Source organism: Oncorhynchus masou, chromosome 18 (genome assembly GCF_036934945.1).
Source record: "Oncorhynchus masou masou isolate Uvic2021 chromosome 18, UVic_Omas_1.1, whole genome shotgun sequence".
NCBI lineage: Eukaryota > Metazoa > Chordata > Actinopteri > Salmoniformes > Salmonidae > Oncorhynchus > Oncorhynchus masou.
Window position 1 is genome coordinate 9,569,333 of NC_088229.1, and position 72,089 is coordinate 9,641,421.

The 72,089-nt window shown below is 42.8% G+C and overlaps 2 protein-coding genes and 1 pseudogene across 2 annotated transcripts; 1 reads left to right on the plus strand and 2 right to left on the minus strand.

The window, feature by feature from the left end:
• Positions 1-27,975: 27,975 nt before the first annotated feature.
• On the plus strand, positions 27,976-34,530 carry LOC135503919 (protein-L-isoaspartate O-methyltransferase domain-containing protein 2-like; annotated as a pseudogene).
• A 42-nt stretch (positions 34,531-34,572) lies between these two features.
• LOC135503918 (kinesin-like protein KIF3B) lies at positions 34,573-43,971 on the minus strand. Its single transcript, XM_064922106.1, has 9 exons — positions 43,865-43,971; positions 40,379-41,900; positions 39,815-39,916; positions 39,549-39,671; positions 39,235-39,353; positions 38,731-38,847; positions 38,401-38,506; positions 37,337-37,545; positions 34,573-37,085 (listed from the first exon to the last, which is right to left on the minus strand). The coding sequence occupies exons 2-9, from the start codon at positions 41,804-41,806 to the stop codon at positions 36,980-36,982; spliced, it is 2,310 nt and encodes a 769-aa protein (XP_064778178.1). The 5' UTR covers positions 41,807-41,900; positions 43,865-43,971; the 3' UTR covers positions 34,573-36,979.
• A 564-nt stretch (positions 43,972-44,535) lies between these two features.
• On the minus strand, positions 44,536-51,452 carry pofut1 (protein O-fucosyltransferase 1). The gene is made up of 7 exons (XM_064922108.1): positions 51,289-51,452; positions 50,960-51,081; positions 50,621-50,803; positions 49,758-49,870; positions 49,331-49,523; positions 48,939-49,181; positions 44,536-47,373 (listed from the first exon to the last, which is right to left on the minus strand). Exons 1-7 carry the CDS (start codon positions 51,425-51,427, stop codon positions 47,179-47,181), a joined length of 1,188 nt encoding a protein of 395 aa, XP_064778180.1. The 5' UTR covers positions 51,428-51,452; the 3' UTR covers positions 44,536-47,178.
• Positions 51,453-72,089: the final 20,637 nt, after the last annotated feature.

A 72,089-nucleotide genomic window follows, 5' to 3' on the forward strand; every position in this document is an offset into this window, starting at 1 on the left:
ATTATGACGATTCAGGTACCAAACTGCATGGACAGTTTCTGTGAAGGAAAAGAATCTAATGAAAATCAACTTTATTATAGACAATGCATTAGTGTGTAGGGCATTATTTTTTAAACAAGTTGAAACCTCTGTATATATTTGTATTAAAGAACAGTGTTATTGTTGTTGTATTAAAGAAAAGTTCAACAAAAAAAAGTACATAGAGTTAGTGACAAAACGCACAGCCAAGGGTTGTCCTGCAAGCCCATTTTTACAGAGAGATTTCTACTGGCCATTTTCTAGGCATTCATATTATTAATATCCTTTTGGAAATTACAAACTTCCAAAATTACAAGCACTTCCACAATGATAGATAGTAAGGATTTGTGTTACTTTTGTAGAGGTGGTTGTTCATTTGCTACCATTTGTTGTTGTAAATCAAGACAACTCTTGGCTATGTGTTCTCTGGGTCCCCTGTTATATTTTGGAAGTTTACTCTGTAGTTGGGCTGAAATTGTGACTCTGTGTTTGTTCCCATGTTCCTGTGTCAATGTCATAAACTAGAGAAGTGAAGTCAGTGATTGTGGGCGTATCAACCATTTTAATGTTATCAATAAAAATAAAATAAAAACATTAATAAAGAATTATAGACAATAGTATCTGTGGCTTTCATTTATTAGTGTGTGTGTGTGTGTGTGTGTGTGTGTGTGTGTGTGTGTGTGTGTGTGTGTGTGTGTGTGTGTGTGTGTGTGTGTGTGTGTGTGTGTGTGTGTGTGTGTGTGTGTGTGTGTGTGTGTTTTCACTATTCTTGTGGGGACCAGAAGTCCGTCTTCACACGAATAGTAAAACAAGAAGAATTCAGACAACTGGGGACATTTCGCAGGTCCCCACAAGGAAAAATACTATATCGTCTTATCTGAATCCAAAACGTGTACGCACAGGAGTGTTTTAGAATATTGAACCGTTGGCTTTCATACTTTTCGAATTCTCAGCGTAGCTCAAGCCTTTTCTCTAACTGTCAACACATTCAAATGAAAAGAGGAAGTTTACGGGATTGTGGGGAACTGCGGGTTTGGGCTGTATGTCCCCTTGGATAATGATCTCAGAACCCTGTAGCTATGTCACAATGGGACTCCGGACTTTTGCGCTCTAGCATCTGTGGACTATGATTTACGCTTAACGGGGCAAGGTTAAGGGTTACAATTAGAGTTAGGGTTAGAATTAGGGTTAGGGAAAATAGGATTTTGAATGGGAATCAATTGATTGGTCCCCACAAGGGTAGTAAAACAAACGTGTGAGTGTCTATGTCTATATGTGTGTAGGTGCAATACACTCTATTCTATGTCTAATTCCATATGTGTGTAGGTGCCATACACTATATTCTATGTCTATATGTGTGTAGGTGCCATACACTGTATTCCATGTCTATATGTGTGTAGGTGCCATACACTGTATTCCATGTCTATATATGTGTGTAGGTGCCATACACTGTATTCTATGTCTATATGTGTGTAGGTGCCATACACTGTATTCTATGTCTGTGTCTATATGTGTGTAGGTGCCATACACTGTATTCTATGTCTAATTCTATATGTGTGTAGGTGCCATACACTGTATTCTATGTCTATATGTGTGTAGGTGCCATACACTGTATTCTATGTCTATATGTGCGTAGGTGCCATACACTGTATTCTATGTCTGTATGTGTGTAGGTGCCATACACTGTATTCTATGTCTATATGTGTGTAGGTGCCATACACTGTATTCTATGTCTATATGTGTGTAGGTGCCATACACTGTATTCTATGTCTATATGTGTGTAGGTGCCATACACTGTATTCTATGTCTGTGTCTATATGTGTGTAGGTGCCATACACGGTATTCTATGTCTATATGTGTGTGTAGGTGCCATACACTGTATTCTATGTCTATATGTGTGTAGGTGCCAAACACTGTATTCTATGTCAAATTCTATATGTGTGTAGGTGCCATACACTGTATTATATGACTGTGTCTATATGTGTGTAGGTGCCATACACTGTATTCTATGTCTATGTCACGAACCGGCTCAAAGCCCGTAACAAAGGGAGACAACGTGGAGATAAGGAGTAACAAAATATATATTTATTAACCAAAGCAACTAAGGAAAATATACAATGGTGTGTGTAATCAGTAATCAGTAGTGTAAGTGAGTGTTTTGCATGCATGAATGTGATAATGCAAGGTGTTGAAAGGTGCCAATGCAAACAAACAAAAGGCCACCAAGAACCACAACACAATCTACAAAGGTGTCTGCATGGAGAGAGTCTCTTCCATGAATGTAGAAGAGGTCTATCTATCCTGGGACACACCTGGCCCAGGTGTTTCCCATGTAGCTGACGACCCTCCCCAACTCCGCCCACCGGCATCCTAATAAGGACACAAGAACAAAGACAATACGGCAGACAGAGTGGGAGGGTCGTCACAGTCTATATGTGTGTAGGTGCCATACACTGTATTCTATGTCTGTGTCTATATGTGTGTAGGTGCCATACACGGTATTCTATGTCTATATGTGTGTAGGTGCCATACACTGTATTCTATGTCTATATGTGTGTCGGTGCCATACACTGTATTCTATGTCTGTGTCTATATGTGTGTAGGTGCCATACACGGTATTCTATGTCTATATGTGTGTAGGTGCCATACACTGTATTCTATGTCTATATGTGTGTAGGTGCCATACACTGTATTCTATGTCTATATGTGTGTAGGTGCCATACACTGTATTCTATGTCTATATGTGTGTAGGTGCCATACACTGTATTCTATGTCTATATGTGTGTAGGTGCCATACACTGTATTCTATGTCTGTGTATATATGTGTGTAGGTGCCATACACTGTATTCTATGTCTATATGTGTGTAGGTGCCATACACTGTATTCTATGGCTATATGTGTGTAGGTGCCATACACTCTATTCTATATCTATATGTGTGTAGGTGCCATACACTGTATTCTATGTCTGTGTCTATATGTGTGTAGGTGCCATACACTGTATTCTATGTCTAATTATATATGTGTGTAGGTGCCATACACTGTATTCTATGTCTGTGTCTATATGCGTGTAGGTGCCATACACGGTATTCTATGTCTATATGTGTGTAGGTGCCATACACTGTATTCTATGTCTATATGTGTGTCGGTGCCATACACTGTATTCTATGTCTGTGTCTATATGTGTGTAGGTGCCATACACGGTATTCTATGTCTATATGTGTGCAGGTGCCATACACGGTATTCTATATCTATATGTGTGTAGGTGCCATACACTGTATTCTATGGCTATGTGTGTGTAGGTGCCATACACTGTATTCTATGTCTATATGTGTGAAGGTGCCATACACTGTATTCTATGTCTATATGTGTGTAGGTGCCATACACTGTATTCTATGTCTGTGTCTATATGTGTGTAGGTGCCATACACTGTATTCTATGTCAAATTCTATATATGTGTAGGTGCCATACACTGTATTCTATGTCTGTATGTGTGTAGGTGCCATACACTGCATTCCATGTCTATGTCTATATATGTGTGTAGGTGCCAAACACTGTATTCCATGTCTGTATCTATATGGTTGTAGGTGCCACACACTGTATTCTATGTCTATATGTGTGTAGGTGCCATACACTGTATTCTATGTCTATATGTGTGTAGGTGCCATACACTGTATTCTATGTCTATGTGTGTGTAGGTGCCATACACTGTATTCTATGTCTATATGTGTGTAGGTGCCATACACTGTATTCTATGTCTATATGTGTGTAGGTGCCATACACTGTATTCTATGTCTGTGTATATATGTGTGTAGGTGCCATACACTGTATTCTATGTCAAATTCTATATATGTGTAGGTGCCATACACTGTATTCTATGTCTATATGTGTGTAGGTGCCATACACTGCATTCCATGTCTATGTCTATATATGTGTGTAGGTGCCAAACACTGTATTCCATGTCTATGTCTATATATGTGTGTAGGTGCCATACACTGTATTCTATTTCTGTATCTATATGGTTGTAGGTGCCACACACTGTATTCTATGTCTATATGTGTGTAGGTGCCATACACTGTATTCTATGTCTATATGTGTGTAGGTGCCATACACTGTATTCTATGTCTATATGTGTGTAGGTGCCATACACTGTATTCTATGTCTATATGTGTGTAGGTGCCATACACTGTATTCTATGTCTGTGTCTATATGTGTGTAGGTGCCATACACTGTATTCTATGTCAAATTCTATATATGTGTAGGTGCCATACACTGTATTCTATGTCTATATGTGTGTAGGTGCCATACACTGCATTCCATGTCTATGTCTATATATGTGTGTAGGTGCCAAACACTGTATTCCATGTCTATGTCTATATATGTGTGTAGGTGCCATACACTGTATTCTATGTCTGTATCTATATGGTTGTAGGTGCCACACACTGTATTCTATGTCTATATGTGTGTAGGTGCCATACACTGTATTCTATGTCTATATGTGTGTAGGTGCCATACACTGTATTCTATGTCTATATGTGTGTAGGTGCCATACACTGTATTCTATGTGAAATTATATATGTGTGTAGGTGCCATACACTGTATTCTATGTCAAATTCTATATGTGTGTAGGTGCCATACACTGTATTCCATGTCTAATTCTATATGTGTGTAGGTGCCATACACTGCATTCCATGTCTATGTCTATATATGTGTGTAGGTGCCATACACTGTATTCTATGTCTGTGTCTATATGTGTGTAGGTGCCATACACTGTATTCTATGTCTGTGTCTATATGTGTGTAGGTGCCATACACTGTATTCTATGTCTATATGTGTGTGTAGGTGTCATACACTGTATATCATGTCTGTGTCTATATGTGTGTAGGTGCCATACACTGTATTCCATGTCTAATTATATATGTGTGTAGGTGCCATACACCTTATTCCATGTCTATGTCTATATATGTGTGTAAGTGCCATACACTGTATTCTATGTCTATATGTGTGTATAGGTGCCATACACTGTATTCCATGTCTATGTCTATATATGTGTGTAAGTGCCATACACTGTCTTCTATGTAGATATGTGTGTAGGTGCCATACACTGTATTCTATGTCTGTGTCTATATGTGTGTAGGTGCCATACACTGTATTCTATGTCTATATGTGTGTGTAGGTGCCATACACTGTATTCCATGTCTATGTCTATATATGTGTGTAGGTGCCATACACTGTATTCTATGTCTATATGTGTGTAGGTGCCATAGACTGTATTCTATGTCTGTATGTGTGTAGGTGCCATACACTGTATTCTATGTCTATATGTGTGTAGGTGCCATACACTGTATTCTATGTCTATATGTGTGTAGGTGCCATACACTGTATTTTATGTCTATATGTGTGTAGGTGCCATACACTGTATTCTATGTCTGTGTCTATATGTGTGTAGGTGCCATACACGTATTCTATGTCTATATGTGTGTGTAGGTGCCATACACTGTATTCTATGTCTATATGTGTGTAGGTGCCATACACTGTATTCTATGTCAAATTCTATATGTGTGTAGGTGCCATACACTGTATTATATGTCTGTGTCTATATGTGTGTAGGTGCCATACACTGTATTCTATGTCTATGTCACGAACTGGCTCAAAGCCCGTAACAAAGGGAGACAACGTGGAGATAAGGAGTAACAAAATATATATTTATTAACCAAAGCAACTAAGGAAAATATACAATGGTGTGTGTAATCAGTAATCAGTAGTGTAATTGAGTGTTTTGCATGCATGAATGTGATAATGCAAGGTGTTGAAAGGTGCCAATGCAAACAAACAAAAGGCCACCAAGAACCACAACACAATCTACAAAGGTGTCTGCATGGAGAGAGTCTCTTCCATGAATGTAGAAGAGGTCTATCTATCCTGGGACACACCTGGCCCAGGTGTTTCCCATGTAGCTGACGACCCTCCCCAACTCCGCCCACCGGCATCCTAATAAGGACACAAGAACAAAGACAATACGGCAGACAGAGTGGGAGGGTCGTCACAGTCTATATGTGTGTAGGTGCCATACACTGTATTCTATGTCTGTGTCTATATGTGTGTAGGTGCCATACACGGTATTCTATGTCTATATGTGTGTAGGTGCCATACACTGTATTCTATGTCTATATGTGTGTCGGTGCCATACACTGTATTCTATGTCTGTGTCTATATGTGTGTAGGTGCCATACACGGTATTCTATGTCTATATGTGTGTAGGTGCCATACACTGTATTCTATGTCTATATGTGTGTAGGTGCCATACACTGTATTCTATGTCTATATGTGTGTAGGTGCCATACACTGTATTCTATGTCTATATGTGTGTAGGTGCCATACACTGTATTCTATGTCTGTGTATATATGTGTGTAGGTGCCATACACTGTATTCTATGTCTATATGTGTGTAGGTGCCATACACTGTATTCTATGGCTATATGTGTGTAGGTGCCATACACTCTATTCTATATCTATATGTGTGTAGGTGCCATACACTGTATTCTATGTCTGTGTCTATATGTGTGTAGGTGCCATACACTGTATTCTATGTCTAATTATATATGTGTGTAGGTGCCATACACTGTATTCTATGTCTGTGTCTATATGCGTGTAGGTGCCATACACGGTATTCTATGTCTATATGTGTGTAGGTGCCATACACTGTATTCTATGTCTATATGTGTGTCGGTGCCATACACTGTATTCTATGTCTGTGTCTATATGTGTGTAGGTGCCATACACGGTATTCTATGTCTATATGTGTGCAGGTGCCATACACGGTATTCTATGTCTATATGTGTGTAGGTGCCATACACTGTATTCTATGTCTATGTGTGTGTAGGTGCCATACACTGTATTCTATGTCTATATGTGTGTAGGTGCCATACACTGTATTCTATGTCTATATGTGTGTAGGTGCCATACACTGTATTCTATGTCTGTGTCTATATGTGTGTAGGTGCCATACACTGTATTCTATGTCAAATTCTATATATGTGTAGGTGCCATACACTGTATTCTATGTCTGTATGTGTGTAGGTGCCATACACTGCATTCCATGTCTATGTCTATATATGTGTGTAGGTGCCAAACACTGTATTCCATGTCTGTATCTATATGGTTGTAGGTGCCACACACTGTATTCTATGTCTATATGTGTGTAGGTGCCATACACTGTATTCTATGTCTATATGTGTGTAGGTGCCATACACTGTATTCTATGTCTATGTGTGTGTAGGTGCCATACACTGTATTCTATGTCTATATGTGTGTAGGTGCCATACACTGTATTCTATGTCTATATGTGTGTAGGTGCCATACACTGTATTCTATGTCTGTGTACATATGTGTGTAGGTGCCATACACTGTATTCTATGTCAAATTCTATATATGTGTAGGTGCCATACACTGTATTCTATGTCTATATGTGTGTAGGTGCCATACACTGCATTCCATGTCTATGTCTATATATGTGTGTAGGTGCCAAACACTGTATTCCATGTCTATGTCTATATATGTGTGTAGGTGCCACACACTATATTCTATTTCTGTATCTATATGGTTGTAGGTGCCACACACTGTATTCTATGTCTATATGTGTGTAGGTGCCATACACTGTATTCTATGTCTATATGTGTGTAGGTGCCATACACTGTATTCTATGTCTATATGTGTGTAGGTGCCATACACTGTATTCTATGTCTATATGTGTGTAGGTGCCATACACTGTATTCTATGTCTGTGTCTATATGTGTGTAGGTGCCATACACTGTATTCTATGTCAAATTCTATATATGTGTAGGTGCCATACACTGTATTCTATGTCTATATGTGTGTAGGTGCCATACACTGCATTCCATGTCTATGTCTATATATGTGTGTAGGTGCCAAACACTGTATTCCATGTCTATGTCTATATATGTGTGTAGGTGCCATACACTGTATTCTATGTCTGTATCTATATGGTTGTAGGTGCCACACACTGTATTCTATGTCTATATGTGTGTAGGTGCCATACACTGTATTCTATGTCTATATGTGTGTAGGTGCCATACACTGTATTCTATGTCTATATGTGTGTAGGTGCCATACACTGTATTCTATGTGAAATTATATATGTGTGTAGGTGCCATACACTGTATTCTATGTCAAATTCTATATGTGTGTAGGTGCCATACACTGTATTCCATGTCTAATTCTATATGTGTGTAGGTGCCATACACTGCATTCCATGTCTATGTCTATATATGTGTGTAGGTGCCATACACTGTATTCTATGTCTGTGTCTATATGTGTGTAGGTGCCATACACTGTATTCTATGTCTGTGTCTATATGTGTGTAGGTGCCATACACTGTATTCTATGTCTATATGTGTGTGTAGGTGTCATACACTGTATATCATGTCTGTGTCTATATGTGTGTAGGTGCCATACACTGTATTCCATGTCTAATTATATATGTGTGTAGGTGCCATACACCTTATTCCATGTCTATGTCTATATATGTGTGTAAGTGCCATACACTGTATTCTATGTCTATATGTGTGTGTAGGTGCCATACACTGTATTCCATGTCTATGTCTATATATGTGTGTAGGTGCCATACACTGTATTCTATGTCTATATGTGTGTAGGTGCCATAGACTGTATTCTATGTCTGTATGTGTGTAGGTGCCATACACTGTATTCTATGTCTATATGTGTGTAGGTGCCATACACTGTATTCTATGTCTATATGTGTGTAGGTGCCATACACTGTATTTTATGTCTATATGTGTGTAGGTGCCATACACTGTATTCTATGTCTGTGTCTATATGTGTGTAGGTGCCATACACGGTATTCTATGTCTATATGTGTGTGTAGGTGCCATACACTGTATTCTATGTCTATATGTGTGTAGGTGCCAAACACTGTATTCTATGTCAAATTCTATATGTGTGTAGGTGCCATACACTGTATTATATGTCTGTGTCTATATGTGTGTAGGTGCCATACACTGTATTCTATGTCTATGTCACGAACCGGCTCAAAGCCCGTAACAAAGGGAGACAACGTGGAGATAAGGAGTAACAAAATATATATTTATTAACCAAAGCAACTAAGGAAAATATACAATGGTGTGTGTAATCAGTAATCAGTAGTGTAAGTGAGTGTTTTGTGCATGAATGTGATAATGCAAGGTGTTGAAAGGTGCCAATGCAAACAAACAAAAGGCCACCAAGAACCACAACACAATCTACAAAGGTGTCTGCATGGAGAGAGTCTCTTCCATGAATGTAGAAGAGGTCTATCTATCCTGGGACACACCTGGCCCAGGTGTTTCCCATGTAGCTGACGACCCTCCCCAACTCCGCCCACCGGCATCCTAATAAGGACACAAGAACAAAGACAATACGGCAGACAGAGTGGGAGGGTCGTCACAGTCTATATGTGTGTAGGTGCCATACACTGTATTATATGTCTGTGTCTATATGTGTGTAGGTGCCATACACGGTATTCTATGTCTATATGTGTGTAGGTGCCATACACTGTATTCTATGTCTATATGTGTGTAGGTGCCATACACTGTATTCTATGTCTATATGTGTGTAGGTGCCATACACTGTATTCTATGTCTATATGTGTGTAGGTGCCATACACTGTATTCTATGTCTATATGTGTGTAGGTGCCATACACTGTATTCTATGTCTGTGTATATATGTGTGTAGGTGCCATACACTGTATTCTATGTCTATATGTGTGTAGGTGCCATACACTGTATTCTATGGCTATATGTGTGTAGGTGCCATACACTCTATTCTATATCTATATGTGTGTAGGTGCCATACACTGTATTCTATGTCTGTGTCTATATGTGTGTAGGTGCCATACACTGTATTCTATGTCTAATTATATATGTGTGTAGGTGCCATACACTGTATTCTATGTCTGTGTCTATATGCGTGTAGGTGCCATACACGGTATTCTATGTCTATATGTGTGTAGGTGCCATACACTGTATTCTATGTCTATATGTGTGTCGGTGCCATACACTGTATTCTATGTCTGTGTCTATATGTGTGTAGGTGCCATACACGGTATTCTATGTCTATATGTGTGCAGGTGCCATACACGGTATTCTATGTCTATATGTGTGTAGGTGCCATACACTGTATTCTATGTCTATGTGTGTGTAGGTGCCATACACTGTATTCTATGTCTATATGTGTGTAGGTGCCATACACTGTATTCCATGTCTATATGTGTGTAGGTGCCATACACTGTATTCTATGTCTGTGTCTATATGTGTGTAGGTGCCATACACTGTATTCTATGTCAAATTCTATATATGTGTAGGTGCCATACACTGTATTCTATGTCTGTATGTGTGTAGGTGCCATACACTGCATTCCATGTCTATGTCTATATATGTGTGTAGGTGCCAAACACTGTATTCCATGTCTGTATCTATATGGTTGTAGGTGCCACACACTGTATTCTATGTCTATATGTGTGTAGGTGCCATACACTGTATTCTATGTCTATATGTGTGTAGGTGCCATACACTGTATTCTATGTCTATGTGTGTGTAGGTGCCATACACTGTATTCTATGTCTATATGTGTGTAGGTGCCATACACTGTATTCTATGTCTATATGTGTGTAGGTGCCATACACTGTATTCTATGTCTGTGTATATATGTGTGTAGGTGCCATACACTGTATTCTATGTCAAATTCTATATATGTGTAGGTGCCATACACTGTATTCTATGTCTATATGTGTGTAGGTGCCATACACTGCATTCCATGTCTATGTCTATATATGTGTGTAGGTGCCAAACACTGTATTCCATGTCTATGTCTATATATGTGTGTAGGTGCCACACACTATATTCTATTTCTGTATCTATATGGTTGTAGGTGCCACACACTGTATTCTATGTCTATATGTGTGTAGGTGCCATACACTGTATTCTATGTCTATATGTGTGTAGGTGCCATACACTGTATTCTATGTCTATATGTGTGTAGGTGCCATACACTGTATTCTATGTCTATATGTGTGTAGGTGCCATACACTGTATTCTATGTCTGTGTCTATATGTGTGTAGGTGCCATACACTGTATTCTATGTCAAATTCTATATATGTGTAGGTGCCATACACTGTATTCTATGTCTATATGTGTGTAGGTGCCATACACTGCATTCCATGTCTATGTCTATATATGTGTGTAGGTGCCAAACACTGTATTCCATGTCTATGTCTATATATGTGTGTAGGTGCCATACACTGTATTCTATGTCTGTATCTATATGGTTGTAGGTGTCACACACTGTATTCTATGTCTATATGTGTGTAGGTGCCATACACTGTATTCTATGTCTATATGTGTGTAGGTGCCATACACTGTATTCTATGTCTATATGTGTGTAGGTGCCATACACTGTATTCTATGTGAAATTATATATGTGTGTAGGTGCCATACACTGTATTCTATGTCAAATTCTATATGTGTGTAGGTGCCATACACTGTATTCCATGTCTAATTCTATATGTGTGTAGGTGCCATACACTGCATTCCATGTCTATGTCTATATATGTGTGTAGGTGCCATACACTGTATTCTATGTCTGTGTCTATATGTGTGTAGGTGCCATACACTGTATTCTATGTCTGTGTCTATATGTGTGTAGGTGCCATACACTGTATTCTATGTCTATATGTGTGTGTAGGTGTCATACACTGTATATCATGTCTGTGTCTATATGTGTGTAGGTGCCATACACTGTATTCCATGTCTAATTATATATGTGTGTAGGTGCCATACACCTTATTCCATGTCTATGTCTATATATGTGTGTAAGTGCCATACACTGTATTCTATGTCTATATGTGTGTGTAGGTGCCATACACTGTATTCCATGTCTATGTCTATATATGTGTGTAGGTGCCATACACTGTATTCTATGTCTATATGTGTGTAGGTGCCATAGACTGTATTCTATGTCTGTATGTGTGTAGGTGCCATACACTGTATTCTATGTCTATATGTGTGTAGGTGCCATACACTGTATTCTATGTCTATATGTGTGTAGGTGCCATACACTGTATTTTATGTCTATATGTGTGTAGGTGCCATACACTGTATTCTATGTCTGTGTCTATATGTGTGTAGGTGCCATACACGGTATTCTATGTCTATATGTGTGTGTAGGTGCCATACACTGTATTCTATGTCTATATGTGTGTAGGTGCCATACACTGTATTCTATGTCAAATTCTATATGTGTGTAGGTGCCATACACTGTATTATATGTCTGTGTCTATATGTGTGTAGGTGCCATACACTGTATTCTATGTCTATGTCACGAACCGGCTCAAAGCCCGTAACAAAGGGAGACAACGTGGAGATAAGGAGTAACAAAATATATATTTATTAACCAAAGCAACTAAGGAAAATATACAATGGTGTGTGTAATCAGTAATCAGTAGTGTAAGTGAGTGTTTTGCATGCATGAATGTGATAATGCAAGGTGTTGAAAGGTGCCAATGCAAACAAACAAAAGGCCACCAAGAACCACAACACAATCTACAAAGGTGTCTGCATGGAGAGAGTCTCTTCCATGAATGTAGAAGAGGTCTATCTATCCTGGGACACACCTGGCCCAGGTGTTTCCCATGTAGCTGACGACCCTCCCCAACTCCGCCCACCGGCATCCTAATAAGGACACAAGAACAAAGACAATACGGCAGACAGAGTGGGAGGGTCGTCACAGTCTATATGTGTGTAGGTGCCATACACTGTATTATATGTCTGTGTCTATATGTGTGTAGGTGCCATACACGGTATTCTATGTCTATATGTGTGTAGGTGCCATACACTGTATTCTATGTCTATATGTGTGTCGGTGCCATACACTGTATTCTATGTCTGTGTCTATATGTGTGTAGGTGCCATACACGGTATTCTATGTCTATATGTGTGTAGGTGCCATACACTGTATTCTATGTCTATATGTGTGTAGGTGCCATACACTGTATTCTATGTCTATATGTGTGTAGGTGCCATACACTGTATTCTATGTCTATATGTGTGTAGGTGCCATACACTGTATTCTATGTCTATATGTGTGTAGGTGCCATACACTGTATTCTATGTCTGTGTATATATGTGTGTAGGTGCCATACACTGTATTCTATGTCTATATGTGTGTAGGTGCCATACACTGTATTCTATGGCTATATGTGTGTAGGTGCCATACACTCTATTCTATATCTATATGTGTGTAGGTGCCATACACTGTATTCTATGTCTGTGTCTATATGTGTGTAGGTGCCATACACTGTATTCTATGTCTAATTATATATGTGTGTAGGTGCCATACACTGTATTCTATGTCTGTGTCTATATGCGTGTAGGTGCCATACACGGTATTCTATGTCTATATGTGTGTAGGTGCCATACACTGTATTCTATGTCTATATGTGTGTCGGTGCCATACACTGTATTCTATGTCTGTGTCTATATGTGTGTAGGTGCCATACACGGTATTCTATGTCTATATGTGTGCAGGTGCCATACACGGTATTCTATGTCTATATGTGTGTAGGTGCCATACACTGTATTCTATGTCTATATGTGTGTAGGTGCCATACACTGTATTCTATGTCTGTGTCTATATGTGTGTAGGTGCCATACACTGTATTCTATGTCAAATTCTATATATGTGTAGGTGCCATACACTGTATTCTATGTCTGTATGTGTGTAGGTGCCATACACTGCATTCCATGTCTATGTCTATATATGTGTGTAGGTGCCAAACACTGTATTCCATGTCTGTATCTATATGGTTGTAGGTGCCACACACTGTATTCTATGTCTATATGTGTGTAGGTGCCATACACTGTATTCTATGTCTATATGTGTGTAGGTGCCATACACTGTATTCTATGTCAAATTCTATATATGTGTAGGTGCCATACACTGTATTCTATGTCTGTATGTGTGTAGGTGCCATACACTGCATTCCATGTCTATGTCTATATATGTGTGTAGGTGCCAAACACTGTATTCCATGTCTGTATCTATATGGTTGTAGGTGCCACACACTGTATTCTATGTCTATATGTGTGTAGGTGCCATACACTGTATTCTATGTCTATATGTGTGTAGGTGCCATACACTGTATTCTATGTCTATGTGTGTGTAGGTGCCATACACTGTATTCTATGTCTATATGTGTGTAGGTGCCATACACTGTATTCTATGTCTATATGTGTGTAGGTGCCATACACTGTATTCTATGTCTGTGTATATATGTGTGTAGGTGCCATACACTGTATTCTATGTCAAATTCTATATATGTGTAGGTGCCATACACTGTATTCTATGTCTATATGTGTGTAGGTGCCATACACTGCATTCCATGTCTATGTCTATATATGTGTGTAGGTGCCAAACACTGTATTCCATGTCTATGTCTATATATGTGTGTAGGTGCCATACACTGTATTCTATTTCTGTATCTATATGGTTGTAGGTGCCACACACTGTATTCTATGTCTATATGTGTGTAGGTGCCATACACTGTATTCTATGTCTATATGTGTGTAGGTGCCATACACTGTATTCTATGTCTATATGTGTGTAGGTGCCATACACTGTATTATATGTCTATATGTGTGTAGGTGCCATACACTGTATTCTATGTCTGTGTCTATATGTGTGTAGGTGCCATACACTGTATTCTATGTCAAATTCTATATATGTGTAGGTGCCATACACTGTATTCTATGTCTATATGTGTGTAGGTGCCATACACTGCATTCCATGTCTATGTCTATATATGTGTGTAGGTGCCAAACACTGTATTCCATGTCTATGTCTATATATGTGTGTAGGTGCCATACACTGTATTCTATGTCTGTATCTATATGGTTGTAGGTGCCACACACTGTATTCTATGTCTATATGTGTGTAGGTGCCATACACTGTATTCTATGTCTATATGTGTGTAGGTGCCATACACTGTATTCTATGTCTATATGTGTGTAGGTGCCATACACTGTATTCTATGTGAAATTATATATGTGTGTAGGTGCCATACACTGTATTCTATGTCAAATTCTATATGTGTGTAGGTGCCATACACTGTATTCCATGTCTAATTCTATATGTGTGTAGGTGCCATACACTGCATTCCATGTCTATGTCTATATATGTGTGTAGGTGCCATACACTGTATTCTATGTCTGTGTCTATATGTGTGTAGGTGCCATACACTGTATTCTATGTCTGTGTCTATATGTGTGTAGGTGCCATACACTGTATTCTATGTCTATATGTGTGTGTAGGTGTCATACACTGTATATCATGTCTGTGTCTATATGTGTGTAGGTGCCATACACTGTATTCCATGTCTAATTATATATGTGTGTAGGTGCCATACACCTTATTCCATGTCTATGTCTATATATGTGTGTAAGTGCCATACACTGTATTCTATGTCTATATGTGTGTGTAGGTGCCATACACTGTATTCCATGTCTATGTCTATATATGTGTGTAAGTGCCATACACTGTCTTCTATGTAGATATGTGTGTAGGTGCCATACACTGTATTCTATGTCTGTGTCTATATGTGTGTAGGTGCCATACACTGTATTCTATGTCTATATGTGTGTGTAGGTGCCATACACTGTATTCCATGTCTATGTCTATATATGTGTGTAGGTGCCATACACTGTATTCTATGTCTATATGTGTGTAGGTGCCATAGACTGTATTCTGTGTCTATATGTGTGTAGGTGCCATAGACTGTATTCTGTGTCTATATGTGTGTAGGTGCCATATACTCATTGCCGATTTTAGCATGTAAATCTTGGTGGAGCAAACCCAAAAAAGAGATAATGTTTTAGATGCATTCCAGCAAAGCCACTACACAACAACATTAAACAATACATGAATTGCACTATAACGGTGACAAGCAGTTATCACAAACTGGGCCTACCTAAATCTGTCCCAACAGCAGAGCTTTATTTTTCAGCACCATGGAGTGAATCCTTACCACCTCTACACCTGGCTATAAGCGGAGCCTTGTCTGGCAGCGAAACAGTTCATTCTGCCTCATTTACTGCCTTTTTAAAAACGTAGCTGATATGGCCGACCATTTCTCCCTGGAATATTACATCAGTTACGCAGCAGCATATAAGACCTTTTTGGACTCACCTTGTTGTGCGCCGCGGTCCTTCGTCTGCAAATTTTGTCATCAAAGAAAAATAATTTACAATTCCGAGTTGGATGACTGTCACCGATTCCGTCCAAACCACTCAATGTTGAATTTGCGATTTCCAATTTGTTGTGTAATGTTTATGTCTAATGGCCGATGAGCACTGATGCGTTTTGTCTGTAATTTATCTTCATTATTTATCTTCATATGACAAGGATTAAAAAGATTTGCCAGTAGATTGTCAACTTGATTCATGATGATGACTGCTAGCTAAGATTTAGAAAGTATGATGTTGACATGATCAGTCCAATCAAAGCTACTGTACATATAACGTGATTTGATGTCATTTTATCTGTGGCCAATGACCGTGAGCCTTCTTGGAAGGGCACTTCTAATGTACAGTGCCTTGCGAAAGTATTCGGCCCCCTTGATCTTTGCGACCTTTTGCCACATTTCAGGCTTCAAACATAAAGATATAAAACTGTATTTTTTTTGTGAAGAATCAACAACAAGTGGGACACAATCATGAAGTGGAACGACATTTATTGGATATTTCAAACTTTAACAAATCAAAAACTGAAAAAATGGGCGTGCAAAATTATTCAGCCTCCTTAAGTTAATACTTTGTAGCGCCACCTTATGCTGCGATTACAGCTGTAAGTCGCTTGGGGTATGTCTATCAGTTTTGCACATCGAGAGACTGAAATTTTTTCCCATTCCTCCTTGCAAAACAGCTCGAACTCAGTGAGGTTGGATGGAGAGCATTTGTGAACAGCAGTTTTCAGTTCTTTCCACAGATTCTCGATTGGATTCAGGTCTGGACTTTGACTTGGCCATTCTAACACCTGGATATGTTTATTTTTGAACCATTCCATTGTAGATTTTGCTTTATGTTTTGGATCATTGTCTTGTTGGAAGACAAATCTCCGTCCCAGTCTCAGGTCTTTTGCAGATTCCATCAGGTTTTCTTCCAGAATGGTCCTGTATTTGGCTCCATCCATCTTCCCATCAATTTTAACCATCTTCCCTGTCCCTGCTGAAGAAAAGCAGGCCCAAACCATGATGCTGCCACCCCCATGTTTGACAGTGGGGATGGTGTGTTCAGGGTGATGAGCTGTGTTGCTTTTACGCCAAACATAACGTTTTGCATTGTTGCCAAAAAGTTCAATTTTGGTTTCATCTGACCAGAGCACCTTCTTCCACATGTTTGGTGTGTCTCCCAGGTGGCTTGTGGCAAACTTTAAATGACACTTTTTATGGATATCTTTAAGAAATGGCTTTCTTCTTGCCACTCTTCCATAAAGGCCAGATTTGTGCAATATACGACTGATTGTTGTCCTATGGACAGAGTCTCCCACCTCAGCTGTAGATCTCTGCAGTTCATCCAGAGTGATCATGGGCCTCTTGGCTGCATCTCTGATCAGTCTTCTCCTTGTATGAGCTGAAAGTTTAGAGGGACGGCCAGGTCTTGGTAGATTTGCAGTGGTCTGATACTCCTTCCATTTCAATATTATCGCTTGCACAGTGCTCCTTGGGATCTTTAAAGCTTGGGAAATCTTTTTGTATCCAAATCCGGCTTTAAACTTCTTCACAACAGTATCTCGGACCTGCCTGGTGTGTTCCTTGTTCTTCATGATGCTCTCTGCGCTTTTAACGGACCTCTGAGACTATCACAGTGCAGGTGCATTTATAGGGAGACTTGATTACACACAGGTGGATTGTATTTATCATCATTAGTCATTTAGGTCAACATTGGATCATTCAGAGATCCTCACTGAACTTCTGGAGAGAGTTTGCTGCACTGAAAGTAAAGGGGCTGAATAATTTTGCACGCCCATTTTTTCAGTTTTTGATTTGTTAAAAAAGTTTGAAATATCCAATAAATGTCATTCCACTTCATGATTGTGTCCCACAGTTTTATATCTTTATGTTTGAAGCCTGAAATGTGGCAAAAGGTCGCAAAGTTCAAGGGGGCCGAATACTTTCGCAAGGCACTGTAACTCTATGGCAGCACCCAAAGGGCTCACATTCTTGATGTCTACCCTTACTAAAGGCAGGTGACAGTGTCCCCATGAGTGACAGAACACTGAGCCAATCACGGTGCAATGCTGAGCCATTCACGGTGCAATGCTGAGCCAATCACAGTGCAATGCTCCTATTTTCTGCTGGCCTGCCCCATTACCACAGAAAGCACTGAGCTAAGCTGAAACACCTGCATTTTGGAGCTGCCTGTTTGTATGCGGCTATATTAACTCAATGATATATCATTGTTTTACATTGTTTACAAACTGATATGTGACACGTATTAAAGCCAAAATAACATGCAAAACAGGCAAGCCCCCCCCGCAAAAGCCCCCCCCCAAAAAAAAAAATATAATGTGGGGCTCAAAACAGGTGGGGTTCTGCCCTGAATGACAGGTCACCACTGCACACACTGTAGGCTGCCTGTGTCTATATGTGTGTAGATGCCATACACTGTAGGCTGCCTGTGTCTATATGTGTGAAGATGCCATACACTGTAGGCTGCCTGTGTCTATATGTGTGTCGATGCCATACACTGTAGGCTGCCTGTGTCTATATGTGTGTAGATGCCATACACTGTAGGCTGCCTGTGTCTATATGTGTGTAGATGCCATACATTGTAGGCTGCCTGTGTCTATATGTGTATAGATGCCATACACTGTAGGCTGCCTGTGTCTATATGTGTGTCGATGCCATACACTGTAGGCTGCCTGTGTCTATATGTGTGTAGATGCCATACACTGTAGGCTGCCTGTGTCTATATGTGTGTAGATGCCATACACTGTAGGCTGCCTGTGTCTATATGTGTGTAGATGCCATACACTGTAGGCTGCCTGTGTCTATATGTGTGTAGATGCCATACACTGTAGGCTGCCTGTGTCTATATGTGTGTAGATGCCATACACTGTAGGCTGCCTGTGTCTATATGTGTGTAGATGCCATACACTGTAGGCTGCCTGTGTCTATATGTGTGTAGATGCCATACACTGTAGGCTGCCTGTGTCTATATGTGTGTAGATGCCATACACTGTAGGCTGCCTGTGTCTAAATGTGTGTAGATGCCATACACTGTAGGCTGCCTGTGTCTATATGTGTGTAGATGCCATACACTGTAGGCTGCCTGTGTCTATATGTGTGTAGATGCCATACACTGTAGGCTGCCTGTGTCTATATGTGTGTAGATGCCATACACTGTAGGCTGCCTGTGTCTAAATGTGTGTAGATGCCATACACTGTAGGCTGCCTGTGTCTATATGTGTGTAGATGCCATACACTGTAGGCTGCCTGTGTCTATGTGTGTGTAGATGCCATACACTGTAGGCTGCCTGTGTCTATATGTGTGTAGATGCCATACACTGTAGGCTGCCTGTGTCTAAATGTGTGTAGATGCCATACACTGTAGGCTGCCTGTGTCTATATGTGTGTAGATGCCATACACTGTAGGCTGCCTGTGTCTATATGTGTGTAGATGCCATACACTGTAGGCTGCCTGTGTCTATATGTGTGTAGATGCCATACACTGTAGGCTGCCTGTGTCTAAATGTGTGTAGATGCCATACACTGTAGGCTGCCTGTGTCTATATGTGTGTAGATGCCATACACTGTAGGCTGCCTGTGTCTATATGTGTGTAGATGCCATACACTGTAGGCTGCCTGTGTCTATATGTGTGTAGATGCCATACACTGTAGGCTGCCTGTGTCTATATGTGTGTAGATGCCATACACTGTAGGCTGCCTGTGTCTATATGTGTGTAGATGCCATACACTGTAGACTGCCTGTGTCTATATGTGTGTAGATGCCATACACTGTAGGCTGCCTGTGTCTATATGTGTGTAGATGCCATACACTGTAGGCTGCCTGTGTCTATATGTGTGTAGATGCCATACACTGTAGGCTGCCTGTGTCTATATGTGTGTAGATGCCATACACTGTAGGCTGCCTGTGTCTATATGTGTGTCGATGCCATACACTGTAGGCTATGGGTTGCCAGAAATAAAACCATTTTTAAAAAAACTCTCTTTTTTTGTTGATTGCCAAAATGGAGGACCGTTTTTGATGTCATGTTGCGCACTGACCTGAATGAGCACTGAAGTGAATGAGCACTGAAGTGGATGAGTACTGACATCTGCTGGGCTACATGGAATCTACAAGTTGTAGAATCTCAAATGTTGTGTTTACTGGGATATTTGAATCAGATATTTGAGTCAGCGGTAGAAATCATATAGGATCTATAAAAATAGAAATGACCATAGGCAATTTTTCTTAGACTGCTATACATATAACAGGACATCATACATACTGTAATCTTGGGGTAGAGGTAGCCTACGACATCATTCAGCTCTTATATGATGTCCTAACTCACAACCCTAACCCTCTATGTCAAGCTGGTTTAGGAAGATTGAGGTGAAGCCACGCCCACACGTCTGGAACATCTGTAACCAGCCCAGGTGACAGGTGACAGACCCAGGCCGATAGTAGTCAAGTAACTAAGATTCAAGAACAAGATGGCTGTTCTGGAGAGAGCCAAGAACTCCGATATGACAATCTCGTTGTCCATCTTCCCTTCCAAAAGTCTGGGAGGAGTGAGAGAGCCAAACTTCAGGTTCAGTAGCTTCAGCCAAACATCACATGAACGCACGCACTCACACATACATAAACTGACACTCACAAGTACCTGACTGACTGACTGGATTAGCTAAAATTGGGCCTAAATTCATTTAAAATGTCTTCTCAGAACACTTGTTGAAGACGTAAAGAAATGCATGTTGGTCTGATGTGAATGAGGAAGTCAATCCGGATGTGAATGAGGAAGTCAATCCGGATGTGAATGAGGAAGTCAATCCGGATGTGAATGAGGAAGTTAATCCAGATGTGAATGAGGAAGTCAATCCAGATGTGAATGAGGAAGTCAATCCGGATGTGAATGAGGAAGTCAATCCAGATGTGTATGAGGAAGTCAATCCGGATGTGAATGAGGAAGTCAATCCAGATGTGCATGAGGAAGTCAATCCGGATGTGAATGAGGAAGTCAATCCAGATGTGCATGAGGAAGTCAATCCAGATGTGAATGAGGAAGTCAATCCAGATGTGAATGAGGAAGTCAATCCGGATGTGAATGAGGAAGTCAATCCAGATGTGAATGAGGAAGTCAATCCAGATGTGAATGAGGAAGTCAATCCGGATGTGAATGAGGAAGTCAATCCAGATGTGCATGAGGAAGTCAATCCAGATGTGAATGAGGAAGTCAATCCAGATGTGAATGAGGAAGTCAATCCAGATGTGCATGAGGAAGTCAATCCAGATGCAGCACTGGACGGATTTGTAAAATGATTCATGCCACTTGTTGACAAGCAAGCAGCTGTTAAGAAATGAGCTGTGAAAACTGTGAGAGCCCTCTGGATTGATGATTAATAAAAAAATTAAAAAAGAGATGGTTCAAAGAAATTATGCAAAAGAGATGGCAAACAAGTCAGGCTGCTCAGCTGATTGGTTGACATACTATAAAGTGAGAAACGGTGTGACTAAACCTAACAAAAAAGAATAATAAATTATATTCCCAAACCAAGATAATTGACATAAAACACAATGGAAAAATACTTTGGAGTACCTTAACTGATTTCATGGGCAGAAAACCCAATTCAGCTCCATCGTTCGTTGAAGTTAATGTTTCGTTTATAACAAGACCTTTAAATATTGGCAATAATTTCAACGACTATTTCGCTAGTTAAGTGGACAAATGCAGAAGTGAAATGACCCATATTATTTTGTATGAAAGATCTAACAATGAAAGGGAATGATTTCTGTTTTGAATTTGTTCAAATTAATGTGGGAGAGGTGCTAAACTATTGTTATCCATCAATAATGATAAGCCATCAGGTATAGACAACCTAGATAGAAACTATTGAGAATGGTCCCAGGCTGTATTGCCACCCCTATTTGCTATGTCTTTAACCAAAGACTAAAGGAGAGGCGTGGAAGGAAGCTGAAGTAATTCCACTGCTTAAAATAGTAAAGCACCCTTTGCTGGCTCCAACAGCCACCCAATCAGTTTGAGTATTTTATTTGTATTTTATTTAACGAGGCAAGCCTACCCCGGGCCAAACCCGGACGACACTGGGTCAATTGTGCGCCCACCCTATGTGACTCTCAATCACAGCCTGATGTGATGCAGCCTGGATTTGAACCAGGGACTGCAACGACACCTCTTGCACTGAGATGCAGTGCTATAGACCGCTACACCACTCAGGGGCCCAAGTTTATTTATTCTTGCTCACAGATGAAACTGAAGGAATGCATAATTTACATGACTAATAATTGCAAAACACTCATTTAAAATACATAACACACAATACGTGACATAAATAGAATATTGAACAATTGTAAACATTACAGGACATTTTTCAGGATGGAAATTTAAATATTAAAATGTGATTTAAAAAAATAGAATTAACTGTTGAAGTTGAGACTGGTGTTTTGTGGGTAATGTTTTAATGAAGCTGCCAGTTTGTGCGGCTTCTGAGGTATCTGTTCCTCAAACTAGACACACTAATGTACTTGTCCTCTTGCTCAGTTGTGCACCGGGGCCTCCCACTGCTCTTTCTATTCTGGTTAGAGCCAGTATGCGCTGTTCTGTGAAGGGAATAGTATACAGCGTTGTACGAGATCTTCAGTTTCTTGGCAATTTCTCTCATGGAATGGCCTTCATTTCTCAGAAAAAGAATAGACTGACGAGTTTCAGTAGAAAGTGCTTTGTTTCTAGCCATTTTGAGCCTGTAAACAAACCCACAAATGCTGATGCTCCAGATACTCAACTAGTCTAAAGGCCAGTTTTATTGCTTCTTTAATCAGAACAACAGTTTTCAGCTGTGCTAACATAATTGCAAAAGGGTTTTCTAATGATCAGTTAGATTAGCTAACACAACGTGCCATTGGAACACAGGAGTGATGGTTGCTGATAATGGGCCTCTGTACAATATGTAGATATTCAATTTTAAAAAATCTGCTGTTTCGAGCTACAATAGTAATTTACAACATTAACAATGTCTACACTGTATTTCTGATCAAGTTGATGTTATTTTAATGGACAGAAAATGTGCTTTTCTTTCAAAAACTTTTCTAAGTGACCCCAAACTTCTGAACGGTAGTGTATGTATGCAGAGGATTCCACACTGTACATGTCAGCACCCAAAGCCAGTGAGCTCGTTGAAATTCTAAATAAGTATTTACAGTCAGTGTCAGAATGGGTGATTCATAATAAACTGGTCTTAAATACATCTAAAAGCACCGTATTTGGTTCAAAAACATTCGAAGACCTCCGTTTTTTTTAATTTTTTATATTTGGACAATTAATATGCTGACACGTTTTTCATCTACATAATATTTCACCACTGAGTTTCCATCAAATCATTGTTTATTTGTAACGTGTGCTTCGACATACAACAGGTGTAGACCTTACAGTGAAATGCTTACTTACAGGCTCTAACCAACAGTGCAAAACGGTATTAGGCAAACAATGATTAAGAAAAAAATTGTAAAAAGACAGTGAAAAACAGTAGCGAGGCTATATACAGTAGCGAGGCTATATACAGTAGCGAGGCTATATACAGTAACTCACAGGCTATATACAGTAGCCGTGGCTACATACAGACACCCTTAGTCGGGCTGATTGAGGTAGTATGTACATGTAGATATGGTCAAAGTGACTATGCATATATGATGAACAGAGAGTAGCAGTAGCGTAAAGAGGGGTTGGCGGGTGGTGGGTGGCAGGACACAATGCAGATAGCCCTGTTAGCCAATGTGAGGGAGCACTGGTTGGTCGGGCCAATTGAGGTAGTATGTACATGAATGTATAGTTAAAGTATAGTTAAAGTGACTGTGCATATATGACTGTGATGAAGATTCCACATTGTCTGCATAATCAAATAACATTCAGCTCAGACACCCGTACATACCCCCCACAAGACATGCCACCAGGGGTCTCTTCAGACACCCGTACATACCCCCCACAATACATGCCACCAGGGGTCTCTTCAGACACCCGTACATACCCCCCACAATACATGCCACCAGGGGTCTCTTCAGACACCCATACGTACCCCCCACAAGACATGCCACCAGGGATCTTCAGACACCCATACATACCCCCCACAAGACATGCCACCAGGGGTCCTTCAGACACCCGTACATACCCCCCACAATACATGCCACCAGGGGTCTCTTCAGACACCCATACGTACCCCCCACAAGACATGCCACCAGGGGTCTCTTCAGACACCCATACATACCCCCCACAAGACATGCCACCAGGGGTCTCTTCAGACACCCATACATACCCCCCACAAGACATGCCACCAGGGGTCTCTTCAGACACCCATACGTACCCCCCACAAGACATGCCACCAGGGGTCTCTTCAGACACCCATACGTACCCCCCACAAGACATGCCACCAGGGGTCTCTTCACAGACCCCAAGTCTAAAACGAATTCACAGCAACTCACAGTTTTATACAGAGCCGTGGTCCCATGGATCTCCCTTCCATTTCCCGTTACTCAGCAAACAGAAGAATTACCTTTAAAAACAGATTAAACTCCACATTGATCTGGTACTCCCTGTATATAGCTCCACATTGATCTGGTACTCCCTGTATATAGCTCCACATTGATCTGGTACTCCCTGTATATAGCACCACATTGATCTGGTACTCCCTGTATATAGCTCCACATTGATCTGGTACTCCCTGTATATAGCTCCACATTGATCTGGTACTCCCTGTATATAGTTCTGATTTACTATTTGTATTTATATTTTAATTGTTTAACTATGCATCATTGGGAAGGCTTGTAAGAAAGCGTTTCACAGTTTAGACTACACCCGTTGTATTCAGGTTGATAAACCTAACCCTAGTTTAATGTCAACATCCCAGCTCAACCCTAACCCTAGTTTAATGTCAACATCCCAGCTCAACCCTAACCCTAGTTTAATGTCAACATCCCAGCTCAACCCTAACCCTAGTTTAATGTCAACATCCCAGCTCAACCCTAAACCTAGTTTAATGTCCACATCCCAGCACAACCCTAATCCTAAACCTAATTTAATGTCCACATCCCAGCTCAACCCTAACCCTAGTTTAATGTTGTGGCGAAATCTGCTTGGAGCCTTCACCGTGCACTGCCACTTTAAGAGCGCATGAGCACTAAGGAAGGAGGAGATAAAGAGAGCTCATTCAGCTCTTTGGGGAGGGGCTCTTGGCTGGCGGGACAGTTTGATTGTGTGTGCTGTGCTGCAGAAGTTTTGTTTGTTTTTCAGCGTTTGTAGTTTATAAAGTATTTAACTCTAGTGGATGAGTGCAGAGGGTATGAAGTTACTGTTTAATTGCTCTGCCATTATTAGTATTAGTATTATTGTATGAGGTATTCTTGTTGGGGTTACCCCTGTGCTGTGATGTGGGTTTTATATGGTGTGTATTCTCTTTTCTCTCCACTGGCTATCTTGTAAACAGGCTACACTCTAGGCAGTCTCTTCTGCTGATGTGTGTGGGTCTGGTAGTGGTACTCTCTCTATTCTACTCTTTTCCTTTCGGCATGGTTAATACCTGCCTGGCGCCCGAACAAAATCTTTCTTTACCCCTCTCTAATAAATACAATGTCAACATCCCAGCTCAACCCTAACCCTAGTTTAATGTCAACATCCCAGCTCAACCCTAACCCTAGTTTAATGTCAACATCCCAGCTCAACTCTAAACCTAGTTTAATGTCAACATCCCAGCTCAACCCTAAACCTAGTTTAATGTCCACATCCCAACTCAACCCTAATCCTAAACCTAATTTAATGTCCAAATCCCAGCTCACCCCTAACCCTAGTTTAATGTCAACATCCCAGCTCAACCCTAAACCTAGTTTAATGTCAACATCCCAGCTCAACCCACCAGTGCTAAGCTTACGCTTCATCGCTTCTCTGGCCTGTGTCTGGCCACAATACTTCATCCACATCACAAGATTAGTTTTCTTTTGCCAAACATTGAGGGAAGTATCTCCTAGCATGGCGTATCCAACCTCTATGTCCCCACATGTCCTCCATTGCCTGGAGAAGCGGCATGCGGGCATAGGGTTGGCGATCATACACTTTCCAGCGCCAGGCTGAGAAGAATTCCTCTATGGGATTTAGAAAAGGTGAATATGGGGGTAGGTACAAAACTACAAATTGTGGATGGGTGGCAAACCAGTTTTGGACCAGAACAGCCCGGTGAAAACTAACATTGTCCCATAAAACCACAAATCTAGCAGGCTTCTGATCTGGATCAGGGACATTGTTGTTGTCTGTAGCTTGTGAGGTGTGTAAACACTTTGTTGCATTTATGAATTTTGTCTTGCTGCTTTTTGTTCTATGTTGCTCTGTCTGTATGCTACGTCTTGCTTGTTCTATGTTGCTATTGTTTATATTGTAATTGTTTTTAATAACCTGCCCAGGGACTGCGGTGGAAAATTAGCCGGCTGGCTAAAACCGGCACTTTTACTGAAACGTTGATTAATGTGCACTGTCCCTGTAAAAATAAAAATAAACTAAACTAAACAAGCATTGTGTAAATTGCATCCAGAAAAGTGAGCATATGGCCGGTGTTGTACGGACCCAGTGTGGCGTTGTGATGGAGGACCCCGTTTTGAGTGATGGCAGCACACATAGTTATATTACCCCCACGCTGTCCATGGACATTGGTAATTGCCCTCTGTCCTATTACATTTCTTCCGCGGCGCCTGGTTTTGGTGAGGTTGAAGCCAACCTCATCCACATAAATAAATTCATGGCGAATTACATGGGCATCCAGTTCCAATACTCTCTGTAACAGACAAAAGGATATACAGATGAGTAAATATGGTATGTCTGAAGTACTGGAAGTAGTGTTGCATACATACCTCTACAAAGTCATTTCGCATATTCTTGACTCTGTCAGAGTTTCTCTCAAATGGCACCTTGTAAAGTTGTTTCATCGTCACTCGGTGCCGTTGGAGGATGTGTTGTGTGGTCGACAGGCTTACAGCATTGATGTTGTTAAATATGGTGTCATTATTCAAGATATGCTCTCTTATCTCTCGAATCCTAATTGCATTGTTGGCCAAAACCATATTTATAATTGCAGTCTCTTGTACATCTGTAAACAAGCGTCCTCATCACCCATGATGTCTTTGCCTTTCCACTCTGTACAGAATTCAAACACAGTATGTGTTCAGCATAGGAGCTGTAAACAATGTACAAAATGTAGTACAGCATGATAACCAACCTCATTCATTCAATGCGGTGCAGTAAATGGATGGCTTAGAGTCACAAATGTTTATGCAATACTATACAGTCATATGTATTTTACAGTACATTACTGTAATGCTAAAATAGTCATTATATAGTTGCATACCTGGTCTTATTATCTTTAGTTTCTGAAATATTGATAGCCCTACAATATACTGAAGTTCCTTCTGGAAAAAGAAAGTTATTCTCTATCACATTCACTTTAGCATTGTGCTTGTTTAATTACTATTTTATGTTTAGGCCAATTATTTTCAGAAATGGTATTAATCAATAACCAATTAGAACGTTTATTCGATTGCAAAAATAAAAAATTTTAAGTAAAAATGTGTCGGATTTACATAAAGTACGTGTGACGTAAGTACGTCGGCTGGTTGAACGTTTACGTGTAGCTAGCGGTGCACACTGTGTGAGCGGTTCCGAACAAAAGCCTGGAGACGAACAAATCAATAGCAGCAATTGGCATTTTAAAACGTAACAATTGATTATCAAATAGTAGGTAATTATATACTACAGTTATTTTGGTGCCTGTATGTGTATTGTCTGTCGTCCTTGCCTTGTACCGAATCTTTGTTTTGCTGTCTGCGTGCGTGGAAGACTCAGATTACGATTGTTGTTGCCTGTTTGTCTTTTTTCAGATTTCCAATGTGACAACCATTTTTTTTTAAACTATGTAGATGGTAACTAAGCCATTTAAATGACATGGGTTCGCGCATATGTTATTGATATATTCTGGTCAGAGTCGGATTGGGTAGGACTTTTCTCTTAACCCAAGGTACAGGTCCGTCAGGTTCTACAGCGCCATCCTATGGTCGTGTTTTTTTTTTTTTCATATCTGAAAAATTCGTACCTAACGTTATTCTGAAATAGTTATTACCATCGAGGAAAATGTTCTCCTACATTTCACACTTTATTTATTGTGCTTGCATGAGTCATTTGGCAATCAAACACAATGTCTCTTGGGCATTAAACCAGGCATCATCAAGCTCCTTTCTTCTCTATTGCTTTATGACACGGCAGGCCCAGTAAACATTTGGCTGGTAAGTCCTATCATCTCCCCATTGGCGTCGTTCACAGGGGCAAGCCACAGGTACAGCGATCACACCTAATGTGTTGAGGAAGACTTTTTAGGTAGCTCTTTCAGTATTGGTCATTCAAATGCAAAAAGGTATGGCTGGTTTAATCTGAAATGTACAAGATATGACATGGAGGTGGTTTTGTTGAAGTTTTTATTTAGTTAGTGGTCGCAATGCAAGAGACACTTTTGAATTAAATTGCAGATAACTTAAACATTTCTCTTCTTCAGATAAAGGCCCAGAAGTTACCCTTCTCTCCAGCTAAGATGGGAGGAGCTGTGAGCGCTGGGGAGGATAATGACGAGTTGATTGACAACCTGAAGGAGGCACACTACATCCGTTCGGACCTGGTGGAGCGGGCCTTCAGGGCCATCGACCGGGCCGACTACTACCTGGAGGAGTACCGTGACAGCGCCTACAAGGACCTGGCCTGGAGGCACGGCAACATCCACCTATCAGCCCCCTGTATCTACTCTGAGGTGATGGAGGCCCTGGACCTGCACCCCTGGCCTGTCCTTCCACTCATACCTGGGCAGTGGGGCCTCATACTGGGTGAGTTACTGGGGGTACCCACTCAGCATACTGGGTGAGTTACTGTAGCAGATGGTTACTGGGATGGTACTGGGCCTCATACTGGGTGACTGTAGCAGATGGTACAACCACTCTGGGCCTCATACTGGGTGAGAACCACTCTGGGCCTCATACTGGGTGAGTTACTGTAGCAGATTACTGGGTGAGTTACAGATGGTACAACCACTCTGGGCCTCATACTGGGTGAGTTACTGTAGCAGATGGTACAACCACTCTAGGCCTCATACTGGGTGAGTTACTGTAGCAGATGGGCCTACAACCAGATGGTCTGGGCCTCATACTGGGTGAGTTACTGTAGCAGATGGTACAGTTACCACTCTGGGCCTCATACTGGGTGAGTTACTGTAGCAGATGGTACAACCACTCTGGGCCTCATACTGGGTGAGTTACTGTAGCAGATGGTACAACCACTCTGGGCCTCATACTGGGTGAGTTACTGTAGCAGATGGTACAACCACTCTGGGCCTCATACTGGGTGAGTTACTGTAGCAGATGGTACAACCACTCTGGGCCTCATACTGGGTGAGTTACTGTAGCAGATGGTACAACCACTCTGGGCCTCATACTGGGTGAGTTACTGTAGCAGACGGTACAACCACTCTGGGCCTCATACTGGGTGAGTTACTGTAGCAGATGGTACAACCACTCTGGGCCTTATTGGGACTGGAAATGGGGAAATCAGCAGGACAGCTGATTGGAAAAGTGTATTTTCTTTATTAAAATTCATTGTGGATTTTACAAAGCTCACATAGTTGTTCTGTTGTTATCCTGGTTCCAGGTCCATTTGGTGTGAACCATGGGGTGGAGTTATATGCTGATGTGATTGAGTATGCCTACCAGAAGCTAGACTACTTCATCAAAACCAGCGAAAGCTTTGACAAGTAAGACACTTTACCTCTGATTTCCTTCCCCATCCAGAGCAGTCTTGTCTGTCTGTCGACATCGGTGACTTCATGTGTAGCCTGCATATGCATTTTCTGTCTCTTTGTTTATGCTGTATTTGTGTGTTTTTTAGGTTTGAGTTCTGCGAGCCTTCCTTTGTGGCGGGGAACTGCCTGGAGATCCCCTCTGAGTGCAGGCAGTATGACAGGGTGTATTGTGGGGCGGGGGTGCAGAGAGACCATGAAGAATACATGATGAACCTGCTGAAGGTGGGGGGTATTCTGGTACTGCCCCTAGAGGAGAAGGTGTGTATAAACACGAACACACACTGAAATGCATACATGTTAAATGAGTACTATTATCTGACCCTTACACAACAAGGATGTACTCTAATCTAGCCCCCCCCCCACACACACACACACATTTAATTCTACAGGCACAAGCACTGTTCATGACACAAACTGTTCACACCCCTCTTGTTGGTAGAGAGAAGTTTCAGGTTTAAATCCCATTGTCTTCCAATTCTATACATTTGACCATGTCTAATGTGTATTCATGTGGTGATATCCAAGTGACTCAAACATTACAACAACATTTAAGGGCTAAAAAATGAAACGGCTGACATGGGCTCGTTGATCTGGACATTTCTCTAATGGTCTGTAATGACTGACATGACAAGAGGAACTGATGATGTAATACCCAACTACAAAATGTCACCTTGTGCATTCTACTATTACAACTTTCAACGGTAAATTGAAAGCCGGGCTGAGTTCCTTTAAAAAAACAAACATGTTTTTATTATTTTTTGAAACAATTTGTGAAGGGGCACAGTTTGAGAACCACTGCTCTAATGTACCCTCTTGTTTTGCCCTTATAACCTCTTGTTGTGCAGTTATAACCTCTTGTTGTGCACTCATAACCTCTTGTTTTCCCCTTTCTAGCTAACCAAGATCACGCGTACAGGCCAGAGCAGCTGGGAGACCAAAAAGATCATTGCTGTGTCCTTCGCTCCCCTGGTGCTCCCCAAAGATTACACCAGTAACATCAAAACATCAAAGACCGCGCCACTACGTGAGTGCCTCATCAGTTTGTTGACAGCCGTCATGTCGCCCATTTCTGCATGTAGAATGGATATGCACATTTCTACCGGCACTGTTTAGAGGTGCTAAGTACTCTCGGCTGGCAGACACTCGGCCATTCTAGTGGTCTTTTCGTACCTTTTTTTAAGAGTTGAGTGAGGATAGAAAACTCCCAAAATAACTTTTTGTCACCATGGAAACAATACTCACGTTAACCGTTTTCTAACTTTCCCATTATTCTCTGTGTCCTTTCCTTTCGATCATCTCTCTGGTGACCCACGGAGCAGCCATGTTTGAGGTGCGGACGCTGCAAGAGCTGGCTCGTATAGCCATCCGCCACACCCTGAGAGTGACCACGGACAACGGGGGGGGTCAGCCACGGGGCCGGGGCTCTTTTGGAGGAGGCAGGGGCCTGGGGGTCAGTGGGCTCCACAAGTACGGCCCGCGCTTTAAACGCCGGCGCATTCATCGGCGCCACTGCAACTCTGTGTTACTGAGCAGTGCCCTCCCTACCTCCAACCCCCTGGACAACAACAATAACCGCGGGGGCCAGAAGGAAGAGGAGCAGGGAAGGGCAACCCGGGGAGCGGGAGAGGAGGCTGCGGAGGAGGAGGAAGAAGAGGAGGAAGCAGAGAGGGAGACAGGGGAGCTACTCCGGGCAGAGCCACCTATAAACATCTTGAGAGAGAGGATTCTCTGTCTGCCCCTCCCGGAGCCTCTGAAGATGTACCTGCTGTACTACCGGGAGAAATGATTTCTCCACAGATAGAACTAACAGCAGAAAACAACCAAGCAACCAGCCTTGGGCATCTACAACCCCTGACCCCTACCATTCTTCTAGGCAGGGCAACAGGCCCCCTGTTACTGACTCACTGACTGGGTCTGTATCCCTCTTGTCCTCTACATCATCCTCTCTCTCTCGCTCTGTTTTTCTTACTCAATGCCTTTTCTGTATGTGTAAGAAGCATACATACTTGACCAGTGTAATGGTAAGAGTTTCACCTCTGTGATAGAAAGGCTCCCTGGGAATCTGTAGCTTAGCGTTCTCAATGGCACAGATAGCTTTCTCTGACAGCCAAACAGATCCATTTGAACTCAGAGAGTTGGGTGGGTGTGAGTTTGTGATCTATCATTCTGTGCTGTGATTGAGCCCTGGACATATGGTGGTGTCTTATCTTGTTGGAAGACTTCTCATTGGACGTTACATGCAGCCACAGGTTCCAGCATGTTGGTTCAGGTCTTAAACAAAGGTAAACCACTGGATATTGCTTTAGAGCCTTGTGCTTCATAAATGGCATAGCGTCCGAGCCGGAGGAGAAATAGTTTGTCATTTCAGTCGTGTCCAGAAGCCAGAGAGACTTTGTTTGGCATAGTGGACAGGGATTTGAGACCACACAGCTGGGATTTTCCCTATTAGACCCCCCCCCCAAATCCCCATAACATCCTAGATCTGTTCAGGGGAGCTGTTTGTGTGGAGTTGGAACTCTGTAAATCAACAGAGCTTCTTGCACAATGAGTATCAGGTAGGATTCCACAGTGAGGCCATTTTGTTTTTGATATTGCACATCCTAACATTGGTCTGATCTGGTGTGGCTGAGTGGAGCTGGTAGAGGTGCCTGTTGAAGACGTGTGGTGTGGAGCTGGTAGAGGTGCCTGTTGAAGACGTGTGGCGTGGAGCTGGTAGAGGTGCCTGTTGAAGACGTGTGGCTGAGTGGAGCTGGTAGAGGTGCCTGTTGAACACGTGTGGGTGTGGAGCTGGTAGAGGTGCCTGTTGAAGACGTGTGGCTGAGTGGAGCTGGTAGAGGTGCCTGTTGAAGACGTGTGGCTGAGTGGAGCTGGTAGAGGTGCCTGTTGAAGACGTGTGGCTGAGTAGAGGTGCCTGTTGAACACGTGTGGGTGTGGAGCTGGTAGAGGTGCCTGTTGAACACGTGTGGGTGTGGAGCTGGTAGAGGTGCCTGTTGAACACGTGGTATGTCTGCAACTGTTGACCTACATTATGATGAGTGTGGTTTAGAGACATATAACTAAAGTGATGCTATTGGTTGACTCTATTCTGTTAGCAGGTTGACCTTGGTAGACTGGCAGTGAAGACTAGGTGTGTTTTTGAGTCAGCATTCCAGAGAATAACTGTCGTCGACACTATGATATGATTTAGTCCAGAAGATATTTCAGATTCAACATGATCATGAGACTAAGGTTGGCAATGCTTCAATTGTTATGACTGATTCTGCTCATTTCCAGATTCAAAAGCTCAAATTATCTTTTTATGTTTAGTAGATTTATTTTCCAAGAGGTCCTATGAATATTTTCGAGCTCGTCCGTGTTGGGACATTTTTAATTGTCAATTCGGGGGAGAAATGTCATCTTAAATTTGATTCATAGGTGGATTTAAATTTAGTTGAATTGCATTAGCTTCTGAATTTATTGGATAAAGGTGAAATTGACTCTATTCCTGGCATGTACGTTTATCTAAATATGTTCATTTGGTTTACTTCATAATCAATAGTGAAAGGATCATGTTTATTCCCCTACATACTAGTTGTTTTCCTATTGGTCGAAAACAGCATGAATTTTTTTTATTTTTTACTGGTTGATGCCAATTAATTTTGTTGATGTGAGAAGGATTGCTTATCTCTTCTCCTGTCATTCAAAACTATTTGTTTTGTTAATATACATTTGAAGTGGAGTTTTGTGGTGTTCATCGACACATGGGACATTGTTTTGTGTGTAGTATTTGGTTTGTAATGCAACAGGAAAATTAAAAACGGACTAAAATATAATTTTTTTTTAGATCTTAATCGCTACAGATATTCCTTAAGTTAGACTGGGTGTTTTACCCTTTTTCGTCTCGACTCCAAAACTTTCACCCTTCAGTGCCAAACCTACAGTATGTCGCATGAAACTTCCATTCTAGTTAAAAACTATTCTGATTTGTCCTTTTTTAATAGAACATTTGGAAAGATAATGCTTTCTCATTGATCAAATTATCGATAAATCTTTATAGTGACTTGGCCAGGCAGATCGCTTTGGTTGTCCGACTGTGTAACAGTACAACGTCTTGAGTTTTATAATGTTCATTTTCAATATTGTGGTAGATGAAAGGCTTTAAATCTTTCCCAATCTGCCTTTTATTCTGTGCTGTGGAACCATTCCTTTGGTTTCTTTGAATGTTGCTTTTTTTTTTGTTCTGTCAAAGGTTATCATTTTGTGAATGTATGTGTTGTACTTCAGCAGTTTTGTAAGGATGTTTTGGAATTTGAGCTGTACTATTGAATGCTGTTAATAAAATCCTTTATGCAAAGTTGAGAATGTATATAGCACTTTAGTGATTTAAACACCAGATTCACATGGAACAATTTGTAATTAAGTCTTTAATAAAAGAAATGTACAAGGAAAAAGAGGACTTCTGCCTTCCCAGTCAGCACCAGATTGTAGTGCACCAGCACACTCTAACTTGGCTAAAACAATATCGGAGATTCATCTCGGTCAAACGTCTTCTACACAGATACATGGAGTCTGGGTGTGGTGCGGTAAAATTTAGGGATTATCAAGCAAATTGAACATTCACATTTACCAAATTCTATGGCTTGGTGACAATTGGTAAGAATTTTCTAAAATCATGCAATATGTAGTGTAATTGTTAGCTTTCATAAGATCAGAGAAGTAATTTATATCAGGGGCTAACCATTGTATAAAGACTCATGGCAAATGTACACAGTGTACAAAACCATTAGGAACACCTGCTCTTTCGATGAGACTGACCAGCTGAACGCTGTTAAATCCATTTCACTCAGTGTAGATGAAGGGGAGGAGACAGGTTAAAAGGATTTTTAAACCTTGAAACATGGATGGATGGTCAAGACAATAGCCTTTGACCTGGGTGTTGTAGTAGGTGGCAGGCACACCGCTTTGTATCAAGAACTGCAACGCTGCTGGGTTTCACAACAGTTTCCCGTGTGTATCAAGAACTGCAACGCTGCTGGGTTTCACAACAGTTTCCCGTGTGTATCAAGAACTGCAACGCTGCTGGGTTTCACACAAGTTTGTGTGTATCAAGAATGGTCCACCACCCAAAGGACATCCAGCCAACTTTGACACAACTGTTGGAAGCATCCCTGCGGAACGCTTTCAACACCTCGTAGAGTTCATGTCCCGACGAATTGAGGCTGTTCTGAGGGCAAAGGGGAGAGATGTCTGCAACCCAATAAGTGTTCCTAATGTTTGCTATACTCTGTGTACACATGTCCCAACATATGCTTTCACACACACAATCTGAGTGAACATCACATTAAGAGAACGCATATAAAACATTGCAGTTGAGCCAACCTTAAATTTATATTTTAAAGTTAACCTAAAGATTGGAACTAAAGCCATTTATTTATTAAATGTGTCAGACTAAAACAAAAAGTATAAACCAATGAAACAAAATGGTGTACATAAAGTTGAAATTATACAAATCCAAAAATAAAACTTCAATCTACACTTGTCTATAAAAAAATGAAACGTGGTAATAAGTTAACTTCTTCAAATATTGAGACCCATTTACTTTGTATCATTTCTACAACTGAAAAGGTGCCGCAGGATAATCTATGGACATGTTGCTGTCTATATATATTTGTATATACTATGTCACAGGGTAGTAGAACCCAGTAGTAGCAGCAGCAGCAAGCGGCAGCACAGCCCTCACAGTGACAGGAGGTGGGGACAGTAGTCACACCGTGCAGGTTTCAACCGTGTGAAATAAGACTGCATATTATTGCAAAACATACACGGAAAGCTACCTTCATTTTCCACACCAAGTCGATTTCATTTTGATGGAGACCTCTGATACAGTAGGTAGAAGAGCTGCTTTTTTTTTTTTGTTGTTGTACAGTATTTCAGCCTGCTCTTGTTAACTGATAAAATGTCTTACGGACAAGTATGTTTTACATTAGTTATTAGCCCCAACCTTCAACTCCATTCAACCCCTCCAATCTCTCTCAAGTACAAGAAATCGGTTGATTCCAAGGAACACAGCCAGACAGGAGGTTGATAACGATGAGGCTGGGCAAACGATACAACCCCTCCATCCTCTCCTTTAGCCTGTCCCTGTAGGAGAATATAAAGGCACCTTGGAACCCTGATAGATTTGGTTTGTGTTGACCTCTAGTTCCCCACTATCCTCCCCCTGTCGTCGCCTCATCCTCCATGTGTGCCAGAAAGAACAGCATCTAGTGATTCCAGCAGCAACCGGTCCCCACCGCGCGACAGAAACGTGTTGTAGTGTGCTTCACCCTCCGGCCTGTACACTTCTCCATGCAGTACAGACAGTACAGACACTTAACTAGGGCAACAGACGAAGCTCAGACAGACCTCCTGGATAACAGCATTCCATTGTAAACCTAAAGTAGGAAGCACAACCACTTCTGAACAGACATGCAGCACAGAAACACACAGCATGTCAATGACATGTAACAGCTGTCATGTGCCCCATCAGCTGTCAGCCCCCCATGTCCCATCATACTGCAGACCTGGGAGGGGCCCAGGAGGAAACGTACAGCTCAGAAAAGTATTGGTCCAGAAACCATTTGGGATGGTAAGATTGTAACAAATCTCTTTAAAAAAAAACGCAAACATAAACAGCTACGTTCTCAGGTAAAATAAAATGAGCTTGAATCTGAGTGTCCTTTACTTTCTCTGCAAATCAGTCTGCAAGACTCAGCAGAAAAACAAAACAAAAAGCAGTCTTTGGGTCCCAAAACAGAAAGGTGTGGGATGATCACTTGGGCACCAGCCCACGGGATTGTGGGTATAAAGGATGTCCTGGGCTGGAGGGGCTGTATGGAGAGGTGGGGGTGACAGTCTTCTTACCCGTTTTAGGTCGGCTGGAGGAGATAGGAAGATCAATATTTTTTTTGGGGGGAGGGGGAGAAGGTTGATGTGGAAACAGTTTTTAAATCATGATTATTGCTTTACAATCCTGTGGTATTGAGTGTAGCATTTTGCTACAGGCTTTAACATCTGCTAACCATGTGCATGTGACTAATACAATTTGATCTGTGACACAAAACAGGCAGAAACACTCCCTACTGAAAAAACCCAGTGCTGATTTGTACAGAACGGGACAGACCCTTACCCAGATTTTGGTTTCCTTCCGGCCCCAGTGCTGGTGGTCTGGGTGGGTCCGAGGCTGCTGTGGAACCCGGAGGCGTCCACCTGAATCTCATCCTCTTCCCGCAGAGCATCCTCCAACGCCGCTGCTACCATGGGCGCTATGACCGGCCCCTCGTACTCCTTAGTGGTCCGAGCGGGAAGGTCCATCTCCAGCATCAGGAGATTCTCAGCCTAGGGAAGAGGAAGAGTCCAGGTCCATCTCCAGCATCAGGAGATTCTCAGCCTGGGGGAGAGAGAGAGGAAGGAGAGGTCAGGCAGGTCCATCTCCAGCATCAGGAGATTCTCAGCCTGGGGAAGAGAGAGAGAAGGAGGATCTCCAGCATCAGGTCAGGCAGGTCCATCTCCAGCATCAGGAGATTCTCAGCCTGGGGAAGAGAGAGAGAAGGAGAGGTCAGGCAGGTCCATCTCCAGCATCAGGAGATTCTCAGCCTGGGGAAGAGAGAGAGGAAGGAGAGGTCAGGCAGGTCCATCTCCAGCATCAGGAGATTCTCAGCCTGGGGGAGAGACAGAGAGGAAGGAGAGGTCAGGCAGGTCCATCTCCAGCATCAGGAGATTCTCAGCCTGGGGGAGAGACAGAGAGGAAGGAGAGGTCAGGCAGGTCCATCTCCAGCATCAGGAGATTCTCAGCCTGGGGGAGAGACAGAAGAGGGTCAAGGAGAGGTTCTCAGCCTGGGGAGGTCCATCTCCAGCATCAGGAGATTCTCAGCCTGGGGGAAGAGAGAGAGGAGAGGGCAGGTCCATCTCCAGCATCAGGAGATTCTCAGCCTGGGGGAGAGACAGGTCCATCTCCAGCATCAGGAGATTCTCAGCCTGGGGAGAGAGGAGGAAGGAGAGGTCAGGCAGGTCCATCTCCAGCATCAGGAGATTCTCAGCCTGGGGAAGAGAGTCAGGCAGGTCCATCTCCAGCATCAGGAGATTCTCAGCCTGGGGAAGAGACAGAGAGGAAGGAGAGGTCAGGAGACTGTTACTGCCCAGAGGACAAGGACTAAGTCACCTTCACCGAGGAGAGAGGACAGAACATCATACCTTGTATCTGACGTCAGCCTTCATCACCATGGAGGTACGGGCGTGCTGACTCAGGGGTCTTCTGTAGCCCACCGCTGACACTGGCCTGGTCATCATCCGCTGGTCACTGTGTGAGACAGACAGACACAGAGAGTTATTAAGAAGACAATCTGTGTGTGTACCTACACACACACACACACACACACACACACACACACACACACACACACACACACACACACACACACACACACACACACGAGGGATTTACCAACCACTTCTTCCAAACCCTGTGTTTGTATTCAGGATGGTTTTCAGCATGTTTGTATGTCTAAATAAATGTGAATATACTCCTCTATGCGGGTGATGGGACGCATCTTCCAGTGGTCGTCCTCCTCGTCGAAGAACGCCCTGTTCACAATCTTATTCTTCTCCTCCATGGGGATGAAGTTCTCAATGATGAGATGCCTGGCAGACAGAACAACAAGGTCAGTTCTGCAGTGCAGCTTGAAGGGGGACCTCTAACAGCTTGAGGGTACTATCATTGATAAGAGGTCGTCTAGGCAGTCATGGGGGATGAGGGAACTACAGCAGTCTCCTAATCTGGACCAATCAATAACTAGCTCTGATAGCTACGTTAGAGGAACAATGCACTTAGTATGACTGATGTGTGGGTGTCTCACCGAGCGAACTAAGTCTCTCTGGATAAGATCGTCTGCTAAATGACTCAGAAGTAAAAACAGGGCACATGCACTCCTCGTCAGAGCGGGGCAACAACCAAAATACACTATATTGATTTTTGTTTTCTTTTTCCTGCGTGTGAGAAATGTGAGGTGCGGCCGAGCGGCTCCATACTTGAGTTTGAGCTCCCTGGTCAACTCGTTCTGGGTCTGCTCCAGCTCCTGTCTCTCCTTACTGTGCAGCTCCTGGACCTCATGGATTTCACTTTTCACTGCCTGCAGCTTCGCAAACAGCTGAGGAGAGAAAAACAGGGTCGTGAGGCAAAGAGAAGAGACAAAAACACCTCGATTCAGTGCAGCAAACACATTTACAAGGAAAAAGTTATGCACAATTTCCTTTGAACTTTTTGTAAGCTAAACTGACACCGTAAAGGACAGCTTTCTAAGGAATCATATACAGTCGTTTGTTATGGTTTTCTAATGTCCTACCTTTTTCAGCTTCTTGGTCTTGATGTCTACTTCCTGTTGTAGAGAGCTGTATGTCTCCTTCAACTCCAGGGTCTCCTCGTCACGATTCTCCACCTGCTGTTTCATCTCCCTCTCTCTGCGTTTCTGCACACAAACACACAGAGCGTCACGGTAACAAGGGCAGGGCTGTGTAAATCACACAAATTAGTCAAATGTTTGTGTCGGCAAATCAATACTATTAGATAGAGAAATAAACACTCAATAGAATGTCTAAACATAAACATTACCTGCTCAGCGATTTCCTGTCTCTTCTGTTCCAGGATCCTTTGTTGCTCATTGGTGTGGTCCACTATGTTCTTCCCTCCCATCAGAAGCTTACTCTCCATCGCCTGGGAGAAGACACAATCATGAGGCGTGAGGGGGAAACAATCATGAGGCGTGAGGGGAAACACAATCATGAGGCGTGAGGGGGAAACAATGATGAGGGGGAAACACAATCATGAGGGGGAAACACAATGAGGCGTGAGGGGGAAACAATCATGAGGGGGAAACACAATGAGGCGTGAGGGGGAAACAATCATGAGGGGGAAACACAATGAGGCGTGAGGGGGAAACACAATCATGAGGGGGAAACACAATGAGGCGTGAGGGGGAAACAATCATGAGGGGGAAACACAATGAGGCGTGAGGGGGAAACAATCATGAGGGGGAAACACGAGGCGTGAGGGGAAACACAATCATGAGGGGGAAACACAATCATGAGATGTGAGGGGGAAACAGGTAGAATGAAACAACAAAAAAATGGTTTGGGTAAAAGACCATGAAAAAGGACGACAACGTAGTCTCCTCACCTTGACTTTGGCAGTCAGCATCTCGCCTGCCTCCTGCTCCTTCTTGAGGGCGTCCATCTTCCTCTCCTTCTCCTTTAGCAGCCTCTGTTTCTCCTCCGCCACCAGGCTGTGATCCTCCATGATGGCCTTCCTCTCCCTCTCCAACTTCTCCTGCTGTACACGCCAATAATCTGCACCCACTTTATCAGCTGGTTCTACACCATCAACCTCCTCCTCCTCCTCCTCCGTCGTCTCTCCATCCTCAGTGTCCTCTTCGAGTTCATCCCCAGCTTCTCCAACCCCCTTCCTCCTCCTCTTCTTCTTCTTCTTCCCCGAGCGTTTCTCTAACTGTTCTTTGAGTCGAGCAATCTCTTCCTGGAACTCCCTGAGCAGAGCATCTTTAGGGTCCTCGTTGACGCGGGGCTTGTTCTTGATGTTCTTGGCTCGGTTTGAGTAGCGTAACGTGGTCAGTGTCTCCTCCACGTTGTAAGATGCTGGTCCGATGTTAGCCACCATGACTGTGCGGGCATTGCCCCCCAGGGAGTCCTGTAGCAGGCGGGTGAGCTTGGAGTCGCGGTAGGGGATGTGGGTGCTCCTGCCATCCACCAGGGCAGAGATGACATTCCCCAAGGCTGACAGCGATAGGTTGATCTTGGTGGCTTCCTTCAGACGCTCTCCTTGGGCTCCTGTCTTGGTCTGCCTCTCACTGCCAGCCAGGTCCACCAGGTTCAGTTTGCCCACTCGAATGTGGTTCTCTCCGTCGACGCCCAGCTCGCTGCACTCAACGGTAATAAGAAAAATGGCATGTGAACGGGAACTGTGCTCGTTCATATTGGTGGAGCCCACCGAGCGGTTCTGGTTCCCCACGTTCATCACGTGCTCTATTTCTCGTACACTCTTAGTGACGAAGGAGGACAGGTCCTTGACGTATACACCGGTGTCTGGCCTCTCTTTCAGCTCCAGCCGACGGGACTGGTCCTTGGACAGCAGGTCCCTGATCTCCTCTTGGTAGATCTCCAGGTACGAGGCCCTCACCAGGTACTGCTGGTTCTGGGAGCGGGAGATGTGTGTGAAGACGTGCTCAAAGGAATTGGGGATTACACCCCTTCTCTCTGGGTCATTGCGCACCCCCTCCATAGTGTAGGTCTTTCCTGTACCCGTCTGGCCGTATGCAAATATGGTCCCATTGAAACCAAGCAAAACGGAGTCTACCAGGGGCCTGAAGGTTTCATCATAGAGATCCACCTGTTTGGAGTTCCAGTCGTACACTGAGTCAAATGTAAAGACCTTGGGGTGTTCGTGGGCTGCAGCCCCCCGGGGGTTTCGCACGGCCACCTGGCCCAGCTTCACATCCACCTGCACCACCCTCTCAAAGTTGGCTGCACGCTCCTTCTCATTCATGGGTCGACAGCGAACCACCACCTTGACCGACTCTCTGGTCTTAGACATCGTGAGGATTCTCAGACAAACTGGCCTTGTGTCTATGTCCTTCAAGTACTGTACAAGTCTGAGTTCACAATGTCAGACCCGCCAGCATCAGAACCTGTAAAAAGAGAAAGAAATGATCATATGCTGATGTTCAAATAGCTATTCCCAACACGTTTAGTTACTGTTAATGTTTTCTTTTGTGGTTATAAAGACCTTAGTTTGTGCACTGTGCCTCAAACTAGCTTACTGGCTACAGTGGTGTTAGATACTGTAGCAGCTAGCTAGCAAGCTAACATTAACAAGACTAGCTACCTAGGTTAACGACAGAGCACAAGATCAAAGATACTGCTGGTAAACTAGCTGAGCCGTCATCTGAGACATAGAATTAAAGTTACCTAGCTGCATGACCAAAAGTGTGTGGACACCTCATCAAACATCTCCTTCCAAAATCATGGGCATAAATATGGAGTTGGTCCCCCCTTTGCTGCTATAATAGCCTCCACTCTTCTGGGAAGGCTTTCCAATAGATGTTGGTATATTGCTGCGGGGACTTGCTTCCATTCAGCCACAAGAGCATTAGTGAGGTCGGGCACTGACGTTGGGCGATTAGGCCTGGTTTGCAGTTGGCGTTCCAATTCATCCCAAATGTGTTCGATGGGGTTGAGGTCAAGGCTCTGTGTAGGCCAGTCAAGTTCTTCCACACCGATCTCAACAAACCATTTTCTGTATGGACCTTGCTTTGTGCAGGGGGGCATTATCATGCTGAAACAGGAAAGGGCCTTCGCCAAACTGTTGCTACAAAGTTGGAAGCACAGAATCATCTAGAATGTCATTGTATGCTGTAAAGTTAAGATATCCCTTCACTGGAACTAAGGGGACTGAACCATGAAAAACAGCCCCAGACCATTATTCCTCCTCCACCAAACTTTACAGTTGGCACTATGCATTTGGGCAGGTAGCATTCTTCTGGCATTCGCCAGACACCCAGATTTATCCGTCGGAATGCCAGATGGTGAAGCGTCATTCAACTTTACACCACTCCAGCCGACACTTGGCATCGCATATGGTGATCTTGGGCTTGTGTATGGCTGCTCAGCCACGGAAACCCATTTCATGAAACTCCCGACGAACAGTTATTGCGCCGACATTGCTTCCAGAGGTCGTTTGGAACTCGGTAGTGAGTGTTGCTATGCTCTCAGTACTCCCGTTCTGTGAGCTTGTGTGGCCTACCACTTAGCGGCTGAGGCGTTGTCTCTCCTAGACGTTTACAGCTCACAATAACAGCACTTACAGTTGACCAGGGCAGCTCTTGCAGACCAATCATTGATTTACTGACTTGTTGGAAAGGTGGCATCCTATAACAGTGCAACGTTGAATGTCACTGAGCTCTTCAGTATGGCCATTCTACTGCCAATGTTTGTCTATGGAAATTGCATGGCTGTGTGCTCTATTTGAACACACATGTCAGCGACGGGTGTGGCTGAAATAGACGAATACAGTCATTTGAAGGGGTGTCCACATACTTTCGTATATATAGCGAGGCTAGGCCATTTCGGCAGCAAAACGTTGTAAATGTATGGGCTACTAACTTAACTAAAAATGTCACGTTCTTTGGCCAGCTAGCTATTTATCAGTCAGTACGGTCTAGCGATAGCGACGAAACAGACCTGATGCTATTTCCAGTGTTACTCTAGCGAGTTAGCTAACGTTAGTTGATTGATGCAAATTAAAAATCAATGGTTACAGGTTTTCGGTTTGCTAATTGTGACAATTAGCAATATTGACGAGAACACAGCAAGCAAACTGGATAAATATGTTCACGTCACTCAACACGATGTTAGATTTAGTTACCCGGCTGGTTTACAAAGACCCGGGACAGCAACCCATCAGACGGCCTAGCAACCGCAAAAAAAACACAGCCATCCTCAGAGGACAAGTTCGGTGTATTTTGGATGATGGAGGCGTCTCCTTATTCAGTTTACAAGAACAAGCACACAATTCTGGTGAAACTCATTTTTTTCCCGGATATTATTAAAACGGCAACATCCGTGACAAAAGTAAACGTTCTCAGCTAGTTACCATTTAATCCAGTACTTCCATCCAGTCAGCCATTACCGCAGCCGTCAACCGCATCCCAGAAAACTATCCCGGATGGAATGGAAAGATGCGTTCAACGTCACAGCCAATCTTCTTCTTCTTAGGTATAATGGCATTCACAACAATTATACGTGCATTCTGCCACCTACTGTGCGGGTGGATAATGAAGATCCCCAAAATGAAATAATGCGGTGTAAATAAGAAATATATACAGTACCAGTCAAAAGTTTGGACACACCGACTCATTCAATTTTTTTTTTTTTTTTGTAAAACAATTTTCTACATTGTAGAATAATAGTAAAGGCATAAAAACTGTGAAATAACACATATGGAATCATGTAGTAACCAAAAAAAGTGTTATACAAATCAAAATATATTTTATATTTGAGATTCCTCAAAGTAGCCACCCTTTGCCTTGATGTCAGCTTTGCACACTCTTGGCATTCTCTCAACCAGCTTTGCCTGGAATGCTTTTCCAACAGTCTTGAAGAAGTTCCCACATATGTTGAACACTTGCAAGTTGCTTTTCCTTCACTCTGCGGCCCAACACATCTCAACTGGGTTGAGGTTGAGTGATTGTGGAGGCCAGGTCATCTGGTGCAGAACTCCATCACTCTCCTTCTTGGTCAAAAAGCCCTTACACAGCCTGGAGGTGTGTCAAATCAGATCAAATTTTATTGGTCACATACAAATGGTTAACAGATGTTAATGTGAGTGTAGCGAAATGCTTGTGCTTATAGTTCCGACAGTGTAATACATTTAAAAAAAATACTGCATAGTTTCCTAAGGACTCAAAGTGAGGCAACCATCTCTGTCAGCGCCATCTTGCTGGGTCATTGACCTGTTGAAAAACAAATGATAGTCCCACTAAGCGCAAACCAGATGGGATGGCATATCGCTACAGAATGCTGTGGTAGCCATGCTGGTTAAGTGTGCCTTGAATTCTAAATAAATCAGTGTCACCATCACACCTCCTCCTCCATGCTTCACATCCGTTCACCTACTCTGCGTCTCACAAAGATACGGCGATTGGAACCAAAGATCTCAAATTTGGACTCATCAGACTAAAGGACAGATTTCCACCAGTCTAATGTCCATTGCTCGTGTTTCTTCGCCCAAGTAAGTCTATTCTTATTTGTGTCCTTTAGTAGTGGTTTCTTTACAGCAATTCAATAATTAAGGCCTGATTCACGCAGTCTCTTGTGAACAGTTGATGTTGAGATGTGTCTGTTACTTAAACTCTGTAAAGCATTTATTTGGGCTGTAATTTCAGAGGCTGGTAACTCTAATGAACTTATCCTCTTCAGCAGAGGTAACGCTGGGTCTTCCTTTCCCGTGGCAGTCCTCATGAGAGCCAGTTTCATTACAGCGCTTGATGGTTTTTGCGACTGTACTTGAAGAAACTTTAAAAGTTCTTGATATTTTATGGATTGACTGACCATGTCTTAAAGTAATGATGGACTGTCATTTCTCTTTGCTTATTTGAGCTGTTTTTGCCACAATATGGACTTGGTATTTTACCAAATATGGCTATATTCTGTATACTACCCCTACCTTGTTACAACACAACTGATTGTCTCAAAAGCATGAAGAACAAAATAAACTCCACAAATTAACTTTTAACAAGGCACACCTGTTCATTGAAACACATTCCAGACGACTACCTTATGAAGCTGGATGAGAGAATGTCAAGAGTGTGCAAAGCTGTCATCAAGGCAAAGGGTGGCTACTTCAAAGAATATGAAATAAAATCTATTCGATTTGTATAAACACTTTTTTGGTTACTACATGATTCCATATGTGTTATTTCATAGTTTTGATGTCTTCACTATTATTCTACAATGTAGAAAATGGTAAAAATATGGAAAAACCCTTGAATGAGTAGGTGAGTCCAAACCTTTGACTGGTGCTGTAAGTATTTAGACCCTTTACTCAGTACTTTGTTGAAGCACCTTTGACAGTGATTACAGCCTTGAGTCTTCTTGGGTATGACGCAACTACTCCTGGAATGTTCACCCTAAGATATTGACATCACAGCCAATCAGTGTCTTTGTCCTGCTACTGTATGGAGTAGCCTAGCAACATGTTCCTAGGTAACAGCTGAAGACCAATCATAATAAATAGGGAGCAAATGTCTCTTACAAAATTGGGTCAATATAACTTTGGAAAATGTTATTCAAAGAAATGCATTGAAAATTGAACATGTCAAAAGCGAGAATGTGCATTAACTGGTTTCATTCAAGGCTACAGACATGTATTCACCAGTGAAGCATGAATCTTCTCCATTTATCTAACAGAGGAAGCTCAGTCATCACATTTTAGGGTTAATTTGCATAAATGTCATGTTCCCAGTCATTTTTCATCACAGAGCAATAACACAACTAGCTAGCAGGTACAACTCTTCAAAAATATCAGAAACCGATTACAAAAGCTGATACAGTAATCATTTACATACGTAAATTAGAAAAATGTAGGAGGACTGTCAACCTCCCATTTATAATTAGTATCTGCAGGATCAGTTACTGCACTCCTGAGGGTTATTTCCCACCCTCATCCACCAGGTCGCCTTTACATCGTATTAAAGAAGGATAGGAGGGAGGGAGAGCAACACGTAAGAGCTGGAGCACATGATCAGACAGGGACATGACACCGGAAGTCTTACCCACCCAGGGTTCAACAGGATGATCTGAGCTTCTGCTAACTTGGCTGCTATGCAAATTGAGACATATGTAGCTGTGGCTATAGAAAGTATTGTGGAAATTGAACGCCCTCTTGATGTTCTGAAGAGTTATGTAATAGTGTAACTGATTGTTTAATAGCAGTGGTTGTACTATTTTTATTTTACCTTTATTTTACTAGGCAAATCAGTTAAGAACAAATTCTTATTTTCAATGACGGCCTAGGAACAGTGGGTTAACTGCCTGTTCAGGGGCAGAACGACAGATTTTGTACCTTGTCAGCTCGGGGATTTGAACTTGCAACCTTTCGGTTACTAGTCCAACGCTCTAACCACTAGGCTACACTGCCGCTAGAGGCTAAACCCAAGTAAACACAGCTTACACAACTTTGTTATTTTTTTACCTACCTTTTGCAGGAAACATACATTGAAAGCGTTACTTTATTCACAGCGAACGGCGATCTGAGTCCCCCCCCCTAAAAAAGTATTACTACACCACTGTGTAATATGAGGATGGAGTAGATCACATTCCCACAATGCACTGTCCAAGTCCTCACCCAAGATTGAAAAGCCATTTGTCATCTTTCTTCAGAATGGACTACCCAGAAACGGAAAATCTTCACAGCTCTTGTTTCTTGTACATTTTTCCAGCGTGGTCCATTCCGAAGAAAGACGACGGACGGGAATGGACATCTCGGTCTCGTTTGACAAAAGCAGAGAACGAGGACACACAATTCCCAACGAAGTGGTCAGCTTGGCTTAGGATGTACAGGTCCAACTGGGCAGAGTCCGGCTTGAGGCTCACCACCTTCACCTGGGCATGGAGAGACAAACAGATGATACACTGAACATGCAGTATAAAAACAGACGACACACTGAACATGCAGTAGACAAACAGACGACACACTGAACATGCAGTATACAAACAGAAGATACACTGAACATGCAGTATACAAACAGACGATACACTGAACATGCAGTAGACAAACAGACGATACACTGAACATGCAGTAGACAAACAGACGACACACTGAACATGCAGTAGACAAACAAAGCATGTTTACCAACAGTGTAACACCAGATGTACTGAGTGCATTTGGAAAGTACTCAGACGCCTTGACTTTTTCCAGTTACGTTACAGCCTTATTCTAAAATTGATTACATAGTTTATCTACACACAATAACCCATATTGACAAAGCAAAAACTGTTGGGTTTTTTTGCACATAAAAAAATTAAAAAAATACTGAAATATTACATTTACATACATGTTAATTGAAATGCATTCCAGGTGACTACCTCATGAAGTTAGTTGAGAGAATGCCAAGAGTGTGCAAAGCTGTCATCAAGGCAAAGGGTGCCTACTTTGAAAAACCTCAAATATATTTTGATTTGTATAACACTTTTGGTTACATGATTCCATGTGTTATTTCATTTACATTTACATTTACATTTAAGTCATTTAGCAGACGCTCTTATCCAGAGCGACTTACAAATTGGATAGTTTAGATGTCTTGACTAATAGTCTACAATGTAGAAAATGGTAAAAATAAAGAAAAACCCTTGAATGAGGAGGTGAGTCCAAACCTTTGACTGGTGCTGTAAATATTTAGACCCTTTACTCAGTACTTTGTTGAAGCACCTTTGGCAGTGATTACAGCCTCGAGTCTTCTTGGGTATGATGCTACAAGCTTGGCACACCATTCTGTATTGGCACACCATTCTGTATTGGCACACCATTCTGTATTGGCACACCATTCTGTATTGGCACACCGAACATATTTTATTTAATCCATTTTAGAATAAGGCTGTAACATAACAAAATGTGGAAAAGTCTAGCAGTCTGAATACTTTCCGAATGTATGTATGTATGTATGTATGTATGTATGTATGTATGTATGTATGTACGTATGCATGTATTATGCATGTATTAGGCATGCATGTATAAAATCATGTATGTATGCATGTCTGTATGCAAGCATGTATGTATGCAAGCATGTATGTATATATATATATATGCATGTATGTATATATGTATGCATGTATGTATATATGTATGCATGCATGCAAGCATGTATGTATGCAAGCATGTATGTATGCATGTATGTATGCATGTATGTATATATATATGCATGTATGTGTGCAAGTATGCATGCATGTGTGTATGCATGATGCATGTGTGTATGCATGCATGTGTGTATGCATGCATGTGTGTATGCATGCGTGTATGCATGCATGTGTGTATGCATGTGTGTATGCATGCACGTGTGTATGCATGTATGTGTGTATGCATGTATGTGTGTATGCATGTATGTGCGCACGCACGCATATATATATATATAAAACTGACAAATAAAATCAATAAATCAAACAAAGCTCACCTTATCCTTGAAGAGTTTTTGGATCTCAGCGAGGTGGGACTCTGAGTCTGTGGCGATGTAAACAGAACGGGCAGAGGTTTTCTTGACCCAGAGCTTGAGGGCCCGGCGGATCTCAGCCAGGTCAGGGAGGCACATGGTCATGGTGAGGGGCAGAGCGGTGTGACGGTTATAACCCACACACTGAGGAGAGGCCATGAAGTGAGGCCCAGTATCCCCACTCTGGAGCAGCTTACAGGCATTAACCTACAAGGACAATTAAATCAGGGAATACAACAGGGAAACAGAATGGGTCTGGGCAGCCAAAAAAAGTATTGAAAATGTTATTTTATTCTGTCGACTATGTGTGTGTGTGTGTCTCTATCCATGTGTGTATGTGTGTGTTCCCAGCTCACCCAATCAGAGCCGATCCTCAGATGTATGGCCACGAATGGCCTGGGCAGCAGAGCAGCAATGTGTTCCTGTCCCTCCTGCACCATCCTCTCCGTCCAAACGACATACCGCTGTAGACCCACATATTCCTCTATGACAGGGAACTGGGCCGGGGCACCAGGCAGGGCCAGGACAGGGTGCTCTGACGGAGGGAACCTGCACAGGGAACAACCACAGAGGCAAGGAATTTGGGACTGCAGATGAAAATTAGGTGGCTGGCTAAAACTTGCACTTCTACAGTGATGTTCATTAATGGGCACCGTCCCTGTAAAACTACTTAATGTAAAAGATTGGTTATGGTAATACGAGGTGTAATTATTCTGTTATATCACCAGTAAGTTGAGCAACAAAAAAAACATGCTTATGTTTCACTCACAGTAAAACACTTACTTGTTGAGCCAATGAGGTTGGTGGTAGGAACTGAAGGACAAGCCGTCAAACAGGACAGACCTGTCAAACTCCACTCCTACGTGGTCCCAAAACGGACCAAAAGGATTCCCGTCCTGATAATGACAGCATGTAATGGTTCACAAATCCCCATGAGCAAGGCTTGACATAACATTTATACTAGATCTTATGATTTTTCACCACTAAGGTGGTAAACATGAGAAATAGATGATATGGAAGAGATTTTAATGTAAAATACAGTTATAGTAACATTCCAGCAGGGGGCAGTGTCCTGCTCTGCCATGGCATTCTTTTCATTAACATTAACAACACAAAAATAAATTAAATTCTTATAAGTCATTTAACTATATAAAAAGACAATAGAGCCAAAGCTATGGCCTCTCTTCCAGGACAATAGAGCCAAAGCTATGGCCTCTCTTCCAGAACAATAGAGCCAAAGCTATGGCCTCTCTTCCAGGACAATAGAGCCAAAGCTATGGCCTCTCTTCCAGAACAATAGAGCCAAAGCTATGGCCTCTCTTCCAGGACAATAGAGCCAAAGCTATGGCCTCTCTTCCAGGACAATAGAGCCAAAGCTATGGCCTCTCTTCCAGGACAATAGAGCCAAAGCAAGGACAATAGAGCCAAAGCTATGGCCTCTCTTCCAGGACAATAGAGCCAAAGCTATGGCCTCTCTTCCAGGACAATAGAGCCAAAGCTATGGCCTCTCTTCCAGGACCTGGCTTTTATATAATCTTTCCTGACCAGTTTCAACGTTTTTTTTTCTTCTTTCACTAACCAGGCTCAATATCTGAGCAACTGGCTCAGTTATCTCCGACTCTCTGAACCTCAATCACAACACTCACCTTCATGGGGCAGGACTTCTTGTCCACACTCCTCTGGGCAGCTGACTCAAAGCAGTAGGCTGCCCTCTGTCCCTTAGGCCAGTGTGTTGGGGCAAGCTGCTCCATGAAATCCTCCAGGCTTACCACACGGTGGTAGTGGGTCAGGGCTTCCAGCTGGAAGAACTCACTGTAGGGGACATGTACCTGTTGAAAGGGAGACACAGCTGTGAGTGTGAGATGTGATCATCGCTGCATCACAATTCTCTGTCCTTTCTCCCAAAGTGTGCTCTTGTTCACTTCGTGGATTTAAAAAAAGGGACTGGTGAGATCAACACCAGGAAACATGATTCATACACTTACATTTGAGTATGGTGGCGCGTGGTGCCGGTACACTATGAAGGGGGGAACTGCCAGTGTGCGATTCAGGATTTTTGCGAATGCCAAAGAACCCAGAAAGTGGTCGGCTTGGTTTCCAAATCGACCTGAGTAACGAAATTGGTCCCATTAGCAACGAACTTTAAACACTACATTTATATTTGGAAAATACAAATATAGATAGATAAATACATAACACCTGCGTTAATAAATTAACTGTAAGGAAAACAAAGCCGGGCTGGTTACACATCAGACATCAAGGGCACCAGAGTATCTAACGTTACAATGCTTCCGATTAAAGTTGATCAAATTACCCATGCAAGGACAATATAAAATGTAGCCATTGTCGTCCCACGTTAACTCTGTAGCACACGTTAGACTAATTTGTAGCAATATTGCTGTAAGCGAATAATAAACCACAAAAAGTTGCAAATGATTGAGTTTCGCCGCCATTGTGTTTCATGCTACATCCCAGAATGCATTGGATGTTGAAAAACGTTTAACCCCCGAGGTGCTGCTTCCGCTTGTATACGCGGGTCTGCTACATCACTCTGAAACCTCCAATGAATTTGGAATTGGAACTTCATATGATCTTGGAAAATGGATGGTATTTAGACATAAATCTATTTCATTGAATTTTTAGACATGTGTTTGAGAAAAGTGAAGGGGTTGGGAGAGAGAGAGAGCGAGGGAGAGAGAGAGAGAGAAAATAATATATTATCTGTTCTTTTAATTTCAGATTCATATGTGTGGCAATCAGTCTTCATGAAATGTGAATTTATTAGCCAAAGAAATGTGTGGTTCTCTATTTTTAGTAGTCACAGAATTGACTATACAAAAACTTTTTGTGGAACAGACAATATCACAAAACTGCGATGTGTAAACGACATACAGAAGCTGATGACAGAAGTATTGTACTTTTTTATTTTTAAATCAGAGTATTCTGATGAAAAGTTAAATGAAAGAGTGTGAACAGATTCAAATAGTCATCCAATAGGCCTATACAAATCCCACAAATCAAATCCCACAAAACCCACGCATATTGCTCACACACGTCTTGTAGTTTAGTTTGGGGGGAAAAAAACAACAACATCATGCTTCTAAACCAAACCGCAAGTGAGTTCATCATCATAGATGTACTAGAATTTGATTGTGTTTCTTCATTAATTAACAACAGGGTCCTCGTGAAATCTTCAGCCGTGACAGAGAGGACCATGGGTAACTGGCTTCCTGACCATAGTGCCTTGAACTGGAATGGAGTCAATCAAAATGGAGTCAATGTTATTTTCACTGATAAAGACCCAGAAGAAACAAGTACTAAGATTGAACCCAGAGTTCTGTGATTAAACTCTTCAATAAAAGAAAAATCTGTGTGCAACATGCCTCAACCCATAAAACACTTTGTTTGGCCTCAACCCATACAAACACTTGGTTTGGGTGTGGCCTCAACCTATATAAACACTTGGTTCAAGTGTGGCCTCAACCCATATAGGTGTGGCCTCAACCCATATAAACACTTGGTTTGGGTGTGGCCTCAACCCATATAAACACTTGATTTGGGTGTGGCCTCAACCCATATAAACACTTGCTTTGGGTGTGGCTTGAACCCATATAGGTGTGGCCTCAACCCATATAAACAGTTGGTTTGGGTGTGGCCTCAGCCCATATAAACAGTTGGTTTGGGTGTGGCCTCAGCCCATATAAACACTTGGTTTGGGTGTGGCCTCAACCCATATAAACACTTGGTTTGGGTGTGGCCTCAACCCATATAAACAGTTGGTTTGGGTGTGGCCTCAACCATATAAACACTTTGTTTGCCCTCAACCCATATAAACACTTGGTTTGGTCTCAACCCATATAAACACTTGGTTTGGCCTCAACCCATACAAACACTTGGTTTGGGTGTGGCCTCAACCCATATAAACACTTGGTTTTGGGTGTGGCCTCAACCCATATAAACACTTGTTTTGGGTGTGGCCTCAACCCATATAAACACTTGTTTTGGGTGTGGCCTCAACCCATATAAACACTTGTTTTGGGTGTGGCCTCAACCCATATAGGTGTGGCCTCAACCCATATAAACACTTGGTTTGGGTGTGGCCTCAACCCATATAAACACTTGGTTTGGGTGTGGCTTGAACCCATATAGGTGTGGCCTCAACCCATATAAACACTTGCTTTGGGTGTGGCTTGAACCCATATAGGTGTGGCCTCAACCCATATAAACAGTTGGTTTGGGTGTGGCCTCAGCCCATATAAACACTGTGTTTGCGTGTGGCCTCAACCCATATTAACACTTGCTTTGGGTGTGGCCTCTAACCATATAAACACTTGGTTTGGGTGTGGCCTCAACCCATATAAACACTTGCTTTGGGTGTGGCTTGAACCCATATAGGTGTGGCCTCAACCCATATAAACAGTTGGTTTGGGTTTGGCCTCAGCCCATATAAACACTGTGTTTGTTTGGCCTATAAACACTTGCTTTGGGTGTGGCCTCTAACCATATAAACACTTGGGTTTGGCCTCAACCCATATAAACACTTGCTTTGGGTTTGGTGTGGCCTCAACCCATATAAACACTTGGTTTGGTGTGGCCTCAGCCCATATAAACAGTTGGTTTGGTCCTCAGCCCATATAAACACTGGGTTTGGCCTCAACCCCTCATATAAACACTGGGTTTGGCCTCAGCCCATATAAACACTGGGTTTGGTCTCAGCCCATATAAACACTGGGTTTGGCCTCAGCCCATATAAACACTGGGTTTGGCCTCAGCCCATATAAACACTGGGTTTGGTCTCAGCCCATATAAACACTGGGTTTGGCCTCAACCCATATAAACACTGGGTTTGGCCTCAACCCATATAAACACTGGGTTTGGTCTCAGCCCATATAAACACTGGGTTTGGCCTCAGCCCATATAAACACTGGGTTTGGCCTCAGCCCATATAAACACTGGGTTTGGCCTCAACCCATATACACACTGGGTTTGGCCTCAGCCCATATAAACACTGGGTTTGGCCTCAACCCATATAAACACTGGGTTTGGTCTCAGCCCACATTATAGTGCTGTGTGTACACACGTGTGTACAAATGCCAGAGAGAAAGGGTCTGTATGAATGTTTGTAAATTGTATGGGGCATAAAAAATAAAAGAAAACATCACCACTACTGTCAATGAAGCCAATTTGACTTAATTAATTGAAAGAACATTTTATCATGACTTATAACAATTTTAATTTAGGCAAGTTCCTGAGGTGGCTTGAACTTTAGGATGTTAACTGTAGGTTGACAGACTCACCATGAGCAGGTGATATCTTCATAGGGTAACTCTCCCATCCCCCTCCTCCCACAACCACGTAAGTACTCATGCACACACACACACACACAAACACACACACACACACGAGGCATCATATAACTCAAATAAATAATTGTTCCCTTCTCAGTTGACGCACACACACACACACACACGCACACACACACACACACACACACACACACACACACACACACACACACACACACACACACACACACACACACACACACACATGCAGGTACAGACGTTCCTCAAAATACTACCCCTGTTCTATGTGTGTGTGAACCTTTCTTACTCTGAATGTAGTTCATTCATAGAGGTCCATGACATGCATGTAACTGTGCAGAATACCTCATGAAGTATGTGCTGTAATGAGCTCTGGTCAGTTACTAGCAGTTATGGAACTTGATGGACTGGCTGTTCCTCCCATTGCTTGAGAGGAAAACCCCACCGCGAGCTCACAGGCTCAAATTCAGTCAATGTAATTGAAGGTGTTTTCTCAGTCTTTATTTCATGTGTTTTCTTCTGTCTGCTGCTCAGGCCTCTCTTTCCCTCTTTTCCTGTCTGGCTCTGCTCCGCCCCCATTCACTGTTTTTCATTGTCAGAGATGACAGTGATGATAACGAAGCAGAGAGCCACAGCTCACCACCCTGAGACTTCCTCCAGGTGGATAACTGAAATAGATTAACAAACGGCGGGTGGAAACAAAAACTAACTGTGCAATATAGTAGGTGAACTTAAAGAAAAAAGGTGCTTTCTAGAACCTAAAAGGGTTATTTATCGGTCCTCATATGAGAACCCTTGGAAAACCTAGTTTTGGTTCCAAAGTAGAACCCTTTACCCTTCCATGTAGAACTTTTCTGAGTTACGTTTAGAACACTTTCCACAGTGGGTTCTACATGGAACCAATAAGGGTTCTACCTGGAACCAATAAGGGTTCTACCTGGAACCAAGAAGGGTTCTACCTGGAACCAAGAATGGTTATTCTATGGGGACAGCCAAAGAAGCCTTTTGGAACCCTTTTTTCTGAGTGTGTATGAGTGTTCCACAGATGAATGTTTTTATAGTTATCTCTATTTCCCTGTCTTTTCTCTCCTTCAGCCTCACTGTTTCTCTCCTTCAGCCTCACTGTTTCTCTCCTTCAGCCTCACTGTTTCTCTCCTTCAGACTCACCGTTTCTCTCTTTCAGCCTCACTGTTTCTCTCCTTCAGCCTCACATGTTTCTCTCCTTCAGCCTCACTGTTTCTCTCCTTCAGCCTCACTGTTTCTCTCCTTCAGCCTCACTGTTTCTCTCCTTCAGACTCACTGTTTCTCTCCTTCAGCCTCACTGTTTCTCTCCTTCAGACTCACCGTTTCTCTCCTTCAGCCTCACTGTTTCTCTCCTTCAGCCTCAATGTTTCTCTCCTTCAGCCTCACTGTTTCTCTCCTTCAGCCTCACTGTTTCTCTCCTTCAGCCTCACTGTTTCTCTCCTTCAGCCTCACTGTTTCTCTCCTTCAGCCTCAATGTTTCTCCCATTCAGCCTTCAGCCTCACTGTTTCTCTCCTTCAGCCTCACTGTTTCTCTCCTTCAGACTCACCGTTTCTCTCTTTCAGCCTCACTGTTTCTCTCCTTCAGCCTCACTGTTTCTCTCCTTCAGCCTCACTGTTTCTCTCCTTCAGCCTCACCGTTTCTCTCCTTCAGCCTCACTGTTTCTCTCCTTCAGCCTCACTGTTTCTCTCCTTCAGCCTCATTGTATTGCTCTTTCAGCCTCACTTTTTCTCTCTTTTAGCTTCATCAAAAGAGTTTCACAAATGTTAGGTGCAGGAACTACATTTTTGAGGCATAGGAGAGATTGCAGGGCACCAATAAGGCAAAAACAATTCCATGAACTGCAAACCTCTATGTATCTATTTACATAAAAACTACACTATTTATGAGCTCTGTGCATGTTTTGATGTCTTGTCTTCCCATCCCTTTCTATGCTCACAATCGTCTGCCCCCCCTCTACTTTCTCTTAATGAAACCCCCTTCTCTCTACCTTCTCTTAATGAAACCCAATCTCTCTCTTCACCTTCAGCTTAATGAAACCCCTTCTCCTCACTTTTCTCTTAATGAAACCCCCTGTCTCTACCTTCTCTTAATGAAACCCCCTTCTCTACCTTTCTCTTAATGAAACCCCCTCTTTCTCTTCTACCTTTTCTCTTTCAGCCTCAATGAAACCCCCTTCTCTGTTTCTCTCCTTCTCTTTTCTCTAATGAAACCCCCTCTCTCTCTCTCTTCTCTCAATGAAACCCCCTCTCTCTCTCTACCTTCTCTTAATGAAACCCCCTCTCTCTCTACCTTCTCTTAATGAAACCCCCTCTCTCTCTACCTTCTCTTAATGAAACCCCCTCTCTCTCTACCTTCTCTTAATGAAACCCCCTCTCTCTCTACCTTCTCTTAATGAAACCCCCTCTCTCTACCTTCTCTTAATGAAACCCCCTCTCTCTCTACCTTCTCTTATTAAACCCCCCCTCTCTCGATCTTCTCTTAAACCTCTCTCTACATTCTCTTAATGAACCCCCTCTCTCTCTACCTACTCTTAATGAAACCCCCTCTCTCTACCTTCTCTTAATGAAACCTCTCCCTCTCCTTTGGCTGAGACAAGAACAGCTCAAGGACTGAACTGCCTACATTTAAAACAAGAACAGCACTACCTACTGTCACAGCTGACTGAAGGACTGGACAAAGGTGCAGCATGGTAAGCGTACATTTGATTTTTTTAATAAAAATGACACACACAAACGCCTTGGGCTATATGCCCTGAACAAAGTCAAAGTTAACTTCCCACAAAACAGGTAGGGGAAAAAGGCTCCCTAAGTATGGTTCTCAATCAGAGACAACGATAGACAGCTGCCTCTGATTGAGAACCACTCCCGGCCAAACACATAGAAATAGAAAATCATAGAACATAGAACATAGACTGCCCAACCAAATCACACCCTGACCAAACCAAAATAGAGACATAAAAAGTGCTCTACGGTCAGGGTGTGACACCTACATTTAAAACAAGAACAGTTCAAGGACAGAACCACCTACATTTAAAACAAGAACACATACCTATGAGTTATTTAGGTCAGATAGGGGAGAGGGGTTGTGTTGTGAGGGGTTGTGTTGTGATGGGTTGTGAGGGGTTGTGTTGTGATGGGTTGTGTTGTGAGGGGTTGTGTTGTGAGGGGTTGTGTTGTGATGGGTTGTGTTGTGATGGGTTGTGTTGTGAGGGGTTGTGTTGTGAGGGGTTGTGTTGTGAGGGGTTGTGTTGTGATGGGTTGTGTTGTGAGGGGTTGTGTTGTGAGGGGTTGTGTTGTGAGGGGTTGTGTTGTGATGGGTTGTGTTGTGATGGGTTGTGTTGTGAGGGGTTGTGTTGTGAGGGGTTGTGTTGTGATGGGTTGTGTTGTGATGGGTTGTGTTGTGAGGGGTTGTGTTGTGAGGGGTTGTGTTGTGAGGGGTTGTGTTGTGATGGGTTGTGTTGTGATGGGTTGTGTTGTGAGGGGTTGTGTTGTGAGGGATTGTGTTGTGAGGGGTTGTGTTGTGAGGGGTTGTGTTGTGAGGGGTTGTGTTGTGAGGGATTGTGTTGTGAGGGGTTGTGTTGTGAGGGGTTGTGTTGTGAGGGGTTGTGTTGTGAGGGGTTGTGTTGTGATGGGTTGTGTTGTGAGGGGTTGTGTTGTGAGGGGTTGTGTTGTGATGGGTTGTGTTGTGAGGGTTGTGTTGTGTTGTGTTGTGAGGGGTTGTGTTGTGATGGGTTGTGTTGTGAGGGGTTGTGTTGTGAGGGGTTGTGTTGTGAGGGGTTGTGTTGTGAGGGGTTGTGTTGTCAGGGGTTGTGTTGTGAGGGGTTGTGTTGTGATGGGTTGTGTTGTGATGGGTTGTGTTGTGAGGGATTGTGTTGTGATGGGTTGTGAGGTGTTGTGTTGTGAGGGGTTGTGTTGTGATGGGTTGTGTTGTGAGGGGTTGTGTTGTGAGGGGTTGTGTTGTGAGGGGTTGTGTTGTGAGGGGTTGTGTTGTGAGGGGTTGTGTTGTGAGGGGTTGTGTTGTGAGGGGTTGTGTTGTGAGGGGTTGTGTTGTGAGGGTTGTGTTGTGATGGGTTGTGTTGTCAGGGGTTGTGTTGTGAGGGGTTGTGTTGTGTGATGGGTTGTGTTGTGAGGGGTTGTGTTGTGAGGGGTTGTGTTGTGAGGGGTTGTGTTGTGAGGGGTTGTGTTGTGAGGGGTTGTGATGGGTTGTGTTGTCAGGGGTTGTGTTGTGAGGGGTTGTGTTGTGATGGGTTGTGTTGTGAGGGGTTGTGTTGTGAGGGGTTGTGTTGTGAGGGGTTGTGTTGTCAGGGATTGTGTTGTGAGGGGTTGTGTTGTGAGGGGTTGTGTTGTGAGGGGTTGTGTTGTGAGGGGTTGTGTTGTGATGGGTTGTGTTGTGAGGGGTTGTGTTGTGAGGGGTTGTGTTGTGAGGGGTTGTGTTGTGATGGGTTGTGAGGGGTTGTGTTGTGAGGGGTTGTGTTGTGAGGGGTTGTGTTGTGAGGGGTTGTGTTGTGATGGGTTGTGTTGTGATGGGTTGTGTTATTTTTATCTTTTTAAAATTATTATATTTTTTTTTAAATTCGACTGCTTACATTGTTTGAGATGGAAGGGAGAGCCGTGGGATCATGGCTCTGTATAATACTGTGTGTTGCCTTGAATCCATTTTTACATTTGGGGATTGTGAAGAGACCCCTGGTGGCATGTCTGGTGGGGTAAGTATGTCTGTCAGAGCTATGTGTATGTTGATTATACAGACAATTTGGACATTTCAATGCATCAATATTTCTCACAAAAACAAGAATCGATGCAGTCAAGAGAAAGGCATTCTGCTCTTTTCTTGACCAGCTGCACCTTTACTAGTGCCTGTGAGGTACACTGTCAGAGGACCAGAAAGGACCGCATGTAGACTGAATAAATGTTAAAAGTTATACTTGTGCTCAACACATGACAAACTACATTGCTAGCATGGAAAGAGATCGAGGGACACGGAAACAGAGGAAATCAAAGGTATTTAAGAGAATGTTATTTCAGTGTTGTTCTCTACTGACTGTCAGGGCTGGTATCCCCTCTGGCAACAGGACAAGGTTATGATGTATTTCTGGTTTGACGTGCAATGCTGGGTCCACCCTTCTGCCTTATCAACCTACTGCAGACTGCTAGTGTCGACTGTCTATTGCTGATACCACACCTCATCAAAAGTACCAAAAATGAGGATCGAGAGTTCACCTCCAAATGTCTACTGTTTGAGCACATGTTCCTCTTATAGAATATTAGCTCAAAAGTATGATGGAGCTCCTGCACCTAAATACAAACAGTACCGGCACCTATTTCAGTCCAAGTCGAGCACTGTTCTATTACAGTAGTTCTGCTTCAACAAAATGGCTGCCCAATGTTTAAGATTAGCTGAATCATGGTTTAGAGAAATAGTCAATAGAAGATATAGATATTGGCTTAAGTCAACGAAACAGGCCAGTTTCAGTCCTTACTCTGGATCTGAAAACTCCAACGGCATTAAATCAAAGATGGGCTACTTTGATAACAGTAGCTACTTAGGGTTATTATGTGACATCTGAATGACTCTATTTATTATTTACCTGAGATAAATGTGACACTAGAGGCCTCAACGTGCTCAGCCACAGGAGCTGTTCTGTCACGGGTTGGACACTAATGTCCCTTTTTGTTTTTAGGGGTTGTGGAGAGGGTCGGGGGACTGTAATTGAAGTGAAGCTCGCATCCGCTACAAGACCATGGTGCTTGCCTACGGAGCTGTGAGTATAACGGCACCGCAGGACACTAATGTCCCTTTTCCACCGAGGGGTTGTGGAGAGGGTCGGGGACTGTAATTGAAGTGAAGCTATGTCCGCTACAAGACCATGGTGCTTGCCTACGGAGCTGTGAGGGGAACGGCACCGCAGGACACTAATGTCCCTTTTCCACCGAGGGGTTGTGGAGAGGGTCGGGGGACTGTAATTGAAGTGACGCTCGCATCCGCTACAAGACCATGGTGCTTGCCTACGGAGCTGTGAGGGGAACGGCACCGCAGTACCTCCAGGCTCTGATCAGGCCCTACACCCAAACAAGGGCACTGCGTTCATCCACCTCTGTGCCTGCTCGCCTCCCTACCACTGAGGAAGTACAGTTCCCGCTCAGCCCAGTCAAATGTTAAAAGCTATCTGGCCCCCCAATGGTGGAACAAACTCCCTTGCGACGCCAGGACAGCGGAGTCAATCACCACCTTCCGGAGACACCTGAAACCCCACCTCTTCAAGGAATACCTAGGATAGGATAAAGTAATCCTTCTCAGCCCCCCCCTTAAATGATTTAGATGCACTATTGTAAGTGGCTGTTCCACTGGATGTCAGAAGGTGAATTCACCAATTTGTAAGTCGCTCTGGATAAGAGCGTCTGCTAAATGACTTAAATGTAAATGTACTCAGTCACTGCTAACCCCTCTCACGACACCTCCCTACCTATGTTAACACCAGCCCAACTCAACAAATAAACAGGTATCTAGGCAGGATTCTGTTTTTATTGTGACTAACTATAACTAGTTACCATACTACCACTATGTTATTACATCTCCACTCGGTGCTGTCATTCAACGTGCTACACTTCCCTACTGTGTAACATTCACTCAATCTACCATCAAAACAATGTCTCAAAACCTGTTTTTTTATTTTTGTAAAAAAAAAAAAAAAGAGTTGAATAATCCTATGTTTTATATATAAATAAACAAGGTCAGTTATGAACATGTGTATCCTGAGTTTGAATGAAAATACCATATGATGGCAGCACACACTACATGGAATATCCTTGAGTATCAACAAAACATCCACGGGATTAGAAAATTAAATCAGAATTTGTACATTTCCATTGAAGCTCTCCTATTTGGGGCATTTGCATTCATTTACACTAGCAGAAAGGCTGTGTTTCTAATAGCACCTATTGAAATGTATAGGAAACAGCAAGCTCACATAGAAAACATCAGACAAGCAGACAGAGTGAATGAGTACATGTGCTGTAAACAACATTTGGGGGCGTCTCCCATATCGCACCCTATTCCCTCTTATAGCGCACTACGCTTGACCATAGCCCTATGGGTCCCGGTCCAAAGTAGTGCAGTGCATAGGGATCATAGGATGCCATTCAGGACACGCCGTCTTGGGTTAGGAAATGAAAGCCGTATAGTCGCACGTAAGAGAGGACTGCATCTCAGGCTTACTACTGTTGCTTTTTAAAACGTGCTGAGAACGCACCTAATGTTGATGACGCTCGGCAGTCGCAACACAAACTTCAGGAAGTCTCCACAGAACATGACTGACTGGTTGATGGCTGCCATCATCTTTAATATAGTACTCTAATGGTAAAATGCCATTAATTTCACACACTCTCTGTGAGAAAACTAAATTGGTCAACGTTGAGTGGTTAGAAAAATAGGATTATAAATGTATATCGTTTAACCAGGAAATAAAATGTACATGAAATACCAGGAGACCGTTTCCATCAACCGTTGGGTAAAACAGGTCGACTGTCTGAGACAGGTCCCAAATGGCACCCTATTCCCTATGCAGTGACCCAAATGGCACCCTATTCCCTATGCAGTGATCCAAATGGCACCCTATTCCCTATGCAGTGTCCCAAATGGCACCCTACTCCCTATGTAGTGTCCCAAATGGCACCCTACTCCCTATGCAGTGTCCCAAATGGCACCCTATTCCCTATGCAGTGTCCCAAATGGCACCCTATTCCCTATGTAGTGTCCCAAATGGCACCCTATTCCCTATATAGTGTCCCAAATGGCACCCTATTCCCTATGCAGTGACCCAAATGGCACCCTATTCCCTATGCAGTGTCCCAAATGGCACCCTATTCCCTATGCAGTGTCCCAAATGGCACCCTATTCCCTATGTAGTGTTCCAAATGGCACCCTATTCTATATCCAGCGCACAACTTTTTACCAGATCCCTACAGACACTATAAAGGGTCTAGGGAGCTATTTGAGACAGTGTCCCTGTAGAACACAGACAGGTGTCTCACAGACAGTTGACCTGGTTGTCCCTCTCCTCTATCTGCTTGTCCACTGCTAGGTCCATCAAAACCTGTTTTTTTTTAACAGTCTCTCCTAAAAGTGACTGAGTAGGTTATTTCGCCACCTCTCCTGAGTGTGACCAAGAGGTTCTGTGGAGAGAGCTGGACTGTTATCATTTCAAACGGGTCTCCCTTTAGCGGCTTGCAATGTTTATGTGTCTCTGTTCTATTGGGTAGTGTTACTCAAAGGAGCTGTGTTTGGAGGGAAGGATACATCCATATGCAAAGCAAAGTTACTGGTGTTCCACTGCTGGTATTTATAGCTTTTTAACCTAAGTTGTGTGTATGTTGTATATTGTTAAGTCTTGAATTAAAGTGATTTTTGGGACTGACGTGTTCCCTATAAAATTACAGCTAAGTGAGCCACCATGCTGTCATTCTGCCAATCCATTGTCTAAACACAAAGCTGATACTAATGTGTTGATTGGTGGAGGGATGGGAGAGAAGGTTGAAGGGGAAAAGAAACTGCATCAATATCAAGTGTAACACTATGTCTTAATACTTACTGTACATGACACAGTGTACATTATCTTACTCTAAATGGTACCGTGTACATTATCTTACTGTACATGACACCGTGTGCATTATCTTCTTGTACTTGACGTCGTGTACATTATATTACTGTACATGACACGGTGTACATTATCTTACTCTAAATGGTGCCGTGTACATTATCTTACTGTACATAATGTTGTGTACATTATCTTACTGTACATGCCGTCGTGTACATTATCTTACTCTACATGGCACGGTGTACATGATCTTACTGTACATGATGTTGTGTACATTATCTTACTCTACATGGTGCCATGTACATTATCTTACTGTACATGATGTTGTGTACATGATCATAAACATGATTATCAAGCACTAAAGTTCTACAACCACATCTCTCTCCGAGACGATCAAGTGAAATGCCTTACCAAAACATAGAAATCAAACATACTAATATGAGCTGAGGAAATACATTTCTCCCATCCCGACTAGCATAAGCAGGGATGGGAACACAGATACTCAAACTGTGGGATAGAATAACCAGGGCAATTAGCAGATGAACGGAGCACTTCCCCTCTCACAGTATCCCTCCCAACATCTCTGGCGCTGGCAGGCTGTGATGGCTCTTTTGGGTGGTTTTGCATCTAAGTTGTTTATCGTCAGCCTCTGGTAGCATTAACCAGCCATCTGTTTTAAACCAAACACATACAAACTCTATAATCTGTGCCTGGAAGAAGGGATTTCTGAGTATCCTAGTGGTGAGGAAATACCCTCCAGATGTGAACAAATCGTCCAGTCGTAGTTTATCGTCTGTAACCTGCCCTCCATCAAGGACCTGCACACCTCCAGGACAAGGAAGCAGGTAAGATCATCGCCAAACCCTGCCCACTCTGGACACCCTGCCCACTCTGGACACCCTGCCCACTCTGGACACACTCTGGACACCCTGCCCACTCTGGACACCCAGCCCACTCTGGACACCCTGCCCACTCTGGACACCCTGCCCACTCTGGACACCCTGCCACCTTGCCCACTCTGGACACCCTGCCCACTCTGGACACCCAGCCCACTCTGGACACCCTGCCCACTGGCCCACACACCCTGGACACCCTGCCCACTCTGGACACCCTGGACACCATGCCCACTCTGGACACCCTGCCCACTCTGGACACCCTGCCCACTCTGGACACCCTGCCCAGCACCCAGCCCACTCTGGACACCTTGCCCACTCTGCCCCTGCCCACTCTGGACACCCTGCCCACTCACCCTGCCCACTCTGGACACCCTGCCCACTCTGGACACCCAGCCCACTCTGGACACCCTGCCCACTCTGGATACCCAGTCCACTCTGGACACCCCATATTTTAGAGATCCCATTCCACTGATTCTGCTCTAGTCATTGCCACGAGTCCGTTCTCGTCAATTAAAGTGCCACCAACCTTCTGTGATGTACACCTCCACAAAACACTGTTGATGCCAGTGCTCTCCAACCCTGTTCCTGGAGAGCTACTGTGCTGTACGTTTTCACTCCAACCCTGTTCCTGGAGAGCTACTGTGCTGTAGGTTTTCACTCCAACCCTGTTCCTGGAGAGCTACTGTGCTGTAGGTTTTCACTCCAACCCTGTTCCTGGAGAGCTACTGTGCTGTAGGTTTTCACTCCAACCCTGTTCCTGGAGAGCTACTGTCCTGTAGGTTTTCACTCCGATCCCAATCTAGCACACCTGATTCTAATAACTAGCTGGTTGAAAAGATTCATCTGGTTAGTTACAACTGCATTTGAAGAGAAATCTACAGGAGGGTAGCTCTCAGGAACAGGGTTGGAAAGAGAACATACAGGAGGGTTTTCAGCTCTCAGGACCCTGGTCCTGGAGAGAGAACCCCAGGAGGGTTTCAGCTCTCCTGGAACAGGGTTGGATCCCAATCTAGCACACCTGATTCTAATAACTAGCTGGTTGAAAAGATTCATCTGGTTAGTTACAACTGCATTTGAAGAGAAATCTACAGGAGGGTAGCTCTCAGGAACAGGGTTGGAAAGAGAACATACAGGAGGGTAGCTCTCAGGAACAGGGTTGGAGAGAGAACCTACAGGAGGGTAGCTCTCAGGAACAGGGTTGGAGAGAGAACCTATAGGAGGGTAGCTCTTAGGAACAGGGTTGGAGAGAGAACCTACTCGAGGGTAACTCTCAGGAACAGGGTTGGAGAGAGAACCTATAGGAGGGTAACTCTTAGGAACAGGGTTGGAGAGAGAACCTATAGGAGGGTAACTCTTAGGAACAGGGTTGGAGAGAGAACCTATAGGAGGGTAGCTCTTAGGAACAGGGTAGGAGAGGTGTATCCATTGTATATATTCACTACGGCAGCATCCCTCCCTCTGCTTATATAGCTATAGCTCCTCTGTAAATTGTATATCCTCTCTGTAATCATCCTATACTCTGTATGGTGTATATGTGGGCTGTCTGTATTCTGTTTGTATTGTCTATTGCTGGCACCACCTTCTCACTGTGGCAAATTCTGGGCATGTGTAAATGTGCTTGGTGAAAAAAGGTGGTTCTGATTCAATGATGCCTGGTTTTCTGGCTTTTTAATCTGAGGTGGCAGGGGGAGTGGGTCGAAGGAACTCAAAGTAGAAGGTGAGGAAGAGGTAAAATGGGATGACAATAGAACCAGTTTGGAATTAGAATACTGCATGGCTTCTTATCCATAAACAGACGCAGAGGTTCTCGATGCCCCACAACTCTATTGGGTTTATTTAGGCAAGTCCCTTTATTATTTTGTGTCATCATTGCATTTGAAAGCCTAAACTGCTGGCATCCCAGCCTCCAACTTGAATCAGAGTTTTAATTGTGGTATAGGCTGAGACTGGGTTGAGACTGGGCTGAGACTGGGCTTAAACTGGGCAGAGACTGGGCTGAGACTGGGTTGAGACTGGGCTGAGACTGGGTTGAGACTGGGCTGAGACTGGGCTGAGACTGGGTTGAGACTGGGCTGAGACTGGGCTTAAACTGGGCTGAGACTAGGCTGAGACTGGGCTGAGACTGGGCTTAAACTGGGCTGAGACTGGGCTGAGACTGGGCTGAGACTGGGCTGAGACTGGGCTTAAACTGGGCTGAGACTAGGTTGAGACTGGGCTGAGACTGAGCTGAGACTGGGCTGAGACTGGGTTGAGACTGGGCTGAGACTGGGCTGAGACTGGGCTGAGACTGGGCTGAGACTGGGCTTAAACTGGGCTGAGACTGGGCTGAGACTGGGCTTAAACTGGGCTGAGACTGGGCTGAGACTGGGCTTAAACTGGGCTGAGACTGGGCTGAGACTGGGCTGAGACTGGGCTGAGACTGGGTTGAGACTGGGTTGAGACTGGGCTGAGACTGGGCTGAGACTGGGCTGAGACTGGGCTGAGACTGGGCTGAGACTGGGCTTAAACTGGGCTGAGACTGGGCTGAGACTGGGCTAAGACTGGGCTGAGACTGGGTTGAGACTGGGTTGAGACTGGGTTGAGACTGGGCTTAAACTGGGCTGAGACTGGGCTGAGACTGGGCTAAGACTGGGCTGAGACTGGGCTGAGACTGGGCTGAGACTGGGCTTAAACTGGGCTGAGACTGGGTTGAGACTGGGTTGAGACTGGGCTTAAACTGGGCTGAGACTGGATTGAGACTGGGCTTAAACTGGGCTGAGACTGGGCTTAAACTGGGCTGAGACTGGGCTGAGACTGGGCTGAGACTGGGTTGAGAAAGGGCTTAAACTGGGCTGAGACTGGGCTGAGACTGGGCTAAGACTGGGCTGAGACTGGGCTGAGACTGGGCTTAAACTGGGCTGAGACTGGGCTGAGACTGGGTTGAGACTGGGCTTAAACTGGGCTGAGACTGGGCTTAAACTGGGCTGAGACTGGGCTGAGACTGGGTTGAGACTGGGCTGAGACTGGGCTGAGACTGGGCTGAGACTGGGTTGAGACTGGGCTGAGACTGGGCTGAGACTGGGCTGAGACTGGGCTGAGACTGGGCTGAGACTAGGCTTAAACTGGGCTGAGACTGGGCTGAGACTGGGCTGAGACTGGGTTGAGACTGGGGAGTGTCTGCCTGGCTTTGAAACTTACTCTACTCTTGTTGTTCATGGTGGTTTGTATGAGCAGTTTTGGAATGGAGAAAGGAGGGAGGAAGAGGAGCTAGCTACCATGGCAGGCACTATGTGGCGTTCCATAGGGTACTTTAAAATCGATCTACAACTCTAAATGACAGGCCGCAACTGCAATCAACCTGAATGTGGCCCAACCACACAGTAATCCAAATAAATAAACAGTTGGATAATGAAAGTAGACCATTCTGCTGGGAAATCGTTTCCCTCTTCCTCCTTACCCACACTCTCTTGTGTATTCTTGGAGGCTACACTTTCTATTCGGTCTTTAGATTTTTGAAGGGGAAAGTAGCACAAACATTTTCACTAAGTGATGTGGGGATCTTTATATAACACAACAGCAGCAGCAGCAGATGTTTGATGCAGACCACAGGAGGCTGTTGAGGGGAGGATGGCTCATAATAATGGATGGAAAGGAGCAAATGGAAAGGCATCAAACACATGGGAACCATAACTTTGTCGTATTTCATACCATTCCACTCACTCTGCTCCAGCCATTACCACCAGCCCGTCCTCCCCAATTAAGGTGTGCCACCAACCTCCTGTGATACACAGACATAAACTACTTGTTTCTGTCTACACTCTTAGAAAGAAAAGAGTGCTATGTGACAACATTTGTCCCTGTAGGAAAACCCCTGAAAATAAGATCCAGATTATAACCCTTTTCATGTCCAGATAGAACCCTCTTCAGCTCCAGATAGAACCCTTTTCATGTCCAGATAGAACCCTCTTCAGCTCCAGATAGAACCCTTTTCATGTCCAGATAGAACCCTTTTCATGTCCAGATAGAACCCTCTTCAGCTCCAGATAGAACCCTTTTCATGTCCAGATAGAACCCTTTTCATGTCCAGATAGAACCCTCTTCAGCTCCAGATAGAACCCTTTTCATGTCCAGATAGAACCCTCTTCCAGATAGAACTCCAGATCCAGATAGAACCCTTTTCATGTCCAGATAGAACCCTCTTCAGCTCCAGATAGAACCCTTTTCATGTCCAGATTGAACCCTCTTCAGCTCCAGATAGACCCCTTTTCATGTCCAGATAGAACCCTCTTCAGCTCCAGATAGAACCCTTTTCATGTCCAGATTGAACCCTCTTCAGCTCCAGATAGAACCCTTTTCATGTCCAGATAGAACCCTTTTCATGTCCAGATAGAACCCTCTTCAGCTCCAGATAGAACCCTTTTCATGTCCAGATTGAACCCTCTTCAGCTCCAGATAGACCCCTTTTCATGTCCAGATAGAACCCTCTTCAGCTCCAGATAGAACCCTTTTCATGTCCAGATAGAACCCTTTTCATGTCCAGATTGAACCCTTTTCATGTCCAGATTAGGACCATTTTCATGTCCAGATTAGAACCCTATTCATGTCCAGATTAGAACCCTTTTCATGACCAGATTAGAACCCTCTTCAGCTCCAGATAGAACCCTTTTCATGTCCAGACAGAACCCTTTTCATGTCCAGATAGAACCCTTTTCAGGTCCAGATAGAACCGTTTTCAACTCCAGATAGAACCCTTTTGGGTTCCAAATAAAAAATATTTTGGTTCCACATAGAACCTGTTAAAGGAACTTTTTTCAGAGGGTTCCCCCTTCAAGGACAAAATGAGAGTGTGTTGTGAGTGACACTTTCCCTGTCCTCACTCATCACCCATCGCCAGAACATGTCAGTCTCACAGTTGATCAAAATCTAAAAGTTGTGCTGAGGGGTTAGATTTGTATTGTCCTTTTTCTAACTACAGGTATCAGAATGTATGAAATGTTGAAGCCCTTTACGGAGATATTAATATCCTATATTCATATATGTCTATGTTCCTGAAACAAATGTTTAGGATAAAATGATTTGTGGAATGGAGTAAACTTCCATATGTTTTCCGAACAGTTGCGGATTTCAACCTCCTATCATTTATTTGTTTACGAGACGTTTAATTGTTTTAATTAGAATAGTTTTGTAATAAAAAAAAAAATCTGTCTTGATGTGATTTTATATACCATTCCATTACCTTTTTAAGGTTGAAATGGCTAATGGTAGGTTGTGAATTTCTTCATCCACACTATAATCTCACTTTAAACTAATCCATAATATAATCTCACTTTAAACTAATCTGTAATATAATCTCATTTAAACTAATCCATAATATAATCTCACTTTAAACTAATCCATCATGTTGAAGTTGGTAAACCCCATTTTAAACATTTTATAAGAATCATTAATGACCTATACATGTCTGATTATCAAATAAAATCCAAAATGATCATGGGGAACCTCTCAAATGAAGAAAAACTCAATACATAACCGAAACGTTGATTTTATGCTAATCAAATTAATCATGATATTGCAGTTGAATAAATTCACTGAATGACAGGGAATCATAAATAGTTTAAGGTACATCCCATGTTTCCATTTTCCTGAAAACATTTAACTACAAATTGTATCCAAACAGTTGAAGTTGGATCCAAACTTTTCTGGGTTAAAAATCCCAATATTTCACGTCACGTGAACATCTAAATAATAATAGCACTGTAAACACTACATTCCCTGGAGAACGAGATATCCAGCCACAGATCTTATTTCTTAAATCGTCCTTTTAAAATATTCAACTCGGTAAAACGTCAATTCTATAAAGACATGAGAAGGGTATGCAGATTGTGTTTACACTATTGACTTTCTACTTGTTGAAAGATGATTTAGAATAGGCGATTACTGGGTACGAGTAGGAAATAAGTATGAGCTATTTGTTGCAAAAACACTTTTCTGTATATTATTTAAATACTTCATCCAAACACATGAATATTTGCATGAATTATGACTTAGTTTACTGCAGACTATTCATAATGATTTGCATTTACCTATATCAGTCACCAGTGTGGTTCATGACTACAAACTACACGTTTTAGTTTTTTAAAGTTCAGAAATATTCAAAGATTAGTCAAAGTTATTTAAAGATGTTTAACAATATTTACTTCCAAAATGTGAATAACAATTCTGAGACCTATCAACACTACTCTTCAACAATAAGCCTATTTCTCAAAATAACCCCATACCATTCCATGTCCAATTGGCCTACCTGATGTTTTTATCAGTCCAAATGATGAATAGTTTTCATGATACTTTCCATTTTGTCTTTGTTACAAAACATTCCACTATATTATCTTACTATCCATATCAGTGAGCAATGTTGCAACAGAAAAGCTAATATGGTTCGGAGGTATTTCCTTAGTATGATACCAACAAAACGTGTTTCCCCCCCCCCCCACTCCATTGAACACGCCGAAAGGCTTATTTAAGACTCCTGCTCCCCACCCCCTACTCTTTCTCATACACAAACACTTCCATCCGCGGTTTGGAAGCGTATGGAAGGGATGGGGAGGGGTTGGGGTGACGAGGAAACGGGTTGATACGCCCTGGAAGTAATTCTTTCGCCCAAAAACACAAGGTGAAATGGGACCACCAGAGCATCGCATTCGGACGTGGGACCCGCGCTCCGCATTACAGATCTGGTGTCGTTTGTGTGAAGAGCTGAATTTGTGGTACTATCAGGACCTCTGTGTGGTGATATTTTGTAACAGTTGAATTTAAGTCCCCCTAAAATGGAAAGTAATAGATGTGTTCATATGTAGAAACATCTTTCATAATTTAGCTACTCAATTTAGTAGAATGTTTTATGGGGTGCATGCACAGTTCATTAATATTAGGCAATTCCATAGTTTTCAACATTTCAGTAAGCTTACATTACCATTTAAAACATCTATTGGCCACATGAAAATTATATGTCGAAGAATTACCTGTAAAATGACATGAATTGTGAATAATTACACAAACTTGAACCGCTATATATATTTCGAAAATATTCGTTCAGTATTATAAAACTCAAACATAAACGAATAAACAAACCAATATGAATAAAGTAATGAGTGGGATTACTTGCAAAGCACAGGTTATCAGTTAAACATAGGCTATCTATAGCCCTATAAAGTTACCTCTCAATATAATCAATGTAAAATTGTTGATTAAGCAATATTGTACAAATATATGATTGCCGTTTTGACATAAATAAACATTTTATTCAATAAATGTCTCGATTATCATTTTCAGCAAAAAACAATGCCGAATCAATAGGATATAATAAAATGTATATCGAAAATAACATTAATATTCTTCAAATATATAGATCTTTTGATCAGAAATATATATAGACTATAGTGATTGTATATGTGAAATTATAATATAAATGTTTATTTATCTTACTTTGTTTACCCTTCTTATTTATGTTTATATTAAATCTGTCTAAAGTTTAAATATCTCCGTTAGTTGTGTATACTGAGAGGGTAGACTGCAGTCGAATCAGTTATATATTGCCATAACCAGTACTGTGAAAACGTCAGTCGAGCACGACAGAGTAAACTGCATGTCCCTAGTAGAAAAAAAAGTTGGTGAAAGTGGCCTGACGTCACATTCCCACAATGCTCGCGCCCCATAACTCGCTGCAGCCTGAGAGCGAGAGAGACACGGTCAGGCCCCGAATATAGACACATTATAGAGCATTTTAGATTATTTTGTTTTTAAATCAAACAACAGATCGAGGGAAGAAAGACCGTGAAAGGTGGCGTGGAGTCTCTCCCACCGTATGTTTGCGAATAGTCGGTGATGGAATGTTACCGGGGTTCCATGAGAAATTGACAAATGCGGCGCTGGAAACTTTTTGGTGGGTAACTGCTCGTTTTTTGTAAGATCTCATAATGTAGCTGCACGTTCTGATGTGTGCATGTTTTTTTTAGAAAGATGTAGATTATTACAGCAACTTTCTTCAATGATTATCAATAGATTGATGTTCACGACATGTCAATTATCAGTGATCTGTTGTAGTTCTGCAATCGGACACGGTTTAATGTATCTTATTTTGTAGAAGTATGTCAGCATCGGGCTATTTAAATCTTAATTACGCAAACGTTTCTTCGCTGGAATTTTTGTCGATAAATGTGTCACACATATAAATAATTGAAGTTGTAAACCTTATGCATTGTGTTAATGATGGCTTTGGCAATGATGATTGATGTTCGGTGC

What these genes read in the sequence shown, in the direction of transcription:
- LOC135503918 (XM_064922106.1), bottom strand. Translation starts at nt 41,806, where the DNA reads ATGTCTAAGACCAGAGAGTCGGTCAAGGTGGTGGTTCGCTGTCGACCC. An exon ending in CCCATCACCCGCATAGAGGA is followed by an intron (nt 38,507 to 38,730) that starts GTATATTCACAT and finishes TGTCTCACACAG; the next exon opens with TGACCAGCGGATGATGACCA. An exon ending in AGGCTGACGTCAGATACAAG is followed by an intron (nt 37,546 to 38,400) that starts GTATGATGTTCT and finishes CCTCTTCCCTAG; the next exon opens with GCTGAGAATCTCCTGATGCT.
- pofut1 (XM_064922108.1), bottom strand. Translation starts at nt 51,427, where the DNA reads ATGGCGGCGAAACTCAATCATTTGCAACTTTTTGTGGTTTATTATTCG. An exon ending in ACGCGCCACCATACTCAAAT is followed by an intron (nt 50,804 to 50,959) that starts GTAAGTGTATGA and finishes CCCTTTCAACAG; the next exon opens with GTACATGTCCCCTACAGTGA. An exon ending in CAACCTCATTGGCTCAACAA is followed by an intron (nt 49,524 to 49,757) that starts GTAAGTGTTTTA and finishes TTCCCTGTGCAG; the next exon opens with GTTCCCTCCGTCAGAGCACC.